Here is a 72,089-nt window from a genome sequence, read left to right on the forward strand (position 1 = left end):
TTGTTGTTTGGGGTTATTAGATAGTTTTGGACCCCTGTGCACATGTACGCAGGTGAGTTGAGTAGAGGAGGTAGGCATGTTTGGAGAGATTGAAGGGAAGGAGGAGATGGTTTGCCGTTGAAGCTGAGTTCTGGATGAACTCAGGTTCGGCAGCCGAAGGTTCATTCGGCCGCCGAACCTCTTGCATGGTGGCTTGGCTGCCACAGCCTGTTTTGCATGTTCGGCTCTGTTTGGGGGATTCGGCCGCCGAAGGTGCCGCCGAAGGTGCTTGAGTTTCGTCTCTGGAGAGGACTTTCGGCCGCCGAACCTGCCGCCGAAAGTGTCCTGTCCAGCTTTCTTTTGCATGCTTTGCATGGATAGTTGAGTGAGTTTAAGGGGATTCTTGGGGAAGTTTAAGAGAGTTATTTTACGCTTGTTTGGTCCCTCATTTGAGTCCATCTGTATAGGTACAGACCAGAGGAACCAGAGAGAGCAGCAGTGAGTACTGCTCCAGAGGTTCAGAGCCTGCAGAGTCAGTCAGTCCAGATAGCCAGAGGTGAGTGGAACTAAACTTATGACTTTTACTTGAACCACAAACTGCTTTTAGCATATCTCATGCATCATGTTTATGCCATAGGTTGATTGCATTAGTATTCACGAATATGTTGCATTGCATCGTTATTTGGTGATGTGAGTGAATGCTGAATGATCCAATAGTCTCAGACAGGAAGTCCAGGAGCCTTTGACTACGCCCTGGCAGGTATAGCGAAGTCCAGGAGCCTTTGACTACGCCCTGGCAATGGTAAGTACAGAGGTGTTATATACACATATACATATATGACAGGAAGACCAGGTGCTCGATTCTACGCCCTGGCACAGAGTTACTGGGACTATGTGGTGACAGGTTTACTCTTGATGTGGCTTGTCTGTGATATGGTGCATTCCATGAGATCATATTTTACTGAGATGTTTTACTGTTCTACTCACTGGGCTATAGAGCTCATCCCACTCCCTTAACCCCAGTTTTGCAGGTTCAGTGTACAGTGTACAGGGACAGTCCAGCAGAGTACAGGAAAAGGAAAAGAGATCTGTAATAGCTTAGAGTGGACATGTAATATTAAAAAGATGTAATAGTTGTTGCTTGACCTAGTGATGTATGTTTTATACATGATCTGTATATGTATATATGTTTTCCTGTATGTGAAAACCAGGCTTAACAGGTATGAGTTAACCCATCTAGAGCAAGCTCTAGTCAGGGATACAGAGTACAGAGTACCTGAGTACAGAGTACAGAGATAGTGCATGCACAGGTTAAGCCTTGGTTCAGAAAAGAGTTTTATTTTCACAGAAAATGTATGATCATGTATGAGGTTTACAGGTACACAGAGAGTATAGCAGGCTTGCTACGGGTTCTGGCGGCCTTAAGCCGACCTGAATCCTAGCGCCGGTGACGGTCCATTTTGGGGTCGTTACAGATTGGTATCAGAGCCCTAGGTTCACATGATCGGACCTATAGAGACAGTATTGGGCTCAGACAGGTTAGAAGTGGTCAAGCACAATAGGAAATCATGTCCACTAGGATAGGGTCTTGAGTCCTATCTGCTATGATATGCCATGAGTGTTGTATGTGTATGATTGCTATGTGATGTTTATGTGCTAAAGTGGTCTGTTATATGTTGTGTTTTCAGAGTCAAGATGCGAGGAACTCGTCGATCAGCTCGATTGACTGGAGTCCCATCAGAAAATGAGAGATCAGCTGCTCGTCCTCCTGCATTGCCAAGGGCAAGGTCTCAGAGATCTAGCAGGGAAGGTACGTCAATAGACCCTAGAAGGTCTGTCGACGAGAGCAGAAGAGGAACAGCTAGGGGAGGAAGATCAGAGGAAAGGAGGGAAGCTATGGAGATTGATCAGTCTAGAGATGACAGCATAGGTATAGGCAGTTTTGAGGAAGGTATGGGAGAGTCGCAGGGAGGTGCTCAGACCTCAGGTTTTGGCTATCCAGAGTATCCGATGGGAGGTATGTCGGAGTACTCTAGTTTTGTGCCATATCCTCCTTATATGCCTTATATGCCTTATCCTTACTATCCACCATATCCTATGTATCCCTCTTCCCCTACCCATCCAAGTGCAGCACACCTAGAGCCAAATGAACCAATACTATCACCAGAACCCGTAGCCCCTGTTGTTGACAGACATGAACCTAGCTCATCTGGAGGTAAAGTCCAAATGACGGAATACTTGAAATTGGATGCTCCTAAATATAACACGGGAGATGATCCATTTGATTACCTCAGAGCAGTTAGAATGATAACCAGTGAATTGGGAGCAGATGATAGGAGAGCCATTGAGATGGCAGGTTTCACATTCAAATGCAAGAAAGCCAGAGAATGGTTTAAGAATTATGTGGAGCCTAGAATGGACAGCATGTCATGGGGAGAGTTCGCCAATGAGTTTGCAGGGTGGGCTTTTCCTGATAGTTCGAGGGAGATGAAAGTCATTGAATTTGAACAGTTGCGACAGACAGATGAGATGAGTGTTGATGAATTCACAGATAAGTTCCTGGATCTGCTTCAGTACGTGGGTCAAGCCTATGATACTGATCAGAAGAAAGCAAGGAGATATACTATGAGACTGCATCCCAGGTATGCTTCTTTGATTCTTCCAGCAGAAAAGGAGAGTTTCCATACTATAGTAGACGCAGCCAGGAAAATGGAAGCTAGTGCCAATATTCAGAAACAGTCAAAGGCACAGGCTTCGGGTTCTAAAGTCCCCACACCAAGCAGTAAAAGATGGGATAGAGCAAAAGGAACAAAGAGTAAGTTCTGGAGTAAAGTCAAGTCAGGTCTGGGAATAGGTAGTGGCTCAAGCTCTGGCACAGTTCCAGTCTGCAGACGATGCGGAAAACCACATGGAGGAGTTTGTCGGTTGGGATCTACAGCTTGTTTTCGATGTGGACAGGAAGGGCATATTGCTCGGGATTGTCCGCAGATGACTTTTGCACCATCCCAGCAGATGAGTTCAGGCAGTGTGGTACAGCCAGTTGTACGGCCAGCAGCTCCAGTCATGCCTCAGACTAGTGGCAGAGGTAGAGGGAGAGGGGTAGCCTCTACTTCAGCAGCAGGTTCCCGAGGTGGAAATCCGGTAGCCCCAGCACGGATTTTCACAGTGACACAGGAGGAGGCTAACACGTCGAACACAGTGGTGTCAGGTAATCTCATCATTGGGTGTTCAGATGTGTATGCTTTGATGGACCCCGGTGCTTCTCATTCCTTTATTGCTTCGAGAGCCATAGAGAGATTGGGTTTGATCAGTTCTGAGTTAGAGTATCCTCTCTGGGTCAGTGGACCTAGATGTGACCCATCAGTGGCAGTGTCAGTCTGTCGTTTCAGTCCAGTGTTCATAGAGGGTAGATGCCTTCCAGCTGACCTTGTGGTTCTAGACTTGACAGATTTTGATGTCATTCTAGGGATGGATTGGCTATCTGCATATAGTGCTACTTTGGACTGTCGAGAGAAGCTAGTGAGTCTCAGAGATCAGGATGGGTCAGAGTGTGTCTTCAGAGGAGACAGGAGAGGTACACCCAGAGGTATGATTTCAGCCCTTCAGGCTCGTCGTTTGCTTAGGAGGGGTTGTCAGGGGTTTCTAGCTCATGTGAGAGAGCTAGACAGTCAGGTGAGGGAACCAGCCACAGTACCAGTAGTCCGAGAGTTTCTCGATGTGTTCCCAGACGATTTGCCAGGACTACCACCTGATAGGGAGATAGGGTTTGAAATTGAATTGCTGCCAGGTACCAGACCTATCTCTATTCCTCCCTACAGGATGGCGCCAGCTGAGTTAATAGAGTTGAAAGAAAAGTTGCAGGACTTGGTAGATAAGGGTTTCATCCGCCCTAGTACCTCACCTTGGGGTGCTCCAGTGCTCTTTGTCAGAAAGAAGGATGGATCCCTCAGACTTTGTATCGACTACAGACAGTTGAACAAAGTCACTATCAAGAATAGATATCCCTTACCTCGAATTGATGATCTATTTGACCAGCTAGCTGGAGCAGGTTGTTTCTCGAAAATAGATCTGAGATCTGGGTATCATCAGTTGAGAGTCAGAGAGGCAGATGTGCCTACGACAGCTTTCCGGACCAGATATGGGCATTATGAGTTCTTAGTGATGCCGTTCGGGTTGACTAACGCCCCTGCAACATTTATGGATCTCATGAACAGGGTATTCAGTGAGTTTCTGGATCACTTTGTCATTGTGTTTATCGATGATATCTTAGTGTATTCCAGAGATGCAGAGGAGCATGCCCAGCATCTGAGGATCGTTCTGCAGACACTGAGAGAGCATGGTTTATATGCCAAGTTCTCGAAGTGTGAGTTTTGGTTACGGAGCATTGCCTTCTTGGGACATGTGGTATCAGCAGAGGGTATTGAGGTAGACCCCAAGAAGATAGAGGCTGTAGCTAACTGGCCCAGACCCACGACAGTGACTGAGATTAAAAGCTTTCTGGGACTGGCAGGTTACTACAGGAGGTTCGTTCAGAACTTCTCAAAGATAGCAGCTCCTATGACCAAATTGACTCAGAAGAACCAGAAGTTTATCTGGTCAGACCAGTGTGACGAGAGCTTTGAGGAGCTCAAGAGGAGATTGACAACAGCACCAGTGCTAGCTCTGCCTGTCAGTAATGAGGATTTCACAGTGTTCTGTGATGCATCTCGAGTGGGATTGGGTTGTGTATTGATGCAGAGAGATAGAGTAATAGCTTATGCTTCTAGACAGTTGAAGAAGCACGAGTTGAATTACCCTACCCATGACCTAGAGATGGCAGCAGTTATCTTTGCACTTAAGATGTGGCGGCATTACCTCTACGGGGTTAAATGCGAGATCTTCACCGATCACAAGAGTTTACAGTACATCTTAAGTCAGAGAGAGCTGAATTTGCGGCAGAGAAGGTGGGTCGAATTGCTCAGTGATTATGATTGTAAGATCCAGTATCATCCGGGTAAGGCGAATGTTGTCGCAGACGCCCTAAGCCGGAAGTCACTAGGCAGTTTTTCCCATATAGCAGCAGAGCGGAGACCAGTTGTGATGGAGCTTTATAAGCTCTTTGACGAGGGATTACAGCTAGAGTTGTCTGGTACAAGTGCGTTGATAGCACAGATGCGAGTGACACCTGTGTTTCTGGAGCAGATAGCTCAGAGACAGCATGAGGACCCTGAGTTGATGAAAATTGCCAGGACTGTTCAGTCAGGCAACAGTGCAGAGTTTCGTTTTGACAGCAAAGGGATCCTTCGCTATGGGAGTCGACTTTGTGTACCAGATAGGGGCAGTGTGAAGGAAGACATTATGAGGGAAGCTCATAATGCGAGGTATAGTGTTCACCCAGGAGCCACCAAGATGTATCAGGATCTGAAAAGGGTCTATTGGTGGCCAGCCATGAAGAAAGAAGTGGCGCAGTTCGTGACAGCCTGTGAGGTTTGTCAAAGGGTGAAATTAGAGCATCAGAAACCAGCCGGAATGCTTAACCCATTACCGATTCCAGTATGGAAATGGGAGAACATCGCCATGGATTTTGTAGTGGGTTTACCAGTAGCGTCCAACAGGATAGACTCGATATGGGTGATTGTGGACAGACTCACGAAATCTGCTCATTTTCTTCCAGTACGGAGTAACTATTCTGTGGATAAGTTGGCACAGGTCTATCTGGATGAGATAGTGAGATTACATGGAGTTCCAGTGTCTATAGTTTCAGACAGAGGACCTCAGTTTACTTCCCGCTTTTGGTGGAGTCTGCAAAGTGCGATGGGCACGAGATTGGATTTTAGTACTGCTTTCCACCCACAGACTGATGGACAGTCAGAAAGGACCATCCAGACCATAGAGGATATGCTTCGACTATGTGTGTTAGACTTTGGCGGTTCTTGGAGGCAGCATCTACCTTTGGTGGAGTTTGCCTACAATAACAGCCATCATGCGAGCATCGGGATGGCTCCTTATGACGCTTTATATGGGAGGAAGTGCAAATCCCCTGTTTGCTGGGAAGAGGTAGGAGAGACGGCTCTTGCAGGGCCAGAGTTAGTAGACATTACCAGTAGAATGGTGCCCATGATCAGAGAGAGAATCAGAACAGCTCAGAGTAGACAGAAAAGTTATGCAGACGTTCGCAGAAAGCAGTTAGAGTTTCAAGAGGGTAATTGGGTATTGCTGAAAGTGTCTCCAATGAAAGGAGTGGTTCGTTTTGGAAAGAAAGGTAAATTGGCTCCACGATACATTGGACCCTTTGAGGTGTTGCAGAGGATCGGAAATGTGTCGTATAAGCTGGATTTACCTGCTTCTATGGAGAGAATTCACCCGGTATTTCATGTTTCTATGCTCCGACAGTTTGTGTCAGATCCGAATCAGGTTCTGAGTGAGCCTGAGGTGGAGATTCATACGGATCTCACCTATATCGAGCAGCCAGTGCGGATTCTGGACACGCAAATCAGACAGCTAAGGAACAAGGAGATTCCGATGGTGAAAGTTCTATGGAACCACCATAATCTAGAAGAGTGCACCTGGGAGACGCGCGAGTCTATGCTCCAGCAGTATCCATATTTGTTTTGAGGTTAGTTTTCTCCGTTTTATGTGTTCATTATGTGTTTTAGGAACCTTCGAGGACGAATGTTCTTAAGGGGGGGAGAATGTAATACCCGGCTCGAATCCGGCACCGGACTTCCTGTTGTCTGGTGGAATCCGGGGTGTCGGAATTCTATATTTATGTTTTACGCCGTAATGTGATTTGTGATGATGTGTTAAGGTTCATGGAAGTGAGTTTTGAGTTGAAATGAACCAAGGCAGAGGAGCCAAGTTCGGCCGCCGAAGGTAAGTTCGGCCGCCGAAAGTGCCCAATGTTCGGCTTCCGAATTCAGGTTCGGCCCCCGAATGTTGCATGGTTTTGCATGCGATTCGGCAGCCGAAGCTGAGTTGCTTAGCCAGCAGTTTGGTATCCCTGAGTCAGCGTTTTGGACAGGTGTGATCACCAGATCATGTCCAGAAGTTGGCCACGTCTCCCCTGGTTTATTTACTGAGTTTGAGCAGCTCATGCAGAGTGTTTTGATAGTTCACAAGGTTTTGCCTGTTTTGAAGCAAAAGCTCCGTTTTTGCGAGTGTGAGAGTTTGAGGAAAGTTGGTCCGTTTTTCTTCGTTCAGAGTGTTCAGCTTCTTGTTACAGGAGGTAAGTAATGCTCTTGATCCTGTTTATGTGTTGTCTGAAGGGTTTATGGAAGTTAAGGGAGAGAGATGCATGGTTAAGTGAGAAATAGTGGTTTTGATGAGTTATGCATGTATATATGATTATGTGTTATGTTTGCTTTGTTGTTTGGGGTTATTAGATAGTTTTGGACCCCTGTGCACATGTACGCAGGTGAGTTGAGTAGAGGAGGTAGGCATGTTTGGAGAGATTGAAGGGAAGGAGGAGATGGTTTGCCGTTGAAGCTGAGTTCTGGATGAACTCAGGTTCGGCAGCCGAAGGTTCATTCGGCCGCCGAACCTCTTGCATGGTGGCTTGGCTGCCACAGCCTGTTTTGCATGTTCGGCTCTGTTTGGGGGATTCGGCCGCCGAAGGTGCCGCCGAAGGTGCTTGAGTTTCGTCTCTGGAGAGGACTTTCGGCCGCCGAACCTGCCGCCGAAAGTGTCCTGTCCAGCTTTCTTTTGCATGCTTTGCATGGATAGTTGAGTGAGTTTAAGGGGATTCTTGGGGAAGTTTAAGAGAGTTATTTTACGCTTGTTTGGTCCCTCATTTGAGTCCATCTGTATAGGTACAGACCAGAGGAACCAGAGAGAGCAGCAGTGAGTACTGCTCCAGAGGTTCAGAGCCTGCAGAGTCAGTCAGTCCAGATAGCCAGAGGTGAGTGGAACTAAACTTATGACTTTTACTTGAACCACAAACTGCTTTTAGCATATCTCATGCATCATGTTTATGCCATAGGTTGATTGCATTAGTATTCACGAATATGTTGCATTGCATCGTTATTTGGTGATGTGAGTGAATGCTGAATGATCCAATAGTCTCAGACAGGAAGTCCAGGAGCCTTTGACTACGCCCTGGCAGGTATAGCGAAGTCCAGGAGCCTTTGACTACGCCCTGGCAGGTATAGCAAAGTCCAGGAGCCTTTGACTACGCCCTGGCAATGGTAAGTACAGAGGTGTTATATACACATATACATATATGACAGGAAGACCAGGTGCTCGATTCTACGCCCTGGCACAGAGTTACTGGGACTATGTGGTGACAGGTTTACTCTTGATGTGGCTTGTCTGTGATATGGTGCATTCCATGAGATCATATTTTACTGAGATGTTTTACTGTTCTACTCACTGGGCTATAGAGCTCATCCCACTCCCTTAACCCCAGTTTTGCAGGTTCAGTGTACAGTGTACAGGGACAGTCCAGCAGAGTACAGGAAAAGGAAAAGAGATCTGTAATAGCTTAGAGTGGACATGTAATATTAAAAAGATGTAATAGTTGTTGCTTGACCTAGTGATGTATGTTTTATACATGATCTGTATATGTATATATGTTTTCCTGTATGTGAAAACCAGGCTTAACAGGTATGAGTTAACCCATCTAGAGCAAGCTCTAGTCAGGGATACAGAGTACAGAGTACCTGAGTACAGAGTACAGAGATAGTGCATGCACAGGTTAAGCCTTGGTTCAGAAAAGAGTTTTATTTTCACAGAAAATGTATGATCATGTATGAGGTTTACAGGTACACAGAGAGTATAGCAGGCTTGCTACGGGTTCTGGCGGCCTTAAGCCGACCTGAATCCTAGCGCCGGTGACGGTCCATTTTGGGGTCGTTACAACAATGTATGATTTAGGTGTGGGGGTGCATATTTCTGAATTTTTAATTCTTGCTTTAGTTTTCAGTTTGAATTTTTGTTTTCATTTTGAGTGTGATTTTTTTTTCATTTTTTTTCATTTTTCCACAGCTTCTCGTTTGTGTTTTGATTTTCTATACTCAAACTCATGAACTATGTTGGATGAGCTTTTCTTTCCATGACCCCATTGATGTAATGACTCTTTAAACTTATGTTGAATCAATTGCAGTGAGTTATATTCATGTTTAAGAATTGCTGACAGAACGGTTGTCGAGACCGGTAAAAAATAATCAATTCAGCTACCAACAATATTAATACTGTAGATAGTGGTGAAAGGATCGTATCCACAGGGAATTGATACTTACCTATCTTCCTTTTCAAGACCAAGAAAATAAACTAAAACAAAACTGAAATAAAAATAAACTGAAAGAGAAATAAACTGAAATGAGATAAAACTGAAACCAAATAACTGAAAGTAAAATGGGGGGTTTGAGATTGATTTAATTAAACAACTACTGAAAGCAATAAAATAAGCAAATAATAAAATAAAAAGAAAACAATGATAAGAAAAACTCTAGTTGAAGATTCAGATTCACTTTAGTTGATGGGATTGATCATTGACTCATATATTCCTTTGTTGATTCAATAAATTGGCCATGGAGATTGAAGAAGCTTCTCACATCCATTATCTCTCTTTAAGATTAAATCAATTAGGGAAAGTCCTCCAATTAATTACTAATTAACAATTGCCAAAGAACGTCTTTGAGCCTTAGGCCTTTTACAATAGTCAATCGCATAAAGAAATAGAGAGAACCAATTCTAGTCATCCACATGCATGGAGACAACACTAGATCATGCAATTTCCTTGGTGGTGCACCAAGTGTTCTTGTGTTTGAATAATCCAAGCAATTACAGACTTAAAATTATCCAAACTAACAAATATCAATTACCTTGCAATCAAGAATCAATGTAGATCCAAACAACAAAGCAATATTGAAATCAAGTATGAAATTGCATAAATATTGAACAACCAAAAGATAAACAATGTTTGATCAAGTCTCTCAATCCACAAAACAACTAAAGCTTCACTTCATCTTCAACTAGAAAAAAGGTTTCAGCCTCTCATGGCTGAAACAAAAACCAAAAATAAAGGAAAAGAAGAAAGGTAGAAGAAGAGATGTGAATCCCGTAGGTGTCTCCAAGGTGGTGTGTTCGGACCATGTAGAGGCTCCTTATGTGGCTTTTTATAGTTTAAAAGTGTTGCCCTAAGTCATACTTACTGTCCAAGAGGTATTTTCTGCCCAAGATGTGTCTGAAAAGGAAAGAATCGCGCTTTTTGGCTTCAGAAGGAAGGCTGCGCGAAAATGCACTGCGGAAGGAAGTTGGTGCGCGTGGTTTGGTCTCAAAAAGGGAAGGAGGCACAGATTGTGCTTCCTAAATAAGTTTAGATGCTGACCTTGCTTCCTAATTAGTGTAGAAGCTGCCCAAGGTGCTGCCCATGCTCAACTTGCTGCCCAAGTTATTGCAGAAGAGGAAAGAATCGAACTGCAAGGCTTCAGAAGGAAGTTGGCGCGCAGATTGCCTTCAGAATAGGAAAGGAGCGTACCTTGTGCTTGAAAAGGAAGGAAGAGCGATCCAAGGCTGCCAATAGAGGAAGAAAAGTCGTGGCTTGATGTTCATAAGGAAATATGCACGTACCAAGGCTTTCGGAAGAGGAAGGACGCACGGATCGTGCTTCCAGAAGAGGTGGCGCGCGCATGGATTGCAGAATAGGCAGGAGAATGCAGTCATTAATGTGCAGAAGTGGAAAGATATCTGTCTAGTCTTTCCTTTTTAGGTGGAGCCTTCGTTTGAATTTTGAATGCTGAACGCAGAAGAGGAAGAGCATCTCCTTGAGATCTTACTGCCTAAACAGGAAGATATGACTGCTGCAGTGTGTGCACATCTTTAAACAAGGAAAGAAAGATCTGCAATTCGAAATTCAAATAATCTTCTGACTGAGCTTTCCTTATTTGCTTTTGCCTCTGCACTTTCCTCATTTGAAGACTTTCCTTTTCTGAAAACTTGCCTTATTTGAAAACTTTCCTTTCTTGGCACATGTTCTAAATAAGGCAGGAAAGATTCTGCAGTTCGAATTTCGGACAGTTTGCTGATTGTGCTTTTTGACACTTTCCTTATTTAGCATTTTCCATATATGAAAACTTTCCTTTTCTGGAACTTTCCATATTTGGCACTTTTTGGCAGTTTTAAGAGCATTTTCTCCATATTGTCTCTTTACACCTAATATCTGCAAAACATGATAAAAACCACAAAATTAGGCAGAAAAGGTGCAAATAAACATCAAGAATATCATGATAAAATGGGCTAAATTATGCTCTGTCAAATACCCCCACACCTAACCTTTTGCTTGTCCTCAAGCAAACAAACACAGTTAAACAAGCTCTCTTTACTTTGATCCTTTTTTCCACTTAAGCTCTTACTCTAGACCCCTATTTTGAAGCATTGCAATGAAGAATATATGCATCAAGGTTACTTACCTCTTTCCTTGTCTCCCTTTACTTACCATGGCTAGGATTGGTTTTCCTCAAGAGAGAGATCATACATGCACATTTCATTTGTTCAATTAAAGACTTATTCTAGCTTTCAGAGTGACTTGCCCTTACCTTGAAGTACTTTGTTCAGCCTTTTTGCACTTTAATCTTGCTCGGAAAAGTCACCAACCTTTTAACGTGAAGGTACATATTGGTGATACCCACCCCCAGTTACTCAGTTGGTCACTTGTCCAAGTGGCTACTAGCTCTGTTCATAGTCTTTTGACCATTGGAACAGTTTTCAATTTGTGCTCATGAAGTCTAGGCCTTTTCTGAATTTCTTTCTCTCAATGATTTGGGCAAATCAACACCAATTGCTAACACAAGTCACATTAAGTTCATTCACACAATTCTTAATTCATTCTCTCAAATGAGTGTCATCAATATATTTTTCACCATGGCAAGCTCAAAGATTCAATTCAAAGGCAATTTCCAAACATGAATACATCTCATTGCAATTGATTCAACACAGGTTTAAAGAGTTATCACATCAATGGGGTCATGGAAAGAAAGCTCATCCAACATAGTTCATCAGTTTGAGTAAAGCAAATCAAAAAGAAGATTGTGGATGTGTGTTATTGAAAGCAAAAATGAAAAAATTTAAAAACTGTGGCTAAATAATCTGAAAGAAACGCAAAGCATGAAAAAAATGCAATCTGAAAGGAAGAACTGAAAGCAAAAACGCAAACTGAAAGGGAAAAATGTGTCTAAAGCGCAAAAATTAAAGTTCAAACTGAAAGGGAAAAATGTGTCTAAAGCGCAAAAATTAAAGTTTCAGAGATCCGCACCCCCACACCTAAATCATGCATTGTCCTCAATGTATAGAAAACATAAAAGAACAAAGACAACTGAGTACTCCCCTGGTGTGGTGTTGTATGGTGCGATCCACTTGGCAAGTTGCCTCAGGTAATTAGGGAAGGGAAAAGAGTCCCAACAGAATTAAGTACAAAGTGTAGCATGCCTTTTGATTTGGTCATAACCCATCTTATTTCTTTCATGTACTCATGAAGCAACATGATTAGCATCTTGTAATACCCGGCTAGACTCCGGTATCGGAATTCCTACCGTCCGGTGGAATCTCGGATGTCGGAAGCCTTTAGTAGGGTAGAAACATGTTTTCATAAAATGTTTTAAGGTATTTCATGGTTTAAGTATGAAAATTTAATGAGTTTTTGCATGAAAAGTCTTTGGAGGAAAACCCAGGTTCGGCCGCCGAAAGTCAAGTTCGGCCGCCGAACATGCATGCGTTTTGGAGGCACGTTAGGCCCCCGAAAGCATGAGTGAGGGAAGTTCAGGTTCGGCCGCCGAACATGGCATGCATGCGGAGGCACATTCGGCCCCCGAACGTGGCCTGGCCAGCCACCTATAAAAGGGTCCCTTAGGTCCGCACGGGCGAGCTTTTTCTTCCCCGTTGTCGGCCAAGGTGAGTCTCCGCCACCCCTCCCTCGATCTTGAGTGTTTTCCTTAGATCTTCCATGGTTTTCACGGGTTTTAACTTCTGTTTTGAAGATCTGTGAGTAAAGAGCAAGTTTTGGGTACTTGGAGGTTCAAAGAGCTCAATCTCTCCATCTCCAAGCTAGGATCGCCTTTCCTCTCGTTTTCTTCAAGAGGTAAGCTCGGATCCACCCTTGTTATGTGTTTTAAACAAGCTTTTAGTTGTTTTATGGGTAGAGATGCATGTTTAGACTTGTTGATGAGTTTATGGATTTCGATGTTTTGATGAACAATGTATGTTGATTTTTGTGTTGTTCTTGTGTGTTGTAGTTGGGGTTTAAGTTAGTTTGAGGCCCCTAGGAACCATTGTATGTATTTTTGCATGATTTGGTTGAGTTATATGCATGTTGGAAGAGTTAGGAGGCAAATGTGCATAAAGGAGCCAAGTTTCTGCCCTTTTGCAGAAACCAGGTTCGGCAGCCGAAGGCACTTTCGGTCGCCGAACATGGCTGGGGAGGCAGGCCTTTCGGCTGCCGAAGTTGCCCCCGAAAAGAGACTTTCATCTCTGTCTGGGACTTTCGGCCGCCGAAGGTGCCGCCGAACATGCATGAGTTTCGCCTCTGTCTGGGAGTTTCGGCCGCCGAAGGTGCCGCCGAACCTGCCTGACTTTCGGCTCTGGAGGGACTTTCGGCCGCCGAAGGTGCCGCCGAAAGTGCCCTGTCCAGCCATTTCTTGCATGTTTTTATGTAGTTGTTTTATGATGTTTTAGGGGGTTTTTGGGGAGTATATTAGAGTTATGTTCATGTATGTTTGGTCCCTCATTGGAGTCCACCTGTGTAGGTTCGGACCCGAGGAACCGAGGACCCCAGCAGTGAGCGGACTCATCCTCCTCTAGCCAAGGATTTTCTTCACCATCAAGTGCAGGATTTTCCCTTTCCTCCAACCAAGGATTTAGTGGATCATCTTCCTCGAAAATGTAATCCAAATTAATTGGATTATAACTCTTTTCTAGCTCATGCCGACTCTCTCTGCTCAAATTCCTCAACTTCAGCCGCATATTGTAGTGAACAAAGACGAGTGCATGCAATTTTTGATACCGTAATCTGTTCCTCGTCTTTGTATGTATAAGTGAAAAAGTGCTCCAATTTCTTTCACAATTAGATGCAGAAGTGGTTTGACTCAACACTGTTACTGCAATTCTTTGTAGTTCAGGAGCACTTTCACCATAATGTATCTACCATTCAGCTGCATTAAAACATATAATAATTTTAATAATATAGGTTATTTTCTCAAATATTTGATTTTATATTTTAGAACACTAAAAATATAACATAATGTGTAAATCTTATATTTTTACCTGGATCAGTGAATTTAATGGCTTTTTGTGCTAAGGCGGACCAAAACTCTCCATTTTATGCTTATAAAGTTGTGTCTACACCAATAAAAAAAATTATTTGCTTTATTATACTACTAAAATTGTTTATTGAAATTATTCAAGTTAGCTATATATTATATACTTGGTTCAATGCATGGGCTTGATTTACCAAATCACTCTCTAGCCTTTGAATAACATTTTTAAGGCCTGCCATAATTTCACTATCATTTCCAATATCGTGTGGACCATACTGATATTGAGGATTCAAAAAATATCCTGCAAATCATAAAAATATTATTAAAATTTATAAGATATAGAAATTATTAAAGTATTAAGTATTAAGTTTATGTGCTTCTTACCAGCCGCATGCAAATCATGATGTAATTGAAAATTCCAACGAGCATCAATAATTTTCCAGTAGTCTATGTAACTTCTGGAATTTTGCTTAATGGCCAATTTTGCTCATTCCATTGCTTCATATATAAATCCCATTGTTGGTTTTTCGTCACCATCCACTAATCTCAACACTTTAAGCAATGGCTCTTGGATTTTCATAATTTGCTCGGCTTTCTCCCAAAAATTTCTTCCCTCTCTATCCAAGCTAAGAACAATTTTCTTAGCTTCATAAGCTAGTCCACTGGTAGCCTGGCCATATTTACTTCCTACCCATTGCTCGGATTCAAACATGTTTCTTAACCCCGTTCTACATCGAAGAAGACTCTCCAATGCAATAAAATTAGTTGCAAATCTAGTAATCCCGGGGCGAATTATATCTCGACCATCAGTAAATTTCTTCATGTAATTTACCACCCAATTATGATTGTAAATAAATTGGGTGATAACTTTTCCCTGCTCAATGACGGTCTTTATATTCTTCCTCTTTCCAAAATCTTCTAAAACTAAATCAATGCAATGTGCACTGCATGCTGTCCAATACAAATTTGGAAACTTCTCCATCAACTTTGTAATACCCGGCTAGACTCCGGTATCGGAATTCCTACCGTCCGGTGGAATCTCGGATGTCAGGAGACCTCTAAAAGGGTAAAACCATGTTTTCATGAAATGTTTTAATGTTTTTGATGATTTTAAGTAAAGAGGAAATGAGTTTTGAATAAAAACAACCTTGGAGGAAAGCTCAGGTTCGGCCGCCGAACATGCATGCATTTCGGGTGAGCCTTAGGCCCCCGAAGGCATAAGTGAGGGGAGCCCAGGTTCGGCCGCCGAACATGGCATGCATGCGGAGGCACATTCGGCCCCCGAACGTGGCCTGGACAGCCACTATAAAAGGGTCCCTTAGCCGAAAACGGGCGAGCTTTTTTCTCATTTTCGGCCAAGGTGAGCTCTCCGCTGTCCCTCACCGATCTTTGATGTTTTTCCTCTAGATCTTTCAAGTTTTTCATTTGTTTTAACTTTGTTTTGAAGATTTGAGCTTTTGAACAAAGTTTTGGAGCTTGGAGGTTCAAGAACCCAATCTCTCCCACCTCCGAGTTTTAGGTCGTCTCTCTCTCGATCTTCAAGAGGTAAGAGTCGATCTCTAGCTTACATTATGTTTTGAACAAGTTTTATGCAAGTTCATGGGGTAGAAAATGCATGAGTAAGCTTATGTTGAGTTTATGGGTTTTTGATGAGTTTTTGAGCAATGTGGCTTGTAATGTATGTTTGATGTGTTGTAGTTGGGGTTTAAGGTAGTTTGTGACCCCTAGGAGCTTGTATGCATGTTTTGGTTGAGCTAAATGCATGATGGTATGAGTTTGGAGGCATTTGTGCATGTTTGAACCAAGTTTCTGCCCTTTGGGAGAAATCAGGTTCGGCAGCCGAAGGGACTTTCGGCCGCCGAACCCTCTTGTGGAAGCAGCCTTCGGCTGCCGAAGCTTGCCCCCGAAAGGAGACTTTCGTCTCTGTCTGGGAGTTTCGGCCGCCGAAAGTGCCGCCGAACATGCATGAGTTTCGCCTCTGTCTGGGAGTTTCGGCCGCCGAAGGTGCCGCCGAACCTGCCTGACTTTCGGCTCTGGAGGGACTTTCAGCCGCCGAACCTGCCGCCGAAAGTGCCCTGTCCAGCCTTCCCTTGCATGTTCTTCTATGGTTGTTTCATGATGTTTTAAGGGGTTTTTGGGGGATGTATTTAGAGTTATGTTCTAGTTGTTTGGTCCCTCATTTGAGTCCACCTGTGTAGGTTCGGACCCGAGGAACCGAGGACCTCAGCAGTGAGTCAGCTGCTTCTGAGTCAGTAGAGCTTCGGCCAGAGGTGAGTGGAACTAAACTTGATGCTTTAAATTAAATTAAATGAAAGTTTTAGCATGATTCACGCATCATGAATGCCATGAGATATATTAGGATGTTTGCATTAGAATTCACGAATATGTTGCATTGCATAATATGTTGTTGATGTGGATGAACGTTGAATGATCCACTAGCCCTCATATGTTATGACATGATGATATGATATGGAAGTCCAGGCGTGCCTGCACTACGCCCCTGGCACTATGTAAGAGAAAGACCGGAAGTGGCCTGCACTACGCCCCCGGCACCATGGATTATGTATGTTATGTTATGTATAAGAGAAAGACCAGATGTGGCCTGCACTACGCCCCTGGCATGATTGGACTATGTAGAGGGCTATATGGTGACAAATTCATCCTTGATATGATTAGTTGTGATGTGATGCATTCCATGATAGCATGTGTTTTAAATGCCTTATGATTCTGCTCACTGGGCTCTAGTAGCTCACCCCTCTCCCAAATTCCCCAGGTTTGCAGGTACAGGGTAGACCAGGAGGTCAGCAAGAGTATTGAAGTCAGTTGTATGTAGTAGATAGAATGTGGACATGATGAAATTGTAATGTTATGAATAGTTATGTAATGTATTGATATTGAGGATTAGAGGTTGTGCTTGACCTATGTGTAAGGTATCCCTTTTTAATGCATGATCCTAAATCTTTTTATGATGTTTATGTAAACCAACTCAACATATGTTGTATCGCCCTTTTGGGGCATTGATGAGATCCCACAGAGGGATCATGTTTATGTTTATGTTTAGTGCATGCACAGGTTGAGTTTGGGTATGAATGAAAGAAAAGTTTTAAAATTTTTATGTATGATTGTTGATCATGTATGGGATTAAACAGGTTTACAGGTTACATGTCAGGCTTGCTACGGGTCCCGGCGGCCTTAAGCCGATCTGGATCCTAGCGCCGGTAGCGGTCCGATTTTCGGGTCATTACAAACTTTTTGCCACCAGATTTAATAGCAACTTCATTATCAGTCACCACTTGGACAATTTTGCTTGGGCCAATTTCTTCAACCACCTCCTTCATGATCTTGAAGTAATATTCTCCATCTTTTCGTTCAACATTACTTGCATCTATGGATTTATGGAACACTGTTCCACGAGGAGAGTAGACTAGAAAATTAATTATACTCATTCTGGTTGGTCCGCTCCATCCATCACACATAATGGTAACTCCTCTTTCATTCCACATGCCCTCAAATGAAGCAATATATTTCTTCATTTCTTTGTATTCATTTTTCAAATATACTTCAGAGATCTCATATGCTGAAGGTGGTGATACATTAGGTCCCACTTCAGCGGCCGTTCTGAGTAATGGCTTTGTCCATGGTGACTCAACCACACTAAAAGGTAATCTGTTGTGGATAACAAAATTAACAAATGCTTTAAGCAACTTTTCTTTCTGCGACTTAAGCTATTTGGTTTTAATCTTTGTTTGTTTCAGACTTCTGTTCTTTTCTATTTCAATTTCAGCTGCTGCTAATCTAGAAGCAGGTGTTGATGTTTGCTCGACAAATCTTGATGCTTCTCTACCTCTTTCACGAACGGTCGCTGAACGACTAATTCCCGAGCGAGGAGGAGCTTGATGGCTACTCCCACCACTTTCATAATGAGAAGCTCTCCTTCTATAAGCATCTTCATCAAACTGCAGCATGCTTTCGCTCCTCGCAATTTCTGAACCCTCAACTTCTGTCATCTTCATGATTTCATCTTCCAACTCCCTTGCCCTCTTTGCTTTATCCCTTTTTGCAGCTTCAAAACCTCTCAACATATTACCCATGTCTTTTTTTACTTGCGCATAAACTTTTTGACAACTAGCAACTTGCCCTGGTATATTTGCCAAATGCTGCTTCAAGCGAGTTATCCCCTCGGTTATTTTTTTACCACAAAAATTACAGGTCATTTCTCCTTTTTTTCCCGTAGGAGTAGCAAAATTCCATCCAATATCTTGACTTGGTTTATCAGATCCCCCTCTCGGCATTTTCAAATTATCAAATAATATACTGTAAAATAAAAAATATATTATCAAATTAATGTGCAACTTAAATTAAATTCAAATTAATGTGTAAACAAAAAATATATTATAATAAAGTAACTTGTATGTTGTAACTTGTAAGTTATAACTTGTAAAGTTCATGAAATTAAAAGGTATAATTAAAATTAAATTATATAACTTAATAATAAGTACAAATATATCAAATAAACATAAAATTCATAAATTTTAAATAGTAACTTACCTCAATGGAGGCTGGAAATAAGTATGGATTATGGAAGAAAAAAACTATGGAAGAAGAAGAACTGAAATGGAGGAGAAGTGTTGCTGCTGCCTGCTGGAGGCTGGAGGAAATGGAGGAGAAGAAGTGCTGCCTGCTGGACTGGAGGCTGGAGGAAATGGAGAAGAAGTGCTGCCTGCTGGAGAGATTCAAAGTGCTGGATGGAAGTTCAAGAGAAACTAAAGTAAAGACTAAAGAATAAAAAGAAGTAGAAAAGGTAGAGATTTTTCACGTGAAGCACAGGCTGGAGGCTGGAGCTGCTGCACAAACTCTGCAAGATTCCTGAGCTGCTGGCTGCTGGACAATAATGCAAGATTCTGATATAAAGTAAAGTAACGGCCGGTAACGGTCGTTACCGTTGCGTAACGGCCATAACGGCCGTTACGGCAACATTTTTCTCTTGCCGTTATTTAATGGCCGTAACGGCCACGGCAGCCTTCGTTACCTGTAAATAACAGCCGTTACGTTACATAACGGCCGTTATTTGAAACCATGGTTTTGATACATGTACAGGTTGAGCTTGGTTTCATGGAATGTTCAAGTTTTTGATATAATGTATGATCATGTATGGGATTTTATCAGGTACACAGGTTGTATAGTAGGCTTGCTACGGGTTCCGGCAACCTTAAGTCGATCTGAACCCTAGCGCAGGTAGCGGTCTGATTTCTGGGTCGTTACAGAGTGGTATCAGAGCCCTAGGTTCATATGGTCGGACCTAGAGAGTGTTGGGCTCATAGATGTTATAGAAGGGCAAGCACATTAGGAAAAATCATGTCCACTAGGATAGAATGTAGAGTTCTGTCTGATGAAAGTATGATGATGTTTAATGCCATGATAGTATGCATGTGCATTGATGATATGTTATGTATATAATGTGGGTTCATGGTTGTCCACATGAACCATATGATGCTAATGTGTATGTGATAAATGTTGTTTTTTCAGAAGACAGGATGCGAGGCTCACGTCGATCTGCACGATTGACCGGAGTTCCACCTGAAAATGAGGGCATGGATGCCCTTCCTCCTACTGCTCCGTCAAGAGCACGGTCGAGTAGGACTAATAGAGGTGAGACGTCAAGGGACCCCAGAAGGTCTTTTGATGTAAAGAGAAGAAGAACAGATCCAGGAAGGATATATGCGGATATTAGGGAGACAGTGGCGGATGATCAAAGAAGAGACGGAAGTCTGGGTGTGAGTTTTTCAGGAGAGGGTGTGGGAGAATTTGAAGGAGGCGCTCAGGCCTCGGGTTTTGCTTACCCACCTCAGTACCAACCCTACCCACAGGGATACGGGTATCCAATGGGAGGCCCATCGGATTTCTCTAGCTACCACCCGTACCCCTCACACATGCCCTATCCTCCCTATTACCCACCATATCCACCTTATCCCATATTTTCACCTCCACCCCTTTATTACCAGAATCTAGCAAACCCTAATCCAGGGAATGCTGCACCACCTCCTCCCCAGCAGAACCAGAAATTTCTAAAATCAAACCACCCAAACCTAACCCATCAGCAGGGAGCAAGGTGAAAATGACGGACTAGCTGAAGTTGGATGCTCCTAAGTATAAAACGGGTGATAACCCGTTTGAATATATCAAGGCAGTGAAGATAATAGCGGATGAGTTAGGGGCCAATGATAGCAGAGCCATTCAGATGGCGGGATTCACTCTTAATATTTTTTTATTTTTGCGACTTGCGTTGTTCAGGCGTGCACCTGTGCCTTGCAACCTTGTGCCTAGGCTCCAGGACCCCTTGATGCCTTAGTGCGCCTTGAACCTTTAAAAACTATGGGGCACATGATCCCAAACTCAAACTGATGTGGGATTCAGCACACTCTTCTCACACTTAGTAATTAATTAATGCGTGAAATATTTAAAAGAGACCCAACATCGGATGGGGAGACTCTGATACCATCTTAAATTTGGATTAGGTGTAAGTGCTCCAAACCTTATAAGGAGCACATGACATGGTTTTAAATAACAATCTGTTACGTTATGTTACGTAATGAAAAATGGAGGGTGGCTATTACCGATTACCTTGTTATTTAAAGGCCCCTTTGATTTGCATATGTAACGGTGATTTGCATATGTAACGGCTGTTACGGTCATTATGTAACATAACGGTTGTTACCGAATGTTTAGTAAAGATAACGGCCATCACCAATAATTCAATCCTTTTTTACATGGCAAACATAATGTATTTTGAGATTCCATTGAGATCCAACAATTTAAGAGCCCTTTTCTTTCAAAATCTCTTTTCTTTCCTCTCAAACAACTCATTTATTCCTATATTTTTCTTTTATAAGCTTAGATCCATATAAACTACTCCATTCCTTAGTATCTTTTTTCTAAAAGATGAGTTTATTTTTCTTTTTTTGCTTTTATTTTTATAATTTACTTTTTTGTATTTTTTTGTATATTTTTATTGATTAAAGAACATTTTGATGTCAGTTTTGAGTTAAAATTATACTTTGAATTATTAGTTTACCCAATATATAAAATAGTATGACTTTTTCTTATTTTAAATTATACTCAGAAATCTATTTCATTAAATTAATTATAAGATACCTTACATAAAATTTTACGCTCAAGTTTTATTAGTTAGTTGTTAATGGCTAATGGTAAATGTAGTTTATATTTAGAACAAGTTATAATACCTATGTTAGTTATTATAAATAAATTAAGGTATAGGTTTTTATAATTAATTTATGGTGTATTACTTAATTTCATTTCATTAGTTTGTTCCAATGATGTTTAACCTAAGTTATATAGTATACATTTGATGTATTTATATCTATTATATAGTGGTTTATATTATTCTAACTTATATCTATCAATATTAATTCATTTTATAAACTTTGCAAATTATTTAAAAAAATTTGCGTAGGGCAAGGTCGTTACTGTTATGTTACAGTTGTTACAAACCTATTTCCCTTACCTGCAACTGCGACCGCGAACGTGGCCACAATTTAAAATCATGGCACATGCCCCCTATCCCAAACCGATATAGGATAGAGACTGAAATACTTAAAGGGCGGCCTAACATCAGATGGAGAAGCTCTGATATCATGTTACATTTAAGTCAGACCTAGCTCTTCGAGTGAGTTAGACTTAATCTAAATTTAATAACTTGAAATATGAAATCTTCATTTTGAATGAATTTCTAAGTCTAACTAATTTTAAATTAGGGATTTTAAAGTTTAAATTAGGGATAAGGACAATAAAAGTAGTGTGATTTAAGATATATAGTTAATTAGATGATAAGAGTTGGGGATTGGAATAATAAGATTTAAGTGTTTTTAACATATGTGGTTAATTAAGGTTAAAGAATCGGTTATATAGATTTTAACTAAATATTTAAAAGGGTAAATCAACAACACATAATTTAAAATTGATTAGTCATAATTGTAAAAAAGGTTTAAAAATTTAAGTATAATATTGAAAGTTTTACCTATAATTATGATTAAACTTAAAATTTTAGACTTTTCTGTCCAATTTCATAAATTATCTTATATATTGGCTATAATTGTAACAAAATTAAAAGTTGAGATTTTGTCATTCAAAATTAAAAATTTTGGCTATAATCATGCCTAAACGCAAAATTGTGATCCTTTTTGTCCAATAGGCCTTGTATAGAATAAGATAAACTTCTAGTTATCGTGTTAAGATTAGGATAAACTTCCTAATTATTATTAAGTACCATAGGGCTTTTAATTTGATAATTTGTTATTATCAAGTATTGTAGGGCTTTTAGTTTGAGAGGGAGTATTATAGGAAGCCAACTATAATATGGTAGATAGTCCCTTACTAATTAGTTAGATTAATTTTTAAGGATTTACCTTCCTATTTAGTTAGCATAATTACAGGAATACTTGTATATAAACATGTATCACTTTTCTCTATTGAAATACATTAAATCATTCACTACAATCATCAAGCTCAAAGGCAAAGCTAGCTTCCATAAATGAAATTGAAAAATATAAAAGATGAATTAGTGGTAAAACTTACTTGAGTTTGCCACATCACATCTAACAAACATAGCAGTTGGAAATTCCAACTTGGAATGGAATTTGGCATTCTGTTTCTCAATAAGGGATGCAACTTCCTTCCCCTTCTCATCTGAGAAATCAACTACTGTCACAAATACTCCCTTCACCCCAAGTGCTAAACTGAGCACTTTCCCTACATGTAGATCACCACCAAATAACCAAGGTAAATAATTCCTATCTCGATCATAGAGTTGAAAATATTCCACGTATAACAAAATATCATGGTTCCACGTATCCTTAAAGTTATTAATTGCATCTTTCTTTTTCTCAAGCATGTACGGCTATAAAGGTAGGATCTATTCACAGCACACAATACAATGCGAGAAATTCATAATCATGGAGAAAGCAATTTATAGCCTGCAGCAATTGCATTGACGTAAATGCCTTTGAAGTTGCAATCATAAATTTCAATTATAAATATGCAAAGAGATTTTGATCTCAACTTAAATACCACGCACCCACTCCAAGTCATATCAACCAAATTTCAAAGCCAAAATCAGCATTAACAAAACCCCACAAATCATAACATTTCCCAGTTAAAATTCAATTCAGGTCAACCATCTTTTCTGTAATAGGTTTGTAAAAATATGTCTCGTTTCCCCCGGTTTGTATCTGACATATAGTCAGCTTGAATTTGGTCTTTGTCTAGTGTAAAGGTCTGGGTTAAGGTATTAATAGAAAAATTACAATCTTCATATGGTTGACTAAATTGGCCTTGTCTAAAAACACCTTCTTGTATTTTGATACCTTGTGTTGTATGTTGAGGTTTTGTATGTTGATCAAATGTATCCTCTATTGGTTTAGTTCCAGAAGTTTCTCCTACAAAAGGTCCTGGGTAATGTGGAATAGTGGAGTCCTCAGAGATACTTGTATCTGTCTGTATATCTATGGTATGTCTTCTACGGGAAGATTCTAAGGAATGTCTAGATGGTTGATATATACTAGGAGTGGTTTGTCTAAAAGAATTAGATCTTTTAAATTTTAATTCTACTGTTCCATCATTATTTTGAATAATATAATTTATTTCTGTATTTTCTTTAGCAGGTAAGCTTGGCATTGTTTTGACTGGATATTTCCATGTTTCTGGTAGATTGACATCTTTCCATTGTATCGCCTTTGGTATATTTATATTAGCTTTGGTTTGATCAATTTCCCAAAAAATTGTTTCTCCTGTTTGTCTATTATGATCAATGGCATTAGGACATAATCCTGTGTTCATGATTTTATAATTTAGTCGATAAAATACTTCATAAATATGGGATCCTTTTAACATATTATAATTATGTGTTAATATGTCTAATGTCAATATTTTCATTATATGAGGGTCAGTTAATGAAATTGTAAAATTAGGGAAACAGTTTGAATATATTGGTCCATTTGTTAAACTAGTTTCAAATAATCTAGATCTTTTAAATTTTAATTCTACTGTTCCATCATTATTTTGAATAATATAATTTATTTCTGTATTTTCTTTAGCAGGTAAGCTTGGCATTGTTTTGACTGGATATTTCCATGTTTCTGGTAGATTGACATCTTTCCATTGTATCGCCTTTGGTATATTTATATTAGCTTTGGTTTGATCAATTTCCCAAAAAATTGTTTCTCCTGTTTGTCTATTATGATCAATGGCATTAGGACATAATCCTGTGTTCATGATTTTATAATTTAGTCGATAAAATACTTCATAAATATGGGATCCTTTTAACATATTATAATTATGTGTTAATATGTCTAATGTCAATATTTTCATTATATGAGGGTCAGTTAATGAAATTGTAAAATTAGGGAAACAGTTTGAATATATTGGTCCATTTGTTAAACTAGTTTCAAATAATCCTAGTAAAGAATCTTTGTAATTAAGATGTCTACAGTCTCTTAATGCTACATGCATACTAGTATTTAATCCTTCTACTGTTAATGGTTTGATGGCAATTTGTACTAATCCTATATGCATGAATCTATATCCTTGATTAATATATTTTAATATAGTCTTTTTACTTAATAGACTCATAGATTGATTTTCAGAATATAAAGGTACTACTTTTTCTTTTGTTTTAATCGCTCTGGCTGATTTAAAATCTAATATACCTGTTTTATATATTGTATCTATTGGTGTTTTGGGAGGTTTCCAATTTGTTAATTGTTGATTATTCCAAATACTTTCTCTAGATAAAATTGTTTTACTATTATCTGTATTAATATTTAAATCATTTATGAGTTCGTCATCTGGTTGTCTAGACCTAGAAGATCTAGTTCTTCTAAACATATTCATATTAAATCCTAGGGTTTTCACATACACTTCCTTCTCTACTCGCACTGCAGGTCTTACACTCTTCTGCCTGACTTATGGCTTTCGTGACACAGTTACAACCCTAAAACTTAATTTGAATAGTGTAAAATAGCTAGATTCTTCAATGGCTCTGATACCATAATTTCGATCCCAGGTATGATTTAAATATTTCTCTGATTTAAAAATTATTATCTCTTAATAATTGGTCTAAGTAGGCTATAATGCAATTAAATAAGTCTAGTGTTCTTTGTGTTTCCCTACAATCACAAAAATTGTTATGGTTTGTTATATGTCATTCATACATATGTGTTCCTTGTCTTACTAAGCAATGTCTAAAAATTTCTACTTCACCTTTATTTGTTAAGTCTATTAAACTTAATTGTTCTAATGCGCTTATTATAAATCTCATTTTATTGATGATATATTATAATTTCTAATAAAGAATGGTAAAGTATATAAAGAGACACTCCATAATACACATGGTATTCAGTAACATATCAATTATCTAATTCATAAACATAAATTAAAATTACATATTCCATTATTTGATTTAAAGTTATAAAATATCAAGAGTACAATAAGGATCAATAATGTCAATAGTATACCAACTTTTACAATCATAACAATAATATAAAATATAAAATTGATCATAAATATGACAATAAAATATTTCTATTTCAATGTTCATGGTTTCTGTTGTGCCAGATCAGTTTGAACTGCAAGCACAGAGCATACTTATTGGTCAGGGTTCCTGCACTGTTAACCTGGAAGCCCAGAATTAACTCAGAATGATAAACGTAGAGAGAGAGAATGGTTTGCCGTCAACACGGACTTATACAGTAGCAATTGTATAATACAAATATTATTAATACAAAATACAAATACAAATTACTTACTTACAAACTTTGTTTAAACATAAACTGCTACGTTCCAGTTGTAGTAAACTTGGAACTCCTTACAAATTGAAAAATAAGCTAAAAGCATGAAGTACATAGAGAGAGAAATTTCTTTGTGAATTTCGGTGTGTCCTTCTTTGAGTATGAGAGTGCCTTATATAGGCGACGGACTTCAAATTTTTCTTCATTTTGGTTGAGCGGTCCGTGAGTTGGCTTTGTCTTTTGCTAGTAGTGCTTTGTCGAGTCACTTGTCTTTTTTGCTTTTCTTTTTCTTTGTCTGCTTTGTCTTTTTCTTTCAGTGCTTTGTTGAGTCACTTGTCTTTTTCTCTTTTTCTTTTTCTTTGTCGGCCACTTGTTGTCATTTCGCTTTTTTCTTTGTCGGCCACTTGTTGTCTTTTTCTGGTAAATACTTCTTCTCTTTGTTGCTTACATCATATGCCTTGTGGGTCCTGTGTGGGCCATTTATATCTCTGCTTGTGTGAAAAAATCATCATTGTCGTTGGAGAGATCTATAGGAGAAGAGACAGAGCTTTTGGTTTCTTTTATTTCTTCCAATAATTTGTCATATTCTTCTTCTGAAGTACATTTGGCCATTTGGGCCATGACTTGTTGTTTCCTAGCTAGGAATGTTTCTTGTTTGGTAATTTGAATTGGGCTCAAGGTTTTACAATATTGCGGTTGAGAGGACAGAAATTGGTCTACAGCTTTTGGGCTACAATTATTTGGATCGGTTTTAGTCCACCATTTTATTTTGTATTTGCGAACTAGATTTGGTATTTGAAAATTATCTAGGGTTTGGTCTTTTATTTGGTATTCTGACATATAAATCCATGGGATATGAAAAAGGTAGGAATAAATAAGCCATTTAGGAGATGTGATAATATGATCCGGTAATTGTGCATTATCAAAAAATTGATCATGGGCTAGGTGAACTGATTCGGGTATAATACTTGAATCTATACCAAATTTATTCCACCAATAATGGAACCAATAAGGTATTGGATAGGGAAAGTCATCAGAGATATAAAAGAAAAATGAAATAGACATTTGGTCATTTTGCTTTAGAAACGTTCGTTCCCAAGCACTTTGATAATCATAGTAATTAAATTTGGTTAATTGTCCATTGGACAAAGAAATATCTTTACTTTTGTGAGGCTCTTGTCCCCAATCGGCAATGGTGAGGCGCCACCAGTGACAAGAGCTGATAAACCTGGCTTGATCTCCATAAAACTGGATTTTGCTTCTGGCTTCTCAATAGTGAGTGTGAACGAGAGAAGATGAATCAGAAAGAAAACCGTGCTTTGTTAGTATCCACGTGCGAGTGAAAAGAACAATGCTGTGGTTTTCCTATCCGTATTCTGCCGTCAAATTAATGAAAATAATGAGACCTCGGTACCTCTTTGTAACCTTTTCTGGAACACACGGTTGGATAGGTTTTTTTTTAATGCATTTTATTTATAATATTTAGTTTTTATAATATAAAAAAATTTATTAATTAATTTTCTTAATTTAAAAACATATTAAAACATAAAAAAACACTAATTAATTAATTTATTTTAAAAATATATTCAAACGTTTTTAATATTTTAAAAAAAATTAATTAATATTTTAATTTATTTTAAACCGTTAAATATTTTTAAAAAAATTTTACTATTTAATCTATAAATATTATTATTATTAACAAATCAGTCTGTATATTTTAAAAAATTTATTAAAATATTTTTATCTCTTTTTTTATCGATAAAATAATTTTTTGATTTTTTTTATGTTAAAAATAAATAAATAAAATTTAAATTCAATTTTACTTTTAAATAAAATCTCTTATTTAGTTTTTGAATATTGTCATTATTAATAAAAAAAATATAAAGATATAAGTAGAAATAGAAGAAATATTTTTAATAGCAAAGAAGAGGAGGCGTCTATAAAAAGAAAAAAAAATAACTTGATTTTTTGTAATATTTTTAATAGTAAAAATAGAAAAAAAGAATATTATTTTATTGACAGAAATAAAAGATAAAAACGTTTTAATAGATTTTTAAAAATATAAGTACTAACTTGTTAATAATAGTAATATCCAAAAATTAAATAATAAATCTCTCAATTTTAAAAGGTTTAAAATGTTTTTAATGTAAAGGAACTGATTAATAAGTTTTTTAAAAATTTAAATAATTAACTAATAAATTTTTTAAAATCATAAAAATATAATAATCAAATATTTAATGGCAAAATTAATAGAGAGAATAATTAATAGACATTTTAAAATGTTATAAATATTTTAATATATTTTTTAAAATTAAAAAATTAACTAGTGAATTTTTCATATTATAAAGATTAAGTAATATTTTTTTCTCATTTTTATATAAAACTATTACATACAGTTGGTAATTCATTTTTATTAACATAGTTAAAATAGATTATTTTTTTAAGAGAAGAACATTATAGGATTTAATTTAATTAAATCATGAAAAATAACTTATTTTTCTCATATCAAAGAAAAAAATATTTAATATTTTAACTTTCCATAAATTTAAGAAAAAATTATCAAACGAATAAATAAAATTTTGGTACTTCTTGAAAATTTAAACTTCATGAATTATGTTATCCACAATCAAATAATTCTAAATAATGACTAAAATTGTAGTACCTCCATCTCATAATGGTTGTTCAATCTTTTCTTTTCTAATTATTTTGAAATTATTATTCACTTTCCTATTTTTTTACTATAATATATAAATCGATTATTATAATTTTATTTAATTTTATTTAACTTTTAAAAAATTTCTCAAAATAAATTTTAATATTTAGTAAAATTTAATATTTTTAAAATGGGTATAATTATAAAATTAATAAAAAATATTATTTTTTAATATATATAAAAGGATAAAAATTAAAAATTATGATACTGAAAGAATATAATCTTTTATATTTTCTCCAAATAAATTAATATAGTTAAAAATCTAAATTTATCTATTTACCATATAACAGAGCCAACAATATTAAATTTTAATTTTTAGTTTAAATTTATTTTTAAATAGATATTAAAAAACTAAATAAAACTATCACTTATTTAAATTTTAAATATAAAATCTATTCAATCTATTTTATTTTATTTAAGTTTATTAGTATTTTAATAATAATTAATGATAAATTTGGATAAAAAATTAAAATTTCATATTTTTTAATTTTGGGGTCAAATTTAATTTTCTCATCAAATTAATATATCTATTGATCTATAATATATTATCTTTTTATTTCAACTTATTTCACACTTTTGTTTATACTCATTATATTTATGATTTAATTTTTATATATAATTCTACTTTTATATAATATCATTATAATATAAATTACATTTGATTAGATATACATTAATTTTTATTAATAGGTTTTATTATTGAATTTATGATTTTATATAAAAGTTAAATGAACCATTTGTGTTTTTAAGACAAAAAAAGAGAGTTTTTTACTTTTATTTTTTTAATACATTTTATTTTAAATTATAATAAAATTAATTAAATATAATTTAAGTATAAAGATTAACAACTTTATATTTATATAAATTATAAAATTAATTTAAGTTTATATTTAAAAATATATAAATTAAATATTTATAAATAATATTAATTTTATATTTTTTTATAGATAATTAAAAAAAATTAATTATAAGATGTTATTTGAATAGCTAATTAATTTTGAGCTTTTGTTATTATAATACTAAACTATATTATGATTATACTTTACATATAATTCAAATTAGATAAAAAATCATAATATATATATCCATTTTTAATTATAAATATGATAGTAAAATATAATTTTCTTAATTATATAATAATGTTTTTATTTAATAAAATTAGGATTTTTTAAGAAATTATAGTACAATTATAATTAAACTAAAAGAGTTTATTACTAATTAACTATGTTCTAATGTGATAAAAATTTTAAAATTAATAATTTTATTTTTATATTTTAGATAAAATTATTTATTTTAAAATTTAGTTATTTATAAGACTGAAATTTTATATTCTATTATTATAATATCAAATTATCATATTTATATCCAATCAAATTTAATTAAAAAGATCATCATAATATAAAATTAAGAAAATATATTATTTTAGTTAATTTATTAATTATGATAAAATATTATAAATATTACAGTAAAATATAAAACTTTAATTTATATAATAATATTTCATGTAAAATAATGTTATTAAGTGTATCACTTTTTAAAAAGAAATATTAAAATATAATTATAAAATAGATTATACGTAAAATAAATATTTTATTAATAATTAAATTTATTTTATTATAATATAAATATTAAAATTAGTCATTTTTATTTTGCGTAAAATTATTGATTTTAAATTTAGTAATTTATAATTTAAAAAAATACAATAAATTTTTTTGTTATTAATTATTTTATTTATAATTATTTTTAATATAATAAAAATATTATTATTTGTATAGTATATATAAATTATAACTAAAATAAATAGTTTATTACTGATTATCTTTATTCTATTGTGATAAAAATTTTAAACTTAATAATTTTATATTTTTATTTTATATAAAATTATTAATTTTAAAATTTAATCATTTATAAAACATTATTACAATACTAAATTATCATGACTATATTTAATCAAAATTAGTTAAAAAAATTGTCGTAATATAAAATTAAAAAAACATATATATTACTTTAATCAACTTATTATTATAATAGTGTAGTAAACTATAAAACTTTTATTTATATAATAATGTTTCTTATATAATATAATTGTTGAATATATAATCTTTTAAAAAATTATTATATTATAATTATAAAATAAATTATAGGTAAAATAAATAGTATATTAATTATTAACTTTAATCATTTTTTATTTTATTTTGCATAAAATATTAGATTTTAAATTTAATCATTTATGATTTGAAAGGTATTACTAATTTTGTTATTATCAATTATTTTGTTTATAATTATTTTTAATATAATAAATATTATTATTTGTAAAGTTTTATTTGAGCTTTAATTATTTAAATATTTATTTTTAATAGTTTTAGAATTTTAATTATTATAAGGAAAACTTAATATGTTAATATTATTTTTAAAATAATGAAATAATAATATTATAAATAAATCTTATAAAGATTTGGTTTATCGGATCAAATGTTAGTTGCTGAAAATGGTTGATAAAAATGATCGTTAAAAGTTTTAAGATATAACTTATATCACTAAAGATTTTAGCCACGCATTATAGTAACTAATAAATTTATTTAGTAATAATAGTATTATAATTTTATTATTAACGATAATTTTTTATGACACTGAGTTTAGTTTGATGACGTGACCAAAATGGAATTAAGCTGCGATTGGTTAGAACTTGCAAGAGAGGAAACGTGAGGCGATAGCGGATGCCTATAGCAGTCACTCCGACACTCAAATCAATGTTTTGGAAAATAGAGAGAATGTAATGGATTACTTAGAGTTTGAATAGTATTAGAGATATCGTACTTTTTTTATGTGATAATTCTCCTTTTATATTGCAAAAGGATAAAGATAAACATAGTATTTCCTGTGAATTCAGAGATGATGTGGCCGGCTATAATACCCGGCTAAGCTCCAGCGTCGGAATTCCAACCTTCCGATGGAATCCTCGTTGGAATCCGAAATTTCCGAAGCTGAAATCCCCTTAGAAGGTTAAAATAAGGTTTTTATAAAATGAATTTGAAAATTTTAAGGTTTTAAGAAAGAAAGAAAAGAGTTTTGAAGAAAAATGTTTTGGAGGAGAAAAACCCAGGTTCGGCCGCTGAACATGGTGCTGCCGCAGGAGCTCTCTTTTCGGCCCCCGAAGGTGGTCTGGTCAGCCATCTATAAGAGGCTTCCAGTTCGAAAATAGGAGAGTTTCTCTCTCCGTTTTTAGGCAAAGGTGAGTTCTTGCCCTCCCATTGTTGATTTTGTTGTTTTTCCTTCAAAATATTCATGAGTTTTCTCTTGTTTTTGAAGTTTTAAGCTTGAATCCAAGATTTTAAAAGTTTGGAGACCGTTTCTCCTCAACTCTAAGCTTGGGTCGCATCTACCTTAGATCTTCAAGTGGTAAGTGTAGATCCTTGCATTTTTCTATGTTTTAAGTAAGTTTTAAAAATGGTTAAGGGTTAAAAATGCATGAATTGGTTAGATCTAAAGTGTTAGAGTTTGTGTTAGTTTTGATGATAAATGCTTGCTCTTGTGATGTTTTATAGTTGTTTGTTGTGGTTTAGGCTAGTTTTATACCCCTTGTGCATGTTTGAGTGAGTATGCATGCTTTTGAGGAGTTGGGTGTGAGGATTTGAGAGTTTTGGAGGCTGAATGTATAAGGCAGAATCGGGTTCTGCCTAGCTGGGTGATAGAGCATAATTTAGCCCATTTTATCATGATATTATTGATGTCAATTTACATGTTTTCTTCTTAATTTAGTGCTTTTGATATTATTTTACAGAAAATGATGTAAAGAGACATTTTGGAGAAAATACCCTTAAAACTGCCTTAATTGGAGCAAAAGAGAGCAAGCCTGCCAAGTTGAAATCAAGTGAAGCTAAATAAGGAAAGTGGCAAATAAGGAAAGTACATTCAGCCAAACCAATTTGAAATTCAAATTTCAAACATTCAAGAAGTCTTTGCCACATTCAAGAAGCCAAATCTCAAGTTGCCATAAATGAAGAGCCAAATAAGGAAAGTATTTTGAATTTCAAATCTTCAAGATTCATATTCAAATTTTGAATTTCAAATTCCAGCTATTTAAAGAAGCTAAATCCAAAGATCATATGCTTGCCACCTCATGCTTTGCACATTCAAAATTCAAATTGCAAAGAAAGGCTCCACCTTTCTTATTTGTGCATAGGCGGCAAGAAAAATGTGAGGAGCCAATTGGGCAGCTTGGGCAGTAACTTGAAGACATATGGGCAGCAAGTGAAGAGCAAGGACCCACTCCTTGCATTTGAAGACCAAGCACACGCCTCCCCCACTTCACATGTGCATGGGCGGCACAACTTGTGCAAGCCATCCTTGGGTAGCATTTTGGGCAGCATCTTGACAAACTTGGGCAGCAAGCATCAGCTAGGGCAACACACAAATGATATTTAAAGGACCTTAAGTGTTGCCACACAGCAGATTGAAGACACTCTCCCATTCGGCCAAGGAAGGAGCCGGCACACCAAGCTTCCCTTCTCCTCTCAATTTCGGTTCATCTTATTCTTTCTTTTCTTTTGTTTTTGATTTTTGTTTCAGCCATGAGTGGCTGAAACCTTTTATTCTAGTTGAAAATTGGTTGAAACTAAGGTTGTTTTATGGATTGTGAGATCTGAACATAAACTGTTTGTCTTTGGTTTGTTCAATATTCATACAATTTGGTACTTGAATCTATTATTACTTTGTTGTTTTGATCAAATTGGCCACTTGATTCTTGATTGCAATGTAATTAATTGTTAGTTTGGATAATTTTAAGTCCGTAATTGCTTGAATTGATCAAACATAAGAACACTTGGTGTAACAACTAAGAAATTGTATGATCTAGCAACATCTCATGCATTTGAGTAGCTAGGATTGGATCTCTCTTTCTCTTCATGCAATTAACAATTGTTTTGATGCCTAAGGCCCAAGGACGTTCCTTGGCAATTTGTTAATTAGTAATTAATTAGAGGACTTTCCCTAATTGATTTAATCATAAGGAGAGACATGGTGTGAGAAGCGTTTTCCATCTCCATAACTGATCTATTGAATCAATTTAAAGAACATAAGTTTCAATGATCAAGCCAAACAACTGAAGTGGATCCAACTCTTCAACTAGACCTTTCTCATATTTGATTTCCCTTTTATTTTTCTATTTTGCTTATTTAATTGCTTTCAGTAGTTGCTAATCAAATCAATCTCAAAACCCCCCATTTTACTTTTATTGCACTTTATTTTTATTCTGCTTTCAGTTACTTGCTTTCAGTTGCGCATTCAGTTAATTCTCTTGGTCTTGTTGAGAAAAATAGATAAGTTTTCAAATCTCTGTGGATTCGATCCTTTACCACTATCTGCAGTAGTAATATTGTTGATAACCGGAAAGGTTATTTTTGACCGGCTTCGACAACCGCGAGTCACTGGAGAACCCAGGTTCGCCCGCGGAAGCAAGGTTCGGCCGCCGAACCTATAACGTCCCGGAAATTGGACCGCCACCGGCGCTAGGATCCATATCGGCTTAAGGCCGCCGAGACCCGTAGCAAGCCAAACATTCATCCTGAAAACATGTTTAATCCCGTACATGATCAACACATACATACAAATTTTAAACTTTTTCTTTTCATTCATTCACCAAACTCAACATGTGCATGCACTATTCATATACATAATCATCAACCCCACACTGGAGTCCTCAACAAAGCTCCAATGGGATAACATAACATATAGTGAGTTTGGCTTACTTAAAACATCATTAAACCATTACATTTGAAAGATCATGCAAGCAAAGGGATTAACATCCAACTAGGTTCAAGCACAACTAAAATCCTCAATAACATCTTTACATTACATATCTAATTAATACTATTCATTACATTTCAATATTCATCATGTCCACCACTAGCTATTACATGACCATGACTTTACTCTTCTTGACCTCCTGGTCTATCCCGTACCTGCAGCCCTGGGGGATTAGGGAAATGGGGTGAGCTACTAGAGCCCAGTGAGCAGAATAATAAAACATTTAAATCATATGCTAAATGGAATGCATCACATCACAGACAAATCATATCAAGGATGGTTTTGTCACCAATAGTCCTCTACATATCCAACAGTGCCAGGGGCGTAGAATGGGCCTCGACCTGGTCTTTCTCTTAACATAACATAACATAACATAACATTCCAATAATGCCAGGGGCGTAGAATGGGCCTCGACCTGGTCTTTCTCTTAACATAGTGCCAGGGGCGTAGAATGGGCCTCGACCTGGACTTCCATACCATACCATATCATATCATATCACATCATATCATACGAGGACTAAAGGATCATCCAACACCCATCCACATCATCATCATATTATACAATGCAACATATTCGTGAATTCTAATGCAAACAACCTAATATATCTCATGGCATTCGTGATGCATGGACATGCTCTAAAACTGATTTATTTACTTTGAAACATAAAAAGTCATTCTACTCACCTTAGGCTAGCTCTAACAAGACTCTGAAGCAGCTGACTCACTGCTGGGGTCCTCGGTTCCTCGGGTCCGAACCTACACAGATGGACTCAAATGATGGACCAAACATCCATGAACATGACTCTAAAATACTCCCCAAAAACCCCCCTAAAACACCATAAAACAATCATAGAAATCATGCAAAAGAGGGCTGAACAGGGCACTTTCGGCGGCAGGTTCGGCGGCCGAAAGGCCCTCCAGAGCCGAAAGTCATGCACCTTCGGCGGCACTTTCGGCGGCCGAAGGTTCCCTCCAGAGACGAAACTCATGCATGTTCGGCGGCACCTTCGGCGGCCGAAACTCCCTTCCAGAGCTGAAAGTCCACTTTCGGGGGCAGGGTTCGGCAGCCAAAAGTTGGCCTCCACAGGCAGGTTCGGCGGCCGAAAGAGCCTTCGGCTGCCGAACCTGGGTCCTCCCAAAGTGGCAGAACCCAGCCTTTCTCATGCATAAACGCCTCCCAACTCATTCAATCATGCATTTTCCTATTCTACAACATGCATACTCAAGCATATAAGCTCCTAGGGGCTTCAAACTATCTTAAAACCCAACTACAATACATCAAACATGCATATTCAACATACATTGTTCACAAACACACATTTATCCAAAAACTCACCATAAACCTACACATGCATTTCTACCCCAAGAAACTTCATAAAACTTGCTTAAAACATGAAATGAACTATGGATCTACTCTCACCTCTTGAAGAACGAGATGAGAGACGATCCTAGCTCGGAGATGGGGAGAAATCAGCTCTTTGGTCTCCAAGCTTCAAAACTTGCTCTTTTTTTGTTCAAATATCTTCAAATCAACATAAAGCTTGTTAAAACATGAAAGATTAGAGAAAAAACATCAAAGATCAACCAAGGGAAAGCAGGAAATCACCGTGGCCGAAAATGGGAAGAAAACTCGCCCGTTTCGGCCATGGAGCCCTTTTATAGGGGCTGCCAGACCACCTTTTGGCAGCCTAAAGTGCTTCCAAAACTCATGCAAGTTCGGCGGCCGAACATGAGGTTCGGCGGCCGAAGCTTTGAAACTTTCGGAAGCCTAACTTGCCCCCCTAAACTATCCAATGTTCGGAGGCCGAACTTGAGGTTCGGCGGCCGAACCTAGAAATGTCTCCTTGGTCTTTTTCATTCAAAACTCAATTCCTTTCTTGCTTAAAACCATAAAATACCTTAAAACATTTTATGAAAATATGGTTTTACCCTTCTAGAGATTTCCGACATCCGAGATTCCACTGGACGGTAGGAATTCCGATACCGGAGTCTAGCCGAGTATTACATTCTCCCCCCTTAAGAACATTCGTCCCCGAATGTTCACTAAACAAACATATCACAGCATAAAACATAGCATAAAACATGAACATACATACAAAGCACATAAAACTCACTTTAGAAGAGATGAGGATATTGCTGGAGTATGGACTCTCATGTCTCCCAGGTACACTCTTCGATGTTGTGGTGATTCCAAAGGACTTTCACCATCGGGATCTCCTTGTTCCTTAGCTTTCTGATCTGGGTGTCTAGGATCCGTACTGGCTGCTCAACATAAGTGAGATCCTTTTGGATCTCCATATCAGGCTCACTAAGAACCTTACCCGGATCTGACACAAACTTTCGTAGCATAGAAATATGGAAAACCGGATGGATTCTCTCCATTGAAGCAGGTAAATCTAGCTTATACGATACATTCCCAATCTTTTGCAAGATCTCAAAGGGTCTGATGTATCGTGGAGCTAGCTTACCTTTCTTTCCGAACCGAATCACCCCTTTCATTGGAGACACCTTGAGCAATACCAAATCCCCCTCCTGAAACTCTACTTGCCTTCTGCGGATATCTGCATAACTCTTTTGCCTGCTTGCAGCAGTCTTGATCCTTTCTCTGATTATGGGCACCACTCTGCTGGTGATCTCTACAAGCTCAGGACCTGCCAAGGCCCTTTCTCCAACTTCTTCCCAACAGACAGGCGACCTGCACTTCCTTCCATATAAAGCTTCATATGGAGCCATCCCGATGCTAGCATGATGGCTGTTATTATAGGCAAACTCCACCAAAGGTAGATGCTGCCTCCAAGAACCGCCAAAATCCAGCACACACATTCTGAGCATATCCTCTATTGTTTGGATGGTCCTCTCTGATTGTCCGTCCGTCTGAGGATGGAAAACAGTGCTAAAATCCAACCTGGTACCCATAGCATTCTGCAGATTCCGCCAAAACCTGGAGGTGAACTGGGGCCCTCTATCAGACACTATTGAAACAGGAACCCCATGCAGCCTGACGACTTCATCTACATACACCTGCGCTAACTTGTCCACAGAATAGCCACTCCTGACAGGGATGAAGTGAGCAAATTTGGTCAGTCTGTCCACAATCACCCATATGGAGTCTAACCTGTTGGATGATGCCGGTAACCCCACCATGAAATCCATAGCAATGTTCTCCCATTTCCACTCTCGAATAGGTAGTGGGTTAAGCATTCTAGCCGGCTTCTGATGTTCCAGCTTCACCCTCTGACATACTTCGCAGGCTGACACGAACTGTGCCACTTCTCTCTTCATAGCTGGCCACCAATAAACCCTCTTCAGATCTTGATACATCTTGGTGGCTCCGGGGTGAATGCTGTATCTGGCATTATGAGCCTCTCTCATAATGTCTCCCTTCAGACCTACGTCATCTGGTACACACAATCTATTCCCATAGCGGAGGATCCCCTTACTGTCAAATCTGCACTCTTCGTTCTTGTCTGACTGAACAGTCTTGGCAATCTTCACTAACTCTGGGTCCTCGTGCTGTTTCTGAGCCACCTGCTCCAGAAACATAGGTGCCACTCTCATCTGGGCTATTAAAGCACCTGTACCAGACAACTCCAACTGTAGACCTTCATTGATGAGCTCAAAGAATTCCCTCACTATTGGCCTCCTCTCTGCCGAAATATGAGACAAACTGCCAAGTGATTTCCGGCTTAAGGCGTCTGCCACAACATTTGCCTTACCCGGATAGTACTGGATCTTGCAATCATAGTCACTGAGCAGTTCTACCCATCTTCTCTGCCTTAAATTCAGCTCTCTCTGACTCAGGATGTACTGCAGGCTTTTATGATCGAAGAAGATCTCACATTTTACCCCATAAAGGTAATGCCTCCACATCTTGAGTGCAAAGATTACCGCTGCCATCTCAAGGTCATGTGTAGGGTAATTCAACTCGTGCTTCTTCAGCTGCCTAGAAGCATAAGCAATCACCCTTTCATTCTGCATTAGCACACAATCCAGTCCCACTCGGGACGCATCACAATACACTGAGAAGTCTTCATTACTAGATGGCAGAGCTAACACCGGTGCTGAAGTCAACCTCTTCTTTAGCTCCTCAAAGCTCTCTTCACACTGGTCGGTCCACACAAACCTCTGGTTCTTCTTAGTCAGTCTGGTCATGGGAGCTGCAATCTTAGAGAAGTCCTGAACGAATCTCCTGTAGTAACCTGCCAAACCCAAGAAGCTCTTGATCTCTGTCACTGTAGTGGGTCTAGGCCAGTTAGCTACAGCTTCCACCTTCTTGGGGTCTACCTCGATTCCATTTTCTGACACCACATGCCCCAAGAATGCAATGCTCCTCAGCCAGAACTCACACTTGGAGAACTTGGCATACAAGCTGTGTTCCCTCAAGGTCTGCAAAACCAACCTCAGATGATGGGCATGCTCCTCTGCATTCCAGGAATACACTAAGATATCATCTATGAAGACAATAACAAAGTGATCCAGGTATTGGCTAAATACTCTGTTCATGAGATCCATGAATGCTGCAGGGGCGTTGGTTAACCCGAACGGCATCACAAGGAACTCATAGTGCCCATATCTGGTTCTGAATGCCGTCTTCGGCACATCCTCTTCTCTTATCCTCAGCTGATGGTACCCCGATCTCAGATCTATCTTAGAGAAACAACCTGCTTCGGCTAGCTGGTCAAATAGATCGTCGATCCTTGGCAACGGGTACTTATTCTTGGTAGTGACCTTGTTCAACTGCCAGTAGTCGATACAAATTCTGAGAGATCCATCCTTCTTTTTCACAAATAGTACTGGAGCACCCCAAGGTGAGGTACTCGGTCGGATGAAGCCTCTATCTACCAACTTTTGCAACTGCTCCTTAAGCTCTTTCAATTCTGCTGGTGCCATCCTGTAGGGAGGGATAGAGATCGGTCTAGTTCCAGGCATCAACTCAATTTCGAACTCTATCTCCCTAGCAGGTGGTAAACCTGGCAGCTCGTCTGGGAAAACGTCTAAGAACTCACTGACCATGGGCACTGAGGCGAGCTCTCTAACATGACTATCCAGCTCTCTCACATGAGCCAGAAAACCCTGACAACCCCTCCTGAGTAGCCTACGAGCCTGAAGGGCTAATATCAAACCTCTAGGTGTACTCCCCCTGTCTCCTCTGAAGACAACCTCTGACCCATCCTGACATCTGAACTTGACTACCTTGTCTCTGCAATCCAAGGTAGCACCATGGGTAGATAGCCAATCCATCCCTAGAATGACGTCAAAATCTGTCAAATCTAGAACCACAAGGTCGGCAGAAAGGCATCTTCCCTCCATAAAGACCGGACTACACTGGCAGACTGACTCTGCCACTGACGGGTCACACTTGGGTCCACTGACCCATAGGGGACACTCTAACCCAGAGACCATCAAACCCAACCTCTCGACGGCCCTCGGAGCAATGAAAGAATGAGATGCACCAGGGTCCATTAAGGCATAAACATCTGAACAACCAATGATGAGATTACCTGACACCACAGTGTTTGATGCATTTGCCTCCTGCTGTGTCATGGTGAAGATCCGTGCTGGGGTTGATGGACGTTCACCTCTGAAACCGGCTGAAGAAGAGGCTGCCCCTCTCCCTCTGCCTCTGCCACTAGCCTGAGTCGCGGCTGGAGCTGCTGGCTGAGCCATACTACCAGAAGCTGTTTGCTGAGACTGTGCCATAAAAGCTGCTCTAGCACACTCCCGAGCCATGTGTCCCTCCTGCCCACATCTGAAGCAGGCTGTCGTCCCAACCAGACATACACCTTTGTGCGACTTCCCACACTTCCTACATACTGCATTATCTGCACCTGAGCTCGAGCCACTTTCCAATCCCAGACCTGACTTGATCTTGCTCCAAAACTTGTTCTTCTTAGACTTGGCCTTACCCCACTTTTTACTGCCTGAAGCTGCTGCACTCAGAGAAGAAGGGTCTAACCTTCCCCCACCTGGGGTCTTGGAAACAGAAGGCTGTGCTACTGACTGCTTAACTTTCCCTTCGATGATTGCACTAGCCTCCATCCTCCGAGCCATATCCACAATGGCATGGAAACTCTCCCTCTCTACTGACTGAATCAAAGAGGAATACCTGGAATGGAGCCTCATGATATACCTCCTTGACTTCTTCTGATCTGTATCCAGATTCTGCCCAGCAAACGACAACAGCTCCAAGAACCTGTCTGTATACTCATCCACACTCATCTCATCTGACTGCCTTAACTGCTCAAATTCAATCATCTTCAACTCCCTTGAACTGTCAGGGAAAGCCCATCCTGCAAACTCATTTGCAAACTCCTCCCATGATAGGCTGTCCAATCTCAGGTTCATATAGTTCTTGAACCACTCACGGGCCTTCTTGCATTTTAGTGTGAACCCGGCCATCTGAATGGCTCTACTGTCATCAGCTCCTATCTCATCTGTAATCGTTCTGACCCTCTCAAGATACACAAATGGGTCATCACCGGTTTCATACTGGGGAGCACCCAGCTTCATGTAGTCAGTCATCTTGACCTTGCTCCCTCCAGATGAGCTAGGTTTAGGCATTTGGGTTTCTGGGACAGTAGGTGCTGCTGCTGGTGGAGGAGGTGCAGCATCCCTTAGGGTAGGGTTTGCTATACCTGGGTAGAAAGATGGGGGTGGGTACATAGGGTACTGTGGGTATGGTGGGTAGAAAGGTGGGTATGGCATGCGGGAGTGGTAAGAGTTAAAGCTAGGGTAATCCGATGTACCTCCCATCGAATACCCGGGATTTTGAGAAAATGGTGGGTACTGGGGTGGCTGAACAAATCCCGAGGCCTGAGTGCCTCCTTGGGACTCTCCCATACCCTCCTCCGACATACTCACTCCAAGACTGCCATCCCTCCTCTAATCCACATCCATATCATCCCCCATATCCTCTGACATTCCTCCCTGAACTGTTCCCCTTACTGATCTGCTTCTGTTCATATCTAAAGACCTTCTAGGGTCTCTCACTGCTTTTTCCCTGCTAGACCTGCTAGACATTGCCCTTGGCAATGCAGGGGGACGGGCACTCATGCCCTCATCCTCCAGTGGTACTCCAGTCAATCGTGCAGATCGACGAGTTCCTCTCATCCTGTTTACTGAAAAACAGCACACATAGCATAACATTAGCATCAAATGGTTCATGTGCAAACACATGAACCCGCATCACATACATCACATACATAGCATATCATTAATGCACATGCGTATAATCATGGCATTTCACATCATCATTCAAGACAGGACTCTACATCCTATCCTAGTGGACATGATCTTCCTATTGTGCTTGACCTTCTAAAACATCTATGAGCCCGACACTCCAGGTCCGACCATATGAACCTCGAGCTCTAATACCAATCTGTAACGATCCGGAAACCGGACCGCTACCGGCGCTAGGATCCAGATCGGCTTAAGGCCGCCGAGACCCGTAGCAAGCCAAACATTCATCCTGAAAACCTGTTTAATCCCGTACATGATCAACACATACATAAAAATTTTGAACTTTTTCTTTTCATTCATTCACCAAACTCAACATGTGCATGCACTATTCATATACATAATCATCAACCCCACACTGGAGTCCTTAACAAAGCTCCAATGGGGTAACATAACATATAGTGAGTTTGGCTTACTTAAAACATCATTAAACCATTACATTTGAAAGATCATGCAAGCAAAGTGATTAACATCCAACTAGGGTCAAGCACAACTAAAATCCTCAATAACATCTTTACATTACATATCTACTTAATACTATTCATTACATTTCAATATTCATCATGTCCACCACTAGCTATTACATGACCATGACTTTACTCTTCTTGACCTCCTGGTCTATCCCGTACCTGCAGCCCTGGGGGATTAGGGAAATGGGGTGAGCTACTAGAGCCTAGTGAGCAGAATAATAAAACATTTAAATCATATGCTAAATGGAATGCATCACATCACAGACAAATCATATCAAGGATGGTTTTGTCACCAATAGTCCTCTACATATCCAACAGTGCCAGGGGCGTAGAATGGGCCTCGACCTGGTCTTTCTCTTAACATAACATAACATAACATAACATAACATTCCAATAATGCCAGGGGCGTAGAATGGGCCTCGACCTGGTCTTTCTCTTAACATAGTGCCAGGGGCATAGAATGGGCCTCGACCTGGACTTCCATACCATACCATATCATATCACATCATATCATACGAGGACTAAAGGATCATCCAACACCCATCCACATCATCATCATATTATGCAATGCAACATATTCGTGAATTCTAATGCAAACAACCTAATATATCTCATGGCATTCGTGATGCATAGACATGCTCTAAAACTGATTTATTTACTTTGAAACATAAAGAGTCATTCTACTCACCTTAGGCTAGCTCTGACAAGACTCTGAAGCAGCTGACTCACTGCTGGGGTCCTCGGGTCCTCGGTTCCTCGGGTCCGAACCTACACAAGTGGACTCAAATGAGGGACCAAACATCCATGAACATGACTCTAAAATACTCCCCAAAAATCCCCCTAAAACACCATAAAACAATCATAGAAATCATGCAAAAGAGGGCTGAACAGGGCACTTTCGGCGGCAGGTTTGGCGGCCGAAAGGCCCTCCAGAGCCGAAAGTCATGCACCTTCGGCGGCACTTTCGGCGGCCGAAGGTTCCCTCCAGAGACGAAACTCATGCATGTTCGGCGGCACCTTCGGCGGCCGAAACTCCCTTCCAAAGCCAAAAGTGCATTTTCGGGGGCAGGGTTCGGCAGCCAAAAGTTGGCCTCCACAGGCAGGTTCGGCGGCCGAAAGAGCCTTCGGCTGCCGAACCTGGGTCCTCCCAAAGTGGCAGAACCCAGCCTTTCTCATGCATAAACGCCTCCCAACTCATTCAATCATGCATTTTCCTATTCTACAACATGCATACTCAAGCATATAAGCTCCTAGGGGCTTCAAACTATCTTAAACCCCAACTACAATACATCAAACATGCATATTCAATATACATTGTTCACAAACACACATTTAACCAAAAACTCACCATAAACCTACACATGCATTTCTACCCCAAGAAACTTCATAAAACTTGCTTAAAACATGAAATGAACTATGGATCTACTCTTACCTCTTGAAGAACGAGAGGAGAGACGATCCTAGCTTGGAGATGGGGAGAAATCAGCTCTTTGGTCTCCAAGCTTCAAAACTTGCTCTTTTTTTGTTCAAATATCTTCAAATCAACATAAAGCTTGTTAAAGCATGAAAGATCAGAGGAAAAACATCAAAGATCAACCAAGGGAGAGCAGAAACTCACCGTGGCCGAAAATGGGGAGAAAACTCTCCCGTTTCGGCCATGGAGCCCTTTTATAGGGGCTGCCAGACCACCTTTCGGCAGCCTAAAGTACTTCCAAAACTCATGCAAGTTCGGGGGCCGAACATGAGGTTCGGCGGCCGAACCTTTGAAACTTTCGGAAGCCTAACTTACCCCCCTAAACTATCCAATGTTCGGCGGCCGAACCTAGAAATGCGTCCTTGGTCTTTTTCATTCAAAACTCAATTCCTTTCTTGCTTAAAACCATAAAATACCTTAAAACATTTTATGAAAACATGGTTTTACCCTTCTAGAGGTTTCCGACATCCGAGATTCCACCGGACGGTAGGAATTCTGATACCGGAGTCTAGCCGGGTATTACAGAACCTGCATGGGAGGCAGCCTTTTGGCCGCCTAACCTGCCCCCAAAAGCATGGACTTTCGGATCTGTAAAGGGATTTCAGCCGCCGAACCCGCCCCCGAAAGTCCCTGACTTTCGGATCTATGGAGGACCTTCGGCCGCCGAACCTGCCCCCGAAAGTGCCTGACTTTCGGATCTATGGAGGACCTTCGGCCGCCGAACCTGCCGCCGAAAGTCATCTGCCCAGTCTTCCTTTGCTTATTTTGTATGCATGTTTTGTGTTGTTTTAGGGGGGTTTGGGATGTTGTTTAGAGTCATGTAATAGTTATGTTTGGTCCCTCATTTGAGTCCATCTGTGTAGGATCAGACCAGGGAGATCGTAGGGGCTTGCAGTGAGGTAACTGCACCAGTTTAAGTCAAGTGTCAGCCAGAGGTGAGTAGAACTGAACTAATCTCTTGTTTTAAAGAAATCAAACTTTTTGAGCATGTTCATGCATCACGAATGCCATGTTATATAATAGGTTGTTTGCATTAGAATTCATGAATATGATGCATTGCATAATATACTGTTGATGTGGATGGATTTTGGATGACCCACTAGCCCTCGAGCAGGTTATGATATGATATGATACGGAAGTCCAGGTCGAGGCCCATTCTACGCTCCTGGCATTTATGGATATGTTATGTTATGTTTAAGCGAAAGTCCTGAGGAGCTCCGTCGAGGGCCGGGCATATTGGATTATGTAGAGGGTTACTGGTGACAAGTCTATCTTTGTTGTGATTTGTTTGTGCTGTGACGCATTTCATATAAGCATATGTTTATTAAACTATTTTTATGTTCTGCTCACTAGGCTCTTGTAGCTTATCCCTTTCCCCTAACTCCAGGTTTGCAGGGTCGAAGATAGCTCGGAAAGTCGGCATAGTAGCTGGTATAGTTTAATGTAATAGAATAGTTGTGGACATGTATTGTATAATGGACTAGAATTGTGCTTTGCCCTAGTTTTTACCTTTGTAATCCCTGTTGTTCATGATCTTTATGTAAAATTTTTAATGATGAGATATGTTGAACCAAGTTTGAGGCATGTGATGTTTACCATACTAGAGCATTTGATGAGGGCTCTAGTGTGGGTTTTATGTTTACAGTTTATGATACATGCACAGGTCAGGCCTTGGTTCATTAATGTTTAAGTTTTATGATAATGTATGATCATGTAAGGGATTTTATCATGTATACAAGATGTATAGTACACTTGCTATGGGTTTCGGCGACCTTAAGTCGATCTGAATCCTAGCGCCGGTAGCGGTCCGATTTCTGGGTCGTTACAGAGTGGTATTATAGCCCTAGGTTCGTATGGTCGGACCTAGAGAGTGTCGGGCTCATAGATATCATAGAAGGGTAAGCACAATAGGAAAAATCATGTCCACTAGGATAGAATGTAGAGTCCTGTCTTGATGAAAGTATGATGAGGTGTAATGCCATGATATCATGCATGTGCATTAATGATATGCTATGTATGTGATGTGGGTTCATGTGTATCCACACGAACCATATGATGCTAATGTTTATGTGTTATATGTTGTTTTTCAGAAAACAGAATGCGAGGCTCATGTCGATCTGCACGATTGATAGGAGCTCCACCTGAGAATGAGGGTATGGGTGCCCTTCCCCCTGCTCTGCCAAGAGCACAGTCAAGTAGAACTAGCAGAGGAGAAACATCAAGAGACCCTAGAAGGTCTTTTGATGTAAACAGGAGGAGAACAGATCCGGGTAGAATGTCTGCGGATGTGAGAGAAGCTGTGGAGGATGATCAGAGGAGAGATGGAAGTTTGGGTGTGAGTATGTGATAGAGCATATTTTAGTCCATATTATCATAATCTTATTGATGTTTATTTACACCTTTTCTACCTAATTTTGTGGTTTTAATAATGTTTTGCAGATATTAGGTGTAAAGAGACATTGTGGAGAAAATGCTCTTAAAACTGCCAAAAAGTGTCAAATATGAAAAGTGTCAAAAAAGGAAAGTTTTCAAATAAGGAAAGTTTTCAAATAAGGAAAGTGCAGAAGTAAAAGCAAATAAGGAAAGCTCAGTCAGAAGATTATTTGAGATTCAAATCGCAGATCTTTCTTTCCTTGTTCAAAGATGTGCACACACTGCAGCAGTCATATCTTCCTATTTAGGCAGCAAGATTTCATGAAGACGCACTTGCCTCTTCTGCATTTCAACATTCAAAATTCAAACGAAGGCTCTACCTAAAAAGGAAAGACAGGACAGATATCTTTCCACTTCTGCACAATCAATGATCCGCGCTCCACTGCCTCTTCTGAAAGCATGTGTATGCCACCTGCCTTTTGAAGACCAAGACGCGTCTCTTTCCTCTTCTAAATCCCTTGGTACATGCCTATTTCCTTCTAAGCTCAAGCCACGCCTCTCCTTCCTCTTCTGAATCCAAGCCGCGCGCACACCTTCCTTCTTCAGTGCAAGCCGCGCGTCTCCTTCCTTCTGAAGAGTTTGCAACGCGATTCTTTCCTTTTCAGCACCTTAGGCAGCCTCTTTACTAATAAGGAAGCAAGTATGACCTAGGGCAACACTTTTCAACTATAAAAAGACACATAAGGAGCCTCCGCATGCTCTTTACACTCCCCTTGGGAGACACCTACGGGATTCACATCTCTTCTTCTACCTTTCTTCTTTTCTTTTATTTTTGGTTTTTGTTTCAGCCATGAGAGGCTGAAATCTTTTATTCTAGTTGAAGATTAGGTGATGCTTTAGTTGTTTTATGGATTGGGAGACTTGATCAAACATTGTTTATCTTTTGTTGTTCAATATTCATACAATCTCATGCTTAATTCCATTGTTGCTTTGTTGTTTTGATCAATATGGCCAATTGATTCTTGATTGCAAGGTAATAATATGTTAGTTTGGGTGATTTAAGTCCATAATTGCTTGGATTATTCAAACATAAGAACACTTGGTGTAAAAATCAAGGAAATTGTATGATCTAGCAACATCTCATGCGTTTGAGTAGTTAGGATTGGATCTCTCTCTTTCTTCATGCAATTAACAATTGTTTGATGCCTAAGGTCCAAGGACGTTCCTTGGCAATTTGTTAATTAGTAATTAATTAGAGAACGTTCCCTAATTGGTTTAATCATAATGAGAGACATGATGGTGAGAAGTGTCTTCCATCTTCATAACTAATCTACCGAATCAATCAAAAGAAACTAAGTGTCAATGATCAATCCCAACAACTGAAGTGAATCCAATTCTTCAACTAGAGCTTTCTTATTATTTATTTCTCTTTTATTTTATTATTCGCTTATTTTAATTGCTTTCAGTAGTTTGTTAATCAAATCAATCTCAAACCCCCCCATTTTACTTTTACTGCAATTTATTTTTATTTCGCTTTCAGTTTATCTCGCTTTCAGTTTATCTCGTTTCAGTTTACTTTGCTTTCAGTTTATTTTTGTTTCAGTTTATTCTCTTGGTCTTGATAAGGAAAATAGGTAAGTTTTCAATTCCCTGTGGATTCGATCCTTTCACCACTATCTGCAGTTGTAAATTGTTGATAACCAGAAAGGTTGTTTTTGACCGGCTTCGACAACCGCGAGTCAAAAATTGGCGCTGTTGCCGGGGAATTGTTCTAACTTATTAATTTTTCTTTCATGACCAGATTTGAACGTAGGGACACCCTGTCTTACAATCCGGAAATTGAACGCACCATCAGGAGATTAGGAAAGCTAGCCATTCGGTCTGAAGAAGCCCCCATCGCACTTGAAAGAGTGCCCTACGCAGAAGCTTCATCTGAAACACTCCAACCGCACCATCAAGCCGCACCAATGGCTGAACCTAATGCACAACATGCTGCCCAAAATGGACAGGCTGTCCATAACCAAATAATTCAAGAAAATCCAGCAAATAGAGCTCCAATGCCAAGAGAAAGAACCATGAGGGAGTTGGCAACACCTATAGGTGATCAAGCACCACTTTGTATCAACTATCCACCTCTGACAGTTCCCTTTGAACTGAAAACAGGTTTGATCCATCTTCTTCCTAAATTTAGAGGTTTGCAAAATAAAAATCCACATAAGCACTTGAAAGAGTTCAATATTGTCTATTCATCTATGAGACCTCAAGGTATTTCTGAAGATCATGTTAAGTTAAGAGCTTTCCCTTTTTCACTAGATGACTATGCTAAGGATTGGTTATTTTATTTGTCACCTGGATCTATCACTTCTTGGGATGATATGGTTATAACTTTTTTGAACAAATATTTCCCAACATCTAAAGCCATTGGCATAATAAGAGAAATCACTAGCATAAGACATATACCAACTGAGGATTTATATGATTATTAGGAAAGGTTTGAAAGACTGTGTACAGGTTGTCCACAACATGACATGTCAGATAAGTCCCTCATAGAGTTCTTCTATGGAGGATTGCTCTCATCAGAAAGGAAGTTCATTGATGTAGCTTGTGGAGGATCCATTGCAGACAAGACACTTAGAGAGATGAGAGAGTTGATCTCTACACTTACAGCCTCATCTAGGCAATATGGAGAAGAAAAGCAACTGCAGAGAGGAGTAAATGAGGTAAGTACACCTGACACTTCTTCTCAGCTTTCTGAACTGACATCTTTTATGAAAGATTTTGCCATAAGACTAGTTCAATAGGTTCAAGCATTTCAGCCACCAAGGCCATATGGGACCTATGCATATGTAGGATACCTAACTAATCAATGTCCTATGCTTTATGGGAATAGTCAGCCTAGACATACATTTGGGAGATTCAATGACCAACCAGTTCATGCATTTGGAGGATTCTATGAACAGCCAAGACATGATCCATACTATAATACATACAATCCAGGTTGGGGAGCCTATCCAGACTTCGGTTATGCAGAGGCTAACAACTACCAGGATTATCAAGGATATCAAGCCTAACCAGAACCTCCAAGTACAAACCAGCGCCTTGAGAAGATGATGGAAACATTGGCAAGTTCTATACAAAACCTCCAACAGCGGGTGGAACAATTTGCCACCGCATCAAATGCAAACATGTTGAGAAGAGAGGAAGAGTTTCAAGATGATGAGACAGATGATGAAAGCTCACAAGTACAAAAGCAAGCTGCTGAAGAGAAATAATCAGAAAACTGTTTGTCCAAATAAACTGGTCAAACAAAACCTGTTGATAGTTTAGATGTCATTAATTATTTGAGCAAAGATATTTTTTGTATAAATCAAGATGATATACTAAACAATGAGCCTTGCAGGGAAGAGAGCCAGAAAGAGCCAGAACTGAAAGAAACTGACTGTTGCATCCAACAGGTGGACTGCAAATATGCGCAGAACAAAGGCGAGCCAATCGAACCTCTTCAGATCAATCTCGCGCAGTCAGAAGGAACTCAAACCGAACCACCTCAACTTGGATCACAGGACAACCCTGCAACATTTTCCATCGCACCTCTTCAGCTTCCATTGCATGAAACTCCTTCCAGTCCTCAATTGCAGACCAATTTTGTGCAGAAGGAGCAAACTGAAACCAATTCAGCCATGGATCCAATGCAAACAGCCCATGCTCACAAGGAACAAATGGTATTCCAAGCACCTAAACCAAAGGACCATGCAGATCAATGCCTTCCCAAACCTCCAGATAAGGTAGAGTTTGTTTTGCCCGAATTCAGCACTAAATTGCAGCTAGCTATGGAGAAATATGAATTGAAGTTAGAAGTGCACAAAAATGCAAACATACGGGCTAGAGGCACACCTCATCTGAAAGAGGAGAAGCTAATCATGTTACTTCATGAGTACATGGAAAAAATAGGATGGGCTATGACTAAATCAGAGGGCGTGCTATACTTTTTACTCAATGCAGTTGGGACTCTTTTTCCTTCCCCAATTACTTGAGTCTTGATCAAGTGGATCGCACCATGCACACCACACCCAGGGGAGTACTCAGTTTCTTTTGCATTTTAATATTTCCTATATATTGAGGACAATGTATGATTTAGGTGTGGGGGTGCATATTTCTGAATTTTTAATTCTTGCTTTAGTTTTCAGTTTGAATTTTTGTTTTCATTTTGACTGTGATTTTTTTTCATTTTTTTTCATTTTTCCACAGCTTCTCGTTTGTGTTTTGATTTTCTATACTCAAACTCATGAACTATGTTGGATAAGCTTTTCTTTCCATGACCCCATTGATGTAATGACTCTTTAAACTTATGTTGAATCAATTGCAGTGAGTTATATTCATGTTTAAGAATTGCTGACAGAACGGTTGTCGAGACCGGTAAAAAATAATCAATTCAGCTACCAACAATATTAATACTGTAGATAGTGGTGAAAGGATCGTATCCACAGGGAATTGATACTTACCTATCTTCCTTTTCAAGACCAAGAAAATAAACTAAAACAAAACTGAAATAAAAATAAACTGAAAGAGAAATAAACTGAAACGAGATAAAACTGAAACCAAATAACTGAAAGTAAAATGGGGGGTTTGAGATTGATTTAATTAAACAACTACTGAAAGCAATAAAATAAGCGAATAATAAAATAAAAAGAAAACAATGATAAGAAAAACTCTAGTTGAAGATTCAGATTCACTTTAGTTGATGGGATTGATCATTGACTCATATATTCCTTTGTTGATTCAATAAATTGGCCATGGAGATTGAAGAAGCTTCTCACATCCATTATCTCTCTTTAAGATTAAATCAATTAGGGAAAGTCCTCCAATTAATTACTAATTAACAATTGCCAAAGAACGTCTTTGAGCCTTAGGCCTTTTACAATAGTCAATCGCATAAAGAAATAGAGAGAACCAATTCTAGTCATCCACATGCATGGAGACAACACTAGATCATGCAATTTCCTTGGTGGTGCACCAAGTGTTCTTGTGTTTGAACAATCCAAGCAATTACAGACTTAAAATTATCCAAACTAACAAATATCAATTACCTTGCAATCAAGAATCAATGTAGATCCAAACAACAAAGCAATATTGAAATCAAGTATGAAATTGCATAAATATTGAACAACCAAAAGATAAACAATGTTTGATCAAGTCTCTCAATCCAGAAAACAACTAAAGCTTCACTTCATCTTCAACTAGAAAAAAGGTTTCAGCCTCTCATGGCTGAAACAAAAACCAAAAATAAAGGAAAAGAAGAAAGGTAGAAGAAGAGATGTGAATCCCGTAGGTGTCTCCAAGGTGGTGTGTTCGGACCATGTAGAGGCTCCTTATATGGCTTTTTATAGTTGAAAAGTGTTGCCCTAAGTCATACTTACTGTCCAAGAGGTATTTTCTGCCCAAGATGTGTCTGAAAAGGAAAGAATCGCGCTTTTTGGCTTCAGAAGGAAGGCTGCGCGAAAATGCACTGCGGAAGGAAGTTGGTGCGCGTGGTTTGGTCTCAGAAAGGGAAGGAGGCACAGATTGTGCTTCCTAAATAAGTTTAGATGCTGACCTTGCTTCCTAATTAGTGTAGAGGCTGCCCAAGGTGCTGCCCATGCTCAACTTGCTGCCCAAGTTATTGCAGAAGAGGAAAGAATCGAACTGCAAGGCTTCAGAAGGAAGTTGGCGCGCAGATTGCCTTCAGAATAGGAAAGGAGCGTACCTTGTGCTTGAAAAGGAAGGAAGAGCGATCCAAGGCTGCCAATAGAGGAAGAAAAGTCGTGGCTTGATGTTCATAAGGAAATATGCACGTACCAAGGCTTTCGGAAGAGGAAGGACGCACGGATCGTGCTTCCAGAAGAGGTGGCGCGCGCATGGATTGCAGAATAGGCAGGAGAATGCAGTCATTAATGTGCAGAAGTGGAAAGATATCTGTCTAGTCTTTCCTTTTTAGGTGGAGCCTTCGTTTGAATTTTGAATGCTAAACGCAGAAGAGGAAGAGCATCTCCTTGAGATCTTACTGCCTAAACAGGAAGATATGACTGCTGCAGTGTGTGCACATCTTTAAACAAGGAAAGAAAGATCTGCAATTCGAAATTCAAATAATCTTCTGACTGTGCTTTCCTTATTTGCTTTTGCCTCTGTACTTTCCTCATTTGAAGACTTTCCTTTTCTGAAAACTTGCCTTATTTGAAAACTTTCCTTTCTTGGCACATGTTCTAAATAAGGCAGGAAAGATTCTGCAGTTCGAATTTCGGACAGTTTGCTGATTGTGCTTTTTGACACTTTCCTTATTTGGCATTTTCCATATATGAAAACTTTCCTTTTCTGGAACTTTCCATATTTGGCACTTTTTGGCAGTTTTAAGAGCATTTTCTCCATATTGTCTCTTTACACCTAATATCTGCAAAACATGATTAAAACCACAAAATTAGGCAGAAAAGGTGCAAATAAACATCAAGAATATCATGATAAAATGGGCTAAATTATGCTCTGTCAAATACCCCCACACCTAACCTTTTGCTTGTCCTCAAGCAAACAAACACAGTTAAACAAGCTCTCTTTACTTTGATCCTTTTTTCCACTTAAGCTCTTACTCTAGACCCCTATTTTGAAGCATTGCAATGAAGAATATATGCATCAAGGTTACTTACCTCTTTCCTTGTCTCCCTTTACTTACCATGGCTAGGATTGGTTTTCCTCAAGAGAGAGATCATACATGCACATTTCATTTGTTCAATTAAAGACTTATTCTAGCTTTCAGAGTGACTTGCCCTTACCTTGAAGTACTTTGTTCAGCCTTTTTGCACTTTAATCTTGCTCGGAAAAGTCACCAACCTTTTAACGTGAAGGTACATATTGGTGATACCCACCCCCAGTTACTCAGTTGGTCACCTGTCCAAGTGGCTACTAGCTCTGTTCATAGTCTTTTGACCATTGGAACAGTTTTCAATTTGTGCTCATGAAGTCTAGGCCTTTTCTGAATTTCTTTCTCTCAATGATTTGGGCAAATCAACACCAATTGCTAACACAAGTCACATTAAGTTCATTCACACAATTCTTAATTCATTCTCTCAAATGAGTGTCATCAATATATTTTTCACCATAGCAAGCTCAAAGATTCAATTCAAAGGCAATTTCCAAACATGAATACATCTCATTGCAATTGATTCAACACAGGTTTAAAGAGTTATCACATCAATGGGGTCATGGAAAGAAAGCTCATCCAACATAGTTCATCAGTTTGAGTAAAGCAAATCAAAAAGAAGATTGTGGATGTGTGTTATTGAAAGCAAAAATGAAAAAAATTAAAAACTGTGGCTAAATAATCTGAAAGAAACGCAAAGCATGAAAAAAATGCAATCTGAAAGGAAGAACTGAAAGCAAAAACGCAAACTGAAAGGGAAAAATGTGTCTAAAGCGCAAAAATTAAAGTTCAAACTGAAAGGGAAAAATGTGTCTAAAGCGCAAAAATTAAAGTTTCAGAGATCCGCACCCCCACACCTAAATCATGCATTGTCCTCAATGTATAGAAAACATAAAAGAACAAAGACAACTGAGTACTCCCCTGGTGTGGTGTTGTATGGTGCGATCCACTTGGCAAGTTGCCTCAGGTAATTGGGGAAGGGAAAAGAGTCCCAACAGAATTAAGTACAAAGTGTAGCATGCCTTTTGATTTGGTCATAACCCATCTTATTTCTTTCATGTACTCATGAAGCAACATGATTAGCATCTTGTAATACCCGGCTAGACTCCGGTATCGGAATTCCTACCGTCCGGTGGAATCTCGGATGTCGGAAGCCTCTAGTAGGGTAGAAACATGTTTTCATAAAATGTTTTAAGGTATTTCATGGTTTAAGTATGAAAATTTAATGAGTTTTTGCATGAAAAGTCTTTGGAGGAAAACCCAGGTTCGGCCGCCGAAAGTCAAGTTCGGCCGCCGAACATGCATGCGTTTTGGAGGCACGTTAGGCCCCCGAAAGCATGAGTGAGGGAAGTTCAGGTTCGGCCGCCGAAAGTCAAGTTCGGCCGCCGAACATGGCATGCATGCGGAGGCACATTCGGCCCCCGAACGTGGCCTGGCCAGCCACCTATAAAAGGGTCCCTTAGGTCCGCACGGGCGAGCTTTTTCTTCCCCGTTGTCGGCCAAGGTGAGTCTCCGCCACCCCTCCCTCGATCTTGAGTGTTTTCCTTAGATCTTCCATGGTTTTCACGGGTTTTAACTTCTGTTTTGAAGATCTGTGAGTAAAGAGCAAGTTTTGGGTACTTGGAGGTTCAAAGAGCTCAATCTCTCCATCTCCAAGCTAGGATCGCCTTTCCTCTCGTTTTCTTCAAGAGGTAAGCTCGGATCCACCCTTGTTATGTGTTTTAAACAAGCTTTTAGTTGTTTTATGGGTAGAGATGCATGTTTAGACTTGTTGATGAGTTTATGGGTTTCGATGTTTTGATGAACAATGTATGTTGATTTTTGTGTTGTTCTTGTGTGTTGTAGTTGGGGTTTAAGTTAGTTTGAGGCCCCTAGGAACCATTGTATGTATTTTTGCATGATTTGGTTGAGTTATATGCATGTTGGAAGAGTTAGGAGGCAAATGTGCATAAAGGAGCCAAGTTTCTGCCCTTTTGCAGAAACCAGGTTCGGCAGCCGAAGGCACTTTCGGTCGCCGAACATGGCTGGGGAGGCAGGCCTTTCGGCTGCCGAAGTTGCCCCCGAAAAGAGACTTTCGTCTCTGTCTGGGACTTTCGGCCGCCGAAGGTGTCGCCGAACATGCATGAGTTTCGCCTCTGTCTGGGAGTTTCGGCCGCCGAAGGTGCCGCCGAACCTGCCTGACTTTCGGCTCTGGAGGGACTTTCGGCCGCCGAAGGTGCCGCCGAAAGTGCCCTGTCCAGCCATTTCTTGCATGTTTTTATGTAGTTGTTTTATGATGTTTTAGGGGGTTTTTGGGGAGTATATTAGAGTTATGTTCATGTATGTTTGGTCCCTCATTGGAGTCCACCTGTGTAGGTTCGGACCCGAGGAACCGAGGACCCCAGCAGTGAGCCAGCTGCTACAGAGTTTGTCAGAGCTAGCCAGAGGTGAGTGGAATAAACCCTAAGTTTTAAAATAAATGAAATATGAATTTTGAGCATGATCCATGCATCATGAATACCATGTGAGATATTAGGTTGTTTGCATTAGTATTCACGAATATGTTGCATTGCATTTATAATGTTGATGTGGATTGGTTATTGAATGATCCTTTAGTCCTCATATGGCATGATGATGTTACGGCATGATATGGTATGGAAGTCCAGGTTGTACCCATTCTACGTCCCTGGCACGATGTAAGAGAAAGTCCAGGTTGTACCCATTCTACATCCCTGGCACATTGGTATGTTATGATATGTTATGATAAGGGAAAGACCGGTTGTACCCATTCTACGTCCCGGCACAGTTGGACTATGTAGAGGACTATTGGTGACAATACCATCCGAGATGTGATTAGTTGTGATGTGTTGCATTACATAATGGCATGAAATTTTTATATATATGTTTTCACTATTCTGCTCACTGGGCTTTGTAGCTCACCCCTCTCCCCTAACCCCAGATGTGCAGGTACAGGGTAGACCAGGAGGTTAGCCAGAGTTTTGAAGTATGTTTATGTAATAGTTAGATTGTGGACATGACATTTGTACTATGATGTAATGTAAGAGATTACAGTATGTATGTAATGAGGTATATTGAGGTTATAGATGTGCTTGACCCTATGAGTATTGTTATCCCTTTTTGATGCATGATCTTAGATATTTGATGATACAGATGTAAGCCAACTCATCTCATGTTATAGTGCTCATTGGGGCATTGTTGAGATCCCACAGAGGGGTCATGATTATGGTTATGTAATGTATGTTCAGGTTGAGTTGGATGTATGAAAGAAAGGTTTTAAAATTTTTTTATGTATTTTCTTGATCATGTATGGGATTAAACAGGTTTCCAGGATGTATGTTTGGCTTGCTACGGGTCCCGGCGGCCTTAAGTCGACCCGGATCCTAGCGCCGGTAGCGGTCCGATTTTCGGGTCGTTACACATCTCTTCTTTCAGATGAGGTGTGCCTCTTGCCCTTATGTTTGCATTTTTGAGATGGTTGGGCAGCACTTTGAACTCCAGTTCATATTTCTCCATGGGTAGCTGCAATTTAGTACTGAATTCAGGCAAAACAAACTCTACCTTATCCGGCGGTTTGGGCAGGCATAGATCTACATGCTCCTTTGGTTTTGGATCTTGGATTTCCACTTGTTCATTGTGTGCATGGGCTTTCTGCGATGGAGGAATGGCTGAATTGGATTTAGTTTGCTCCTTCTGTGTAGGACTTACCTGAAATGGAAGACTGATATGCGTTGGAAGCTGTGGTGAGAGGTTCGGCAGCCAAAAGGTGGTGAAGTTCGGCTTCCAAAAGGTGGTGAAGTTCGGCAGCCAAAAGGTGGTGGTTTTAGTCTGCGCAAGGCTGATCTGCGCACCAAGCTGAAGTGGTGCGATCTGCTTCTGTTCATTCTGCGCATGGCTACAGTCCACCTGTTGGATGCAACAATCAGTTTCTTTCAGTTTTGGCTCTTTCTGGCTCTCTTTCCTGCAAAGATCATCATTTAGTATATCATCTTGATTTACATAAAAAAAAAATCTTTACTCAAACAATCAATGATATCTAAATCAACAACAAGTTCTGTTTGATCAGTTTGTTTGGGCAAAGAATTTTCAACACTTTGTTCTTGCACTTGTGAACTTTCATCATCATCCCATACATATTGAAGCTCTTCCTCACGTCTTAACATGTCTGCTCTCCACTTTGCGGTTATTTGATCCACTTCCTGTTGGACACATTGCAAAGTCTCCAATATCTCATAAAGATTAGTTCTGAGACTTTCAGGTATTGCTTGGGCTTGATAGTTTTTGTAGTAGTTAGCCCTTTCATAGCCATAATTCGGATGGTCTCCCCAAAATTGATTGTAAGTGTCAAGGTAGGGATCATATCTTGGCTGTCCATAGAATCTTTCACATGCATGTACTTGTTGGAGTTGTTGTACTTGATGAGCTCGTTCAGCTTGGTCTATAACAAAACTCCTCACAGTAGAGATTAGTTCATAAAGTTGAGAAAGACGAAAAGGTGTACTTACCTCGTCCATGATTCCAAGTGACAACATCTTTTTTTTTTATTTAATTTTTTTTTATTTTTTTATTTTTTTTTTCAGATCCGCGATAGGGTGTTCTTCGCAGTATAGATCAGGTCCTGAAAGAAAAATAAATAAGTTAGATCAATTCCCCGGCAACGGCGCCAATTTTGACAGAACGGTTGTCGAGACCGGTAAAAAATAATCAATTCAGCTACCAACAATATTAATACTGTAGATAGTGGTGAAAGGATAGTATCCACAGGGAATTGATACTTACCTATCTTCCTTTTCAAGACCAAGAAAATAAACTAAAATAAAACTGAAATAAAAATAAACTGAAAGAGAAATAAACTGAAACGAGATAAAACTGAAACCAAATAACTGAAAGTAAAATGGGGGGTTTGAGATTGATTTAATTAAACAACTACTGAAAGCAATAAAATAAGCGAATAATAAAATAAAAAGAAAATAATGATAAGAAAAACTCTAGTTAAAGATTCAGATTCACTTTAGTTGATGGGATTGATCATTGACTCATATATTCCTTTGTTGATTCAATAAATTGGCCATGGAGATTGAAGAAGCTTCTCACATCCATTATCTCTCTTTAAGATTAAATCAATTAGGGAAAGTCCTCCAATTAATTACTAATTAACAATTGTCAAAGAACGTCTTTGAGCCTTAGGCCTTTTACAATAGTCAATCGCATAAAGAAATAGAGAGAACCAATTCTAGTCATCCACATGCATGGAGACAACACTAGATCATGCAATTTCCTTGGTGGTGCACCAAGTGTTCTTGTGTTTGAACAATCCAAGCAATTACAGACTTAAAATTATCCAAACTAACAAATATCAATTACCTTGCAATCAAGAATCAATGTAGATCCAAACAACAAAGCAATATTGAAATCAAGTATGAAATTGCATAAATATTGAACAACCAAAAGATAAACAATGTTTGATCAAGTCTCTCAATCCACAAAACAACTAAAGCTTCACTTCATCTTCAACTAGAAAAAAGGTTTCAGCCTCTCATGGCTGAAACAAAAACCAAAAATAAAGGAAAAGAAGAAAGGTAGAAGAAGAGATGTGAATCCCGTAGGTGTCTCCAAGGTGGTGTGTTCGGACCATGTAGAGGCTCCTTATGTGGCTTTTTATAGTTGAAAAGTGTTGCCCTAAGTCATACTTACTGTCCAAGAGGTATTTTCTGCCCAAGATGTGTCTGAAAAGGAAAGAATCGCGCTTTTTGGCTTCAGAAGGAAGGCTGCGCGAAAATGCACTGCGGAAGGAAGTTGGTGCGCGTGGTTTGGTCTCAGAAAGGGAAGGAGGCACAGATTGTGCTTCCTAAATAAGTTTAGATGCTGACCTTGCTTCCTAATTAGTGTAGAGGCTGCCCAAGGTGCTGCCCATGCTCAACTTGCTGCCCAAGTTATTGCAGAAGAGGAAAGAATCGGACTGCAAGGCTTCAGAAGGAAGTTGGTGCGCAGATTGCCTTCAGAATAGGAAAGGAGCATACCTTGTGCTTGAAAAGGAAGGAAGAGCGATCCAAGGCTGCCAATAGAGGAAGAAAAGTCGTGGCTTGATGTTCATAAGGAAATATGCACGTACCAAGGCTTTCGGAAGAGGAAGGACGCACGGATCGTGCTTCCAGAAGAGGTGGCGTGCGCATGGATTGCAGAATAGGCAGGAGAATGCACTCATTAATGTGCAGAAGTGGAAAGATATCTGTCCAGTCTTTCCTTTTTAGGTGGAGCCTTTGTTTGAATTTTGAATGCTGAACGCAGAAGAGGAAGAGCATCTCCTTGAGATCTTACTGCCTAAACAGGAAGATATGACTGCTGCAGTGTGTGCACATCTTTAAACAAGGAAAGAAAGATCTGCGATTTGAAATTCAAATAATCTTCTGACTGAGCTTTCCTTATTTGCTTTTGCCTCTGCACTTTCCTCGTTTGAAGACTTTCCTTTTCTGAAAACTTGCCTTATTTGAAAACTTTCCTTTCTTGGCACATGTTCTAAATAAGGCAGGAAAGATTCTGCAGTTCGAATTTCGGACAGTTTGCTAATTGTGCTTTTTGACACTTTCCTTATTTGGCATTTTCCATATATGAAAACTTTCCTTATTTTGAACTTTCCATATATGAAAACTTTCCTTTTCTGGAACTTTCTATATTTGGCACTTTTAGGCAGTTTTAAGAGCATTTTTTCCATATTGTCTCTTTACACCTAATATTTGCAAAACATGATTAAAACCACAAAATTAGGCAGAAAAGGTGCAAATAAACATCAAGAATATCATGATAAAATGGGCTAAATTATGCTCTGTCAATTGCCTTTTGAATTGAATCTTTGAGCTTGCCATGGTGAAAAATGTATTGATGACACTCATTAGAGAGAATGAATTGAACATTGTGTGAATGAACTTAACATGACTTGATTTAGCAATTGGTGTTGATTTGTCCAATGCATTGATTAAAGAAATTCAGCAAAGGCTTAGACTTCATAAGCATAATTGAAAACTGTTCCAATGGTTGAAAGACTATGAACAGAGCTAGTAGTTACTTGGACATGTGACCAACTGAGTAACTGGGGGTGGGTATCACCAATATGTACCTTCACGTCAAAAGGTTGGTGACTTTTTCAAGCAAAACTCAAGTGCAAAAGGCTGAATAAAGTACTTCAAGATAAGGACAAATCACTCTGAAAGCTAGAAAAAGTCTTAACTGAATAATAACATGTGTATATATAATCTCTCTCTTGAGGAAAACAAATCCTAGCCATGGTAAGTAAAGGGAAACAAGGAAAGAAGGTGAGTAATCTTCATGCATATATTCTTCACTGCAATGATTCAAAATAGGTGTCTTGAGTAAGAGCTTAAGTGGAAATAAGGATCAAGTAGCAAAGAAGGCTTATTTGACTATGTTTGTTTGCTTGAGGACAAACAAAAAAGCTAGGTGTGGGGGTATTTGATAGAGCATATTTTAGTCCATATTATCATAATCTTATTGATGTTTATTTACACCTTTTCTACCTAATTTTGTGGTTTTAATCATGTTTTGCAGATATTAGGTGTAAAGAGACATTCTGCAGAAAATGCTCTTAAAACTGCCAAAAAGTGTCAAATATGAAAAGTGCCAAAAAAGAAAAGTTTTCAAATAAGGAAAGTTTTCAGAAAAGGAAAGTTTTCAAATAAGGAAAGTGCAGAAGTAAAAGCAAATAAGGAAAGCTCAGTCAGAAGATTATTTGAAATTCAAATCACAGATCTTTCTTTCCTTATTCAAAGATGTGCACACACTGCAGCAGTCATATCTTCCTATTTAGGCAGCAAGATTTCATGAAGACGCACTTGCCTCTTCTGCATTTCAGCATTCAAAATTCAAACGAAGGCTCCACCTAAAAAGGAAACACAGGACATATATCTTTCCACTTCTGCACAATCAATGATCCGCGCTCCACTGCCTCTTCTGAAAGCATGCGCATGCCACCTGCCTTTTGAAGACCAAGGCGCGTCTCTTTCCTCTTCTAAATCCCTTGGTACGTGCCTATTTCCTTCTAAGCTCAAGCCACGCCTCTCCTTCCTCTTATGAATCCAAGTCGCACGCACACCTTCCTTCTTCAGTGCAAGTCGCGCGTCTCCTTCCTTCTGAAGAGTTTGCAACGCGATTCTTTCCTTTTCAGCACCTTAGGCAGCCTCTTCACTAATAAGGAAGCAAGTATGACCTAGGGCAACACTTTTCAACTATAAAAAGACACATAAGGAGCCTCTGCATGCTCTTTACACTCCCCTTGGGAGACACCTACGGGATTCACATCTCTTCTTCTATCTTTCTTCTTTTCTTTTATTTTTGGTTTTTGTTTCAGCCATGAGAGGCTGAAATCTTTTATTCTAGTTGAAGATTAGGTGATGCTTTAGTTGTTTTATGGATTGGGAGACTTGATCAAACATTGTTTATCTTTTGTTATTCAATATTCATACAATCTCATGGTTAATTCCATTGTTGCTTTGTTGTTTTGATCAATATGGCCAATTGATTCTTGATTGCAAGGTAATAATATGTTAGTTTGGATGATTTAAGTCCATAATTTCTTGGATTATTCAAACATAAGAATACTTGGTGTAAAAACCAAGGAAATTGTATGATCTAGCAACGTCTCATGCGTTTGAGTAGTTAGGATTGGATCTCTCTCTTTCTTCATGCGATTAACAATTGTTTGATGCCTAAGGCCCAAGGACGTTCCTTGGCAATTTGTTAATTAGTAATTAATTAGAGGACATTCCCTAATTGGTTTAATCATAAGGAGAGACATGGTGGTGATAAGCGTCTTCCATCTCCATAACTAATCTACTGAATCAATCAAAAGAAACTAAGTGTCAATGATCAATCCCAACAACTGAAGTGGATCCAATTCTTCAACTAGAGCTTTCTTATTATTTATTTCTCTTTTATTTTATTATTCTCTTATTTTAATTGCTTTCAGTAGTTTGTTAATCAAATCAATCTCATACCCCCCCATTTTACTTTTACTGCAATTTATTTTTATTTCGCTTTCAGTTTATCTCGCTTTCAGTTTATCTCGTTTCAGTTTACTTTGCTTTCAGTTTATTTTTATTTCAGTTTATTCTCTTGGTCTTGATAAGGAAAATAGGTAAGTTTTCAATTCCCTGTGGATTCGATCATTTCACCACTATCTGCAGTTGTAAATTGTTGATAACCAGAAAGGTTATTTTTGACCGGTTTCGATAACCGCGAGTCAGTATGTCAAAAGAGGGTATGGGAGAATCACAAGGAGGCGCTTATGTAACGACCCGAAAATCAGACCGCTACCGGCGCTAGGATCCAGGTCGGCTTAAGGCTGCCGGGACCCGTAGCAAGCCTAACATACAACCTGTAAACCTGTTTAATCCCATACATGATCAAGAATATACATAAAAATTAAAACTTTTCTTTCATTCATACACCAAACTCAACCTATGCATGCACTGAATATAATCATAACTATATACATTGACCCCTCTTTGGGATCTCATCAATGCCCCCAATGGGCTACATAGCATGCGTTGAGTTGGTTCACATATACATCATAAAACACTTGAAATCATGTATTAAAAAGGGATTACAACATACTATGGTCAAGCACACTTCTAACATCCTTAAACATCATTACATTACCTATCTATACTGTACTTTTACATTACATCATTCTACAATTCATCATGTCCACATTCTATCTATTACATACACAAGACTTCATTACTCTTGCTGACCTCCTGGTCTACCCTGTACCTGCAAGCCTGGGGGTTAAGGGAGAGGGGTGAGCTACAAGAGCCCAGTGAGCAGAATAATAAAACATTTAAAACATATGATAACATGAAATGCATCACATCACAGCTAATCACATCAAGGATGAATTTGTCACCAATAGTCCCCTACATGGTCCAACTGTGCCAGGGGCGTAGAATGGGCCTCACTGGTCTTCCGTACCGTATCATCATCATCATAACATATGGGGACTAAAGGATCATTCAACATTCATCCACATCATCAAACATATTATGCAATGCAACATATTCGTAAGACTAATGCAAACACCCTACTATATCTCATGACATTCATGATACGTGAATCATGCAAAAACTGATTTATTTATTTAAAAGCATAAGGTTTATTCCACTCACCTCTGGGTAGCTCTGACCAGACACTGGAGCAGCTGACTCACTGCTGAGGTCCCCGGTTCCTTGGGTCCGAACCTACACAGGTGGACTCAAATGAGGGACCAAACAACTAGAACATATCTCTAAAAACATCCCCTAAAAACCCCCTAGAATATCAGGAAACAATCATAGAAAAACATGCAAAAGAGGGCTGGACAGGGCACTTTCGGCGGCAGGTTCGGCGGCCGAAAGTCCCTCCATAGCCGAAAGTCAAGCAGGTTCGGCGGCACCTTCGGCGGCCGAAAATCCTAGACAGAGGCGAAACTCATGCATGTTCGGCGGCACTTTCGGCGGCCGAAACTCCCAGACAGAGACGAAAGTCTCCTTTCGGGGGCAAGCTTCGGCAGCCGAAGGCTGCATCCACAAGCATGTTCGGCGGCCGAAAGTTCCTTAGGCTGCCGAATATGGTTTCTCCCACAGTGGTAGAAACTCAGCTCTTCTATGCACACTTGCCTCCAAAACTTCCCAAACATACATAAGCCTATTCTACAACACACATACACAAGCATACAAGCTCCTAGGGGCTTCAAACTACCTAAAACCCCATCTACAACACATCAAACATACATTGGCAAGCCACATTGCTCAAAACACAACAATAACTCAAAAACCTAACTATAAGCTAAACATGCATTCTACCCCATAAATCTTCATAAAACTTACTTAAAACATGCATTGAGCTTAAGATCGGCTCTTACCTCGTGAAGATCGAGAGAGAGACGACCTAAACTCGGAGATGGGAGATTTACAACTTCCTTGGGTCTCCAAGCTCAAAACTTGCTCAAAACTTGAAAATCTTCAAAACAAAGCAAAAACTTGTGAAAATCTTGAAAGATCTGAAGGGACTCAAGATTGGTGAGGGACGGCGGAGAGCTCACCTTGGCCGACAATGGGGAGAAAAGCTCGCCCATTTTCGGCTAAGGGACCCTTTTATAGTGGCTGGCCAGGCCACGTTCGGGGGCCGAACGTGCCTCCGCATGCATGCCATGTTCGGCGGCCGAACTTGAGGTTCGGCGGCCGAACCTGGACTTCCCTCACTCATGCCTTCGGGGGCCTAAGGCACACCCGAAATGCCTGCATGTTCGGCGGCCGAACTTGAGGTTCGGCGGCCGAACCTGGGTTTTCCTCCAAGGTTGTTTTCATGCAAAAGCTCATTTCCTTTTTACTTAAAACCATAAAACACATTAAAACATTTTATGAAAACATGGTCTTACCCTTCTAGAGGTCTCCGACATCCGAGATTCCACCGGACGGTAGGAATTCCGATACCGGAGTCTAGCCGGGTATTACAGCTTAGGTCTCAGGTTTTGCTTACCCACCACAGTACCACCCCTACCCACAGGGACATGGTATCCGATGGGAGGCACATCAGATTTCTCTAGTTACAACCCATATCCCTCATTCATGCCCTATCCTCCATACTACCCACCATATCCACCCTACTCAATGTTTTCGCCTCCACCCTTTTATCAAAATCCAGCAAACCCTAACCCAGGGAATGCTGCACCACCTCCTCCTTCCCCAGTAGAACTAGTGGTTCCTGAAGCCCAATCATCCAGACCTAACCCATCAGCTGGGAGCAAGGTGAAAATGACAGACTATCTGAAGTTGGATACTCCCAAATATAAAACAGGTGATGATCCGTTTGAGTACCTCAAGACGGTGAAAACGATAACTGATGAGTTGGGGGCTAGTGATAGCAGAGTCATTCATATGGCAGGGTTCACTTTGAAATGTAAGAAGGCGAAGGAATGGTTTAAAAATTATGTGGATCCGAGACTGGATAGCCTATCTTGAGAGCAGTTTGCCAATGAATTTGCAGGATGGGCTTTTCCAGATAGTTCGAGGGAGTTGAAGGTGATAGAGTTTGAACATTTGAGACAGACTGAAGAAATGAGCGTGGATGAGCATACAGATAAGTTTCTGGAGTTGCTTCAGTTTGTGGGTCAGGCTTACGACACTGACTAGAAGAAGGCTAGGAGGTATACTATGAGACTCCATTCTAGGTATTCCTCCTTGATTCTAGCAGCAGAGAGAGAGAGTTTCCACACTATTGTGGATGCAGCTCGAAAAATGGAGGCTGGTGCCATCATCCAAGGGACAGTTAAGCAATAAGTGGCACAGTCCTCGGGATCCAAAACCCCGGGTACAGGGAAGTTTGATCTCTCCTCTCTAAACACAACCGCCACAGGAAGTAAAAAGTGAAACAAATCCAAGTCCAATAAGAACAAGTTCTGGAATCGGTTGAAGTCTGGTCTGGGAATGGGTGGTGGTTCAAGCTCTAGTTCGGATAGCTCTGGATGTATGAGGTGCGCTAAGCTGCATAAAGGGGTCTGTTGCTTTGGGACTACAGCATGTTTCAGATGTGGACAGGAGGGGCACATAGCACGTGAGTGTTCCAATGCAGCTATAATGGCACAGTCCTAGCAGATAGCTTCTGGCAGTGTAGCTCAGCCAGCAGCTTTAGCCACATCTCAAGGCAGAGGGCGAGGGAGAGGGAGAGGGAGAGGGACAACCTCTTCTTCAGCAGGTTCCCAAAGGGAAGGTCCTTCAGCTCCGGCACGGATCTTCACCATGACACAACAGGAGGCTAACATGTCAAACACAGTGGTGTCAGGTAAACTCACTATTGGGCGTTCTGATGTGTATGCTCTTATGGACCCTGGTGCCTCTCATTCTTTTGTTTCTCCGAGAGCCGTAGAGAGTTTGGGTTTGATAGCTTCTGGGTTAGAGTGTCCTCTTTAGGTTAGTGGGCCCAAGTGTGATCCATCTGTGGCAGAGTCAATCTGCTGGTTCAGTCCAGTTTTTGTTGAGGGTAGGTGCCTTCCAGCTGACCTTGGTTCTAGATTTGACTGATTTTGATGTCATTCTAGGGATGGATTGGCTCTCTACTCATGGTGCTACCTTGGACTACAGAGACAAGGTAGTCAGGTTCAGAGAACGAGATGGGTCAGAGATCATCTTTAGAAGAGACAGAGTAGGTATGCCTAGAGGTTTAATATCTGCCCTGCAGGCTCATAAGTTGCTTAGGAGGGGTTGTCAGGAGTTTCTTGCACATGTCAGAGAGTTAAATGGTCAGGTTAGGGAACCAGCTTCAGTGCCCGTAGTTAGAGAGTTTCTGGATGTTTTCCCAAATGAGCTGCCAGGTTTACCACCTGCTAGGGAGATAGAGTTTGAAAGTGAATTAGTGCCTGGAACCAGACCCATCTCTATTTCTTCCTATAGGATGGCACCTGCAGAGTTAAAGGAGTTGAAAGAGCAGTTGCAAGAGTTGGTAGATAAGGGTTTCATCTGACCTGGTACCTCACCCTAGGGTGCTCCGGTTTTATTTGTGAAAAAGAAGGATGGATCCCTAAGGCTTTTTATCGACTACAGACAGTTGAACAAAGTCACTACCAACAACAACTATCCGTTACCTAGTATTGATGATCTTTTTGACCAGCTAGCAGGAGCCGGTTGCTTTTCCAAGATAGATTTGAGATCCGGGTATCATCAGCTGAGAGTCAGAGAAGAAGACATACCCAAGACAGCTTTCAGGACCAGATATGGGCATTATGAGTTCCTAGTAATGCCGTTCCCCTGCAGCATTCATGGATCTCATGAACAGAGTTTTTAGCCAGTTTCTGGATCACTTTGTTATTGTTTTCATTGACGATATCTTGGTGTATTCTAGAAACGCAGAGGAGCATGCCCATCATCTGAGGATTGTGTTGCAGACCCTGAGGGAACACGGCTTGTATGCCAAGTTCTCTAAATGTGAGTTCTGGTTGAGGAGTATTTCTTTCTTGGGGCATATGGTGTCGGAAAAGGGAATCGAGATGGACCCCAAGAAAGTAGAAGCTGTAGCTAACTAGCCCAGACCCACTACAGTGACTAAGATCAAAAGCTTTTTGGGTTTGGCAGGTTAATACAGGAGGTTCATCTAGGATTTCCCAAAAATTGATGCTCCTACGACCAGATTGATAAAAAAGAATCAGAGGTTTATTTGGTCAGAATAGTGTGAGGAAAGTTTTGAAGAGCTAAAGTGGAGTGATAGAGCATATTTTAGTCCATATTATCATGATTTTATTGATGTTTATTTACACCTTTCCTACCTAATTTTGTGATTTTAATCATGTTTTGAAGATATTAGGTGTAAAGAGACATTCTGGAGAAAATGCTCTTAAAACCGCCAAAAAGTGCCAAAACTAGAAAAATCACCTTCGGAAGCACTTTCAGAAGCCGAAAGTCTCGTCCAGAGCTGAAAGTCTCGTCCAGAGCCGAAAGTCTCGTCCAGAGCCGAAAGTCACCCACCTTCGGAGGCATCTTCGGCGGCCGAAAGTTTGCTCCAGAGCCGAAAGTCTAGCCTCTGAAACTAAGCTTAGGCGATCAAAAGTCCCCCCGAATTGCATCTTCCTTATTCAAGAAGCCAAATCTTGAAGATCACATGTTTCCCACTTCATGCCATGCACATTCAAAATTCAAAAGGAGGGTCCACCTTCCTCTTTAGTGCATGGGTGGCAACAATAATGTGAAGGAAACTTCTTGGACACACTTGGGCAACAATTAAAAGACCAAAAAGTCCTTGCAATGCACATAGAAGGCACATATAAGACCAAGGGCATTTTGGACAGCCTCTAAAAGTTGCATGGACACCCAAGAAACCCTAGGAAATCTCCCAAGACCTATTTAAAGGCCTCATGAAGACAAGAAGTGGCAGATTTGAATTATTCAATCTCCCAACCTCTCCAAGGTTCGGCCGCCACTCCTCCTCCACCTTTGCCGCCGCCGGTTCCTCTTCCATCTTCTTCTCTTCTATTTTTCTATTTTGGTTCAGCCATGAGTGGCTGAAACCCCTAATTCTAGTTGAAGTTTGGTTGAAACTAAGGTTGTTTAAAGGGTTGTGAGATCTAAACATAAACTATTTGTCTTTGATTAGTTCAATATTCATGCAATTGTGTGCTTAAATCTAAGATTGCTTTGTTGTTTTGATCAAATTGGCCACTTGATTCTTAATTGCAAAGTTAATTGATTGTTAGTTAGGATATTTTTTAGTCCGTAATTGCTGGAAATATTCTGACCTAAGAACACTTGGTGTAAAAACTAAGGAATTGTATGATCTAGCATCATCTTCATGCGTTTGGAGTAGCTAGGATTGGACCTTTCTCATTCTTTATGCAATTGACAATTGTTTTGATGCCTAAGGCCCAAGGTCGTTCCTTGGCAATTTGTTAATTAGTAATTGATTAGAGGACGTTCCCTAATTGATTTAATCATAAGGAGAGACATGGTGGTGAAAAGCGTTTTCCATCCCCATAACTAATCTATTGAACAAATCAAGAAGAACATAAGTTTCAATGATCAACCCAAACAACCAAAGTGGATCCATATCTTCAACTAGACTTTTCTCATATTGATTTCCTCTTTTATTTTAATTACTTGCTGTTTTAATTGCTTTCAATAGTTGTTAGTCAAATTAATCTCAAAACCCCCTTTTTACTTTATTGCACTTTACTTTTGATCTACTTGTTTTCAATTGTGCTTTCAGTTGATTCCAGTTGATCTTGTTTGGGAAAAATAGATAAGTACTCAATTCTCTGTGGATTCGATCCTTTACCACTATCTGCAGTTGTAAGATTGTTGATAACCGTAAAGGTTATTTTTGACCGGCTTCGACAATCGCGAGTCAAGGAGACTAACGTCAGCATCGGTGTTAGCTCTGCCTACCAGTAATGAGGATTTCACAGTGTTTTGTGATGCATCCCGAGTGGGACTAGGTTGTGTGTTAATGCAGAATGAGAGGGTAATTGTTTATGCTTCTAGACAGCTGAAAAAGCACCAGTTGAATTATCCTACACACGATCTAAAGATGGCAGCTGTGATCTTTGCACTTAAGATGTGGAGGCATTACCTGTATGGGATAAAATGTGAGATCTTTACAAATCATAAAAAGTTTGCAATACATCTTGAGTCAGAAAGAGTTGAACCCGAGGCAGAGAAGATGGGTAGAACTGCTTAGTGATTATGATTGCAAGATCCAGTATCATCAGGGTAAGACAAACGTAGTAGCAGATGCTCTTAGCTGGAAATCACTTGGTAGTTTATCCCATATTACAGTAGAGAGAAGACCGGTGGTGAGGGAATTTTACAAGCTCATTGATGAAGGTTTACAGCTAGAGTTGTCTAGTACAGTTGCACTGGTGGCTCAAATGAGAGTGACGCCTGTGTTTCTAGAACAAGTAGCGCAGAAACAGCACGAGGATCCCGAGTTGGTAAAAATTGCGAGGACTGTTCAGTCAGGCAAGAATGAGGAGTTTAGATTTGACAACAAAGGGATCCTCCATTACGAAAATAGGTTATGTGTACCAGATGACGTAAGATTGAAGGGAGACATTATGAGAGAAGCTCATAATACGAGGTACAGTGTTCACCCTGGGGCCACCAAGATGTATCAGGATCTGAAGAAAGTTTATTGGTGGCCAGCTATGAAGAGGAAAGTGGCGCAGTTTGTGTCAGCTTGTGAGGTATGCCAGAGGGTGAAGCTAAAGCATTAGAAGCCAGCTGGGATGCTCAACCTGTTACCGATTCCAGAGTGGAAATGAGAAAATGTGGCAATGGATTTCATAGTGGGATTATCAGCAACGTCCAACAGACTAGACTCTATATGGGTAATAGTGGACAGATTGACCAAATCTACTCACTTTATTCCTGTCAGGAGTGGTTACTCTGTGGACAAATTGGCGCCAGTATATGTGGAAGAGATTGTCAGGTTGCATGGGGCTCTAGTATCGATAGTGTTAGATAGGGGACCCCAGTTTATCTCCAAGTTTTGATGGAGTCTGCAGAATGCTATAGACACGAGGTTGGACTTTAGCACTACCTTTCATCCACAGACTGACAGACATTCACAGAGAACCATCCAAATGATAGAAGACATGTTGAGAATGTGTGTGCTAGATTTTGGCGATTCTTGAAAGCAACATCTACCGTTAGTAGAGTTTGCCTACAATAACAGTTACCATGCTAGCATAGGGATAGCTCCTTATGAAGCTCTATATGGGAGGAAGTGCAGGTCACTTGTCTGCTGGGAAGAAGTAGGAGAAATGGCCTTAGCAGGGCCAGAGTTAGTAGAGATCACCAGCAGGGTAGTGCCTATCATTAGAGAGAGGATCAGAACAGCTGTGAGCAGACAAAAGAGTTATGCAGACATCTGCAGGAAGCATGTAGTTTTCCAGGAGGGAGATATGGTGTTGCTTAAGGTGTCTCCTATGAAGGGGGTGATTCGTTTTGGGAAGAAAGGTAAACTAGCTCCGAGGTACATCGGACCCTTCGAAATTTTGCAAAAGATTGGGAATATATCTTACAAGTTAGATTTACCTGCTTCTATGGAGGGAATCCATCCAGTTTTCCATGTTTCCATGTTATGAAAGTTTGTGTCAGATTCGGGCAAGGTTCTTAATGAACCTGATGTAGAGATCCTAGGAGATCTCACCTATGTTGAGCAGCCAGTTCGGATCGTGGACATGCAGATCAGGAAGTTGAGAAACAAGGAAATCGCGATGGTGAAAGTCCTTTGGAATCACCACAACATGGAAGAGTGCACCTGGGAGACCCGGGAGTCCATGCTCCAGCAATACCCTTATCTCTTTTAAAGTAAGTATCTTATGTTTTCATGTGTGTTCTTAATGTTATGTTTGCTGTGTTGAACATTCGGGAACGAATGTTCTTAAGGGGGGAGAATGTAATACCCGGCTAAGCTCCAGCGTCGGAATTCCAACCTTCCGATGGAATCCCCGTTGAAATCCAGAATTTTCGAAGCTGGAATCCCCTTAGAAGGGTAAAATAAGGTTTTTAAAAAATGAATTTGAAAACTTTAAGGTTTTAAGAAAGAAAGAAAAGAGTTTTGAAGAAAAATGCTTTTGAGGGGAAAAACCCAGGTTCGGCCGCCAAACATGGTGCTGCCCTTTCCTTTTGGCCACCGAAGGTGGTATGGCCAGCCATCTATAAGAGACCTCCAGTTCGAAAATGGGAGAGTTTCTCTCTCCATTTTCGGGCAAAGGTGAGTTTTTGCCCTCCCATTGTTGATTTTGTTGTTTTTCCTTCAAAATATTCATGAGTTTTCTCTTGTTTTTGAAGTTTTAAGCTTGAATCCAAGATTTTAAAAGTTTGGAGACCTCCGGAGACCGTTTCTCCTCAACTCCAAGCTTGGGTCGTATCTACCTTAGATCTTCAAAAGGTAAGTGTAGATCCTTGCCTTTTCCTATATTTTAAGTAAGTTTTAAAAAGGGTTAAGGGTTAAAAATGCATGAATTGGTTAGATATAAAGTGTTAGGGTTTGCGTTAGTTTTGATGATGAATGCTTGCTCTTGTTTTGTTTTACAGTTGTTTGTTGGAGTTTAGACTAGTTTTATGCCCCTTGTGCATGTTTGAGTGAGTATGCATGCTTTTGAGGAGTAGGGTGTGAGGATTTGAGAGTTTTGGAGGCTGAATGTATAAGGCAGAATCGGGTTCTACCTAGCTGGAGAACCCAGGTTTGCCCGCCGAAGCAAGGTTCGACCGCCGAACCTGCATGGGAGGCAGCCTTTTTGTAACGACCCGAAAACCAGACCGCTACCGGCGCTAGGGTTCAGATCGACTTAAGGTCGCTGGAACCCGTAGCAAGCCTACTATGCATCCTGTGTACCTGATAATATCCCATACATGAACATTCATTTTCATAAAAATTTCAAACTTTTCATACACCAAGCACGACCTATACATTCATCATAAACTGTAAACATAAAATCCACACTAGAGCCCTCATCAAATACTCTAGTATGGTCAACATCATATACATCATGCTTGGATCATCATAACTCATTACAAAACTTTTACATGTACACATGTTCACTGGGATTAACAAAAACATAAACTAGGGCAAAGCACAAAACTAAACTATTACATGATACATGTCCACTACTATTCTATTACATAACATATACCATCAACCTTGGTGACTTCCCCGCTCTAACTCTGATCTTGCAAACCTGGGGGTTAGGGGAAAGGGGTAAGCTATAAGAGCCTAGTGAGCAGAACCATAAAAACAATACAATAAACATATGCTCTCATGAAATGCATCACAACACGAACAATACACATCAAGGATGGACTTGTCAC

The 72,089-nt window shown here is 39.5% G+C and overlaps 2 protein-coding genes across 5 annotated transcripts; both read right to left on the bottom strand.

The window, feature by feature from the left end:
* Positions 1 to 13,740: 13,740 nt before the first annotated feature.
* LOC110619363 lies at positions 13,741 to 18,168 on the bottom strand. Of its 3 annotated transcripts, none has more exons than XR_006351149.1 (3): positions 17,453 to 18,168; positions 14,372 to 15,189; positions 13,741 to 14,286 (listed from the first exon to the last, which is right to left on the bottom strand). XR_006351149.1 is itself a non-coding variant. In XM_043958037.1 (2 exons), the coding sequence occupies exons 1-2, from the start codon at positions 17,735 to 17,737 to the stop codon at positions 14,692 to 14,694; spliced, it is 783 nt and encodes a 260-aa protein (XP_043813972.1). In that variant the 5' UTR covers positions 17,738 to 18,168; the 3' UTR covers positions 13,741 to 14,691. The 3 variants fall into 3 exon arrangements, 1 of the variants encoding a protein (XP_043813972.1); XR_006351150.1 differs by having other exon boundaries at positions 13,741 to 14,099; positions 14,212 to 15,189; XM_043958037.1 differs by having other exon boundaries at positions 13,741 to 15,189.
* A 28-nt stretch (positions 18,169 to 18,196) lies between these two features.
* LOC122721293 (15-hydroxyprostaglandin dehydrogenase [NAD(+)]-like) lies at positions 18,197 to 27,342 on the bottom strand. 2 transcript variants are annotated; one of them, XM_043958039.1, is made up of 4 exons: positions 27,202 to 27,342; positions 23,007 to 23,012; positions 22,797 to 22,971; positions 18,197 to 18,518 (listed from the first exon to the last, which is right to left on the bottom strand). In XM_043958039.1, exons 1-4 carry the CDS (start codon positions 27,247 to 27,249, stop codon positions 18,499 to 18,501), a joined length of 249 nt encoding a protein of 82 aa, XP_043813974.1. In that variant the 5' UTR covers positions 27,250 to 27,342; the 3' UTR covers positions 18,197 to 18,498. The 2 variants fall into 2 exon arrangements, with proteins under 2 accessions (XP_043813974.1, XP_043813973.1); XM_043958038.1 differs by lacking the exon at positions 27,202 to 27,342 and having other exon boundaries at positions 22,797 to 23,391.
* Between the last annotated feature and the right edge of the window lie 44,747 nt (positions 27,343 to 72,089).

The sequence above is a fragment of the Manihot esculenta genome, chromosome 7, assembly GCF_001659605.2.
Source record: "Manihot esculenta cultivar AM560-2 chromosome 7, M.esculenta_v8, whole genome shotgun sequence".
Classification (NCBI taxonomy): Eukaryota; Viridiplantae; Streptophyta; class Magnoliopsida; order Malpighiales; family Euphorbiaceae; genus Manihot; species Manihot esculenta.

Excerpts from the sequence above, each read along its gene's own strand:
- LOC122721293 (XM_043958038.1), bottom strand. The coding sequence starts at position 23,112 with ATGCTTGAGAAAAAGAAAGATGCAATTAATAACTTTAAGGATACGTGG. Across the intron at positions 18,519-22,796 it reads ATGTGATGTGGCAAACTCAA|TATATTATTTGATAATTTGA; the intron begins GTAAGTTTTACC and ends TTTATTTTACAG.
- LOC110619363 (XM_043958037.1), bottom strand. The coding sequence starts at position 17,737 with ATGAAGAAATATATTGCTTCATTTGAGGGCATGTGGAATGAAAGAGGA. Across the intron at positions 15,190-17,452 it reads TTAAATCTGGTGGCAAAAAG|TTGATGGAGAAGTTTCCAAA; the intron begins TTTGTAATGACC and ends GGTATTACAAAG.